This window comes from Dermacentor silvarum, chromosome 10 (assembly GCF_013339745.2).
Source record: "Dermacentor silvarum isolate Dsil-2018 chromosome 10, BIME_Dsil_1.4, whole genome shotgun sequence".
Lineage (NCBI taxonomy): Eukaryota > Metazoa > Arthropoda > Arachnida > Ixodida > Ixodidae > Dermacentor > Dermacentor silvarum.
The window spans coordinates 82966776-83026715 of record NC_051163.1 but is presented as its reverse complement, the minus strand read 5'-3'; the positions used below and the strand labels follow the sequence as shown (position 1 = coordinate 83026715).

General features: G+C 46.0%; 1 protein-coding gene across 1 annotated transcript; it reads right to left on the bottom strand.

Annotated features, from left to right (window-relative positions):
* Positions 1-1662: 1662 nt before the first annotated feature.
* On the bottom strand, positions 1663-30467 carry LOC125941051 (uncharacterized). Its single transcript, XM_049657970.1, has 6 exons — positions 30396-30467; positions 28680-28778; positions 20195-20326; positions 17372-17556; positions 13457-13551; positions 1663-1879 (listed from the first exon to the last, which is right to left on the bottom strand). The coding sequence occupies exons 2-6, from the start codon at positions 28753-28755 to the stop codon at positions 1663-1665; spliced, it is 705 nt and encodes a 234-aa protein (XP_049513927.1). The 5' UTR covers positions 28756-28778; positions 30396-30467.
* Between the last annotated feature and the right edge of the window lie 29473 nt (positions 30468-59940).

The window sequence follows — 59940 nt, the reverse complement described above, 5'->3', positions numbered from 1 at the left end:
TTGTAGCTGCGTGTCTTCCCTTGTGCAAGAATTCGCTGTAAAATCTAACCCCTGTATGCATTCTCCGCATGCATACCAAGGGGCGAGGGGAGGGGGGGGGGGTACCCTGGGCGCCTTACGTCCGTCTCACGGAGCGTGGACAGGAATGGAGAGCGGTAAAGAGCGTGGCGACGGCGCTGCAGCTATGGAAGCTTGGTGGTGGTAGAAACTTTTATTGCCATTGATGGTGGGGGCGAAGCCCTTACATGGCACATGGGTGCTCCGTTACTGTGAGTAGGCACGCTTACAAAGCGAAGAAGAGCCCTTGGAGTGCAATCCTTCTCACAGCACTGGAGATGATCCGGCACTGGTCTTGACGGGAAGTGCAACTCAAAAGAGTCTCCCAGTAAGACTCCGCCACGGTCTGTGATGGGGGATGAGGGAAGATGGGGCATGTGAGGAGGGTGTGTAGGAAGTCTCCTGGTTTACCGCAAAGTTTGCATGAGGAGGAGAATTGGTCTGGGTATTGTGCATGTAGCAGTATGGGCTTATGGGCTTATGGGATGAGTTTGTAGTCATCGCCAGTGTGCGGCCTGCGCTAAGGTGAGGGATTGCGCTGGGGTGTGCATTCCCTTCATTCGTCCCGGTAGTACGAAAGGACACTGAAAGAAAGCAGGCGCTCCCCGGCCCGTAGGGGGCGTCGACTCCTCCTGCCCGGAATGTGACACCTCGAGCTAAGGAATGAGCCTCCCGATTGCCAGGCCGGCCGGCATGTGCTGGCGTCTAGATGAGGGTTATGGGGCGCCGGGGCTGCTAGAAGCGTAGTAAGCGAGCAGCGGTGCGGGATATGTACCCGTTGGCATAGTTGAGAATGGCAGATTTGGAGTCAGTGATAATTTTGGTGGCAGATGTAGAGACGAGAGCAAGCGTGATGGCTGCCTCTTCTGCCTCTGTGGTGGAATTGATGATTGAGCTAGAGATTAGAAGCTTTGCATGATTGTCGGCTACCGCCAGGGCCATACGGGAGCCGGACGTATATCCCGTTGCGTCCACGTAGACCACATCATGGTTCTCGCTAAACTGTTTGCGGAGGGCCCCATCCCTTGCTATTCTGCAGTTCCCATCTCGCTTAGGGTGTATGTTCGTGGGGATGGGGGGTAAGTTGAGGTTAGAGCGGAAGATAGAAGAAAGGGGGACCCTCTCGCTAGGGTGTGCAATTGTGGTTAGGCTTAATTGGGATAATAGAGAGATTCAGCGCCTGAGTTAGATAAACGATATATTTGTGCCGTAAAGGTAGCTTCTGTGAGTTCTTCAAAGGTGTTAGGATGGAGTGCGTCTTTACCATGCGTCGGGCTGCTAGTATGGTGCACTGCGTATTTCTTCTGACCAAGCCTTGGTAGAGTTGCATTGCGGTCTCGTTATCATGGGCATTTTTGATAACTCCTCTGGTAGCCCCCGGTGGGGGTGTCACGTAAGCCGCGCAAGGGTAGGTTTGGTCTCAAATGGCGACGAAGGTTAGCGTCTTGAGAATCTCGGATGTTGAGAAGTGTGTTGTTGCCATGGTGAAAATATTGTTTGTCGGGTGGGTGTGCACGCAAAATTCGTCCGGTAGAGTTATTCGGAGCTGCGTCTTCACTGCCTTCCTCAGTCGAGGTGTTGGGACATCTAGAAGTCGTAGTTCACTCACGGGCGAACGACCACTCCAATAGCGTTGGGTGGGAGCGGTGGCAGCTGCTTGCTATGCTGTACTGTAAGGCGCGTCTCCTTGGTCACAGGTGGTAGGAAGGCCAGCGTCTTGCAGCTGCCGCTTGCGGCTGCTGCGTCGAGCGCCGCGTTCCTGGTGTTCGGGTTAGCTGCCTCGGAGGTAGCGTTGCCGGAGTCATGAGGTGATTTCGGTGAACTGGCAGGTCGAGAGGCGTAGGCTTTATACAGCACTCGTGTACAATCGTCTGACTGGAACTGTTGTGCGGTTATGGTGTGGCCTTCAACCGCTACTTCCATCATATCGGCTGGCGTCGCGGATGGTATCGGTGGAGAGAGTCTCACCCGGACCCATTCCATTGGGTCCGGTTGAGACTTAAGTGGGCAGCTGAGCGTCTTAGTCTGATAATCGTTCTCAGCACAAAAAAGGTCGAATTTCGCCTGAAATGGGTGGTTTCCCAGTCTTCCTGAGGCACTTATGTCGCTTTTCGAGCAGATTAGTGGCCGTAGGAGAGATTGGGTAGGAGCAGCACGTACCGTTTGCCAGAACCTACGTTGCAGGCATCCGCTCGCGTTGGCCCCTTCGCGGTGTCTCCGAAATGAAGACGTAGTCTGCTCGTGGCAATGCCTGCATTGTCTGTGGTTATAACGTCTCGCGCGTCGGAGGTGCCGGCGTGGCTGCAGCAGCGGTTGCGGCAGATGCATGGGAGCAACGTGGGAGGCGCTGTGACAGCGGCGGCGCTTGTGTCGGCGTAGGGTGGTACGGTATGAAAAATGATTTAAGGATGTATGCAGCCCATGTATGCAGCCTAAAGAGCTTCGCTGGTAATACATTCCTATGGGACTTGTGGCCCTACGATTTTTTTTCTTGTCTGGAGCCTAAAACTGTCAGTCCCTCTTCCCCTTTACCCTTTTTCTTCACTTAGTACCACATCCAAAGCCAGCCATTCCATTGAGTCAGTTTTGGTGAGTCATGCTCATGATTATGACTTCTACCATCATCCTGTCCAAATTATCACTGATACATTTGAACTTTTTGCAGCTTAAGTAAACATTACTACAGCCTCATTGCATTTCTTTTTGTGATTGACAACTTGCAAAGCACTGCTATTGCGCTACGCCACAAGGAGACGGATCTGTTATATGTATTAGGTCGTGATTGCCATACCAACGTCGCAATAACCTTCATTTTTCTAACCTGCTATGTAATGCTATGTTAGAATTTGATCAGTGTGATTTGTATTAATCTCCGGAACACAATATTAGCTTGCATTTATCATTCTGTCTACAGCTCTGTCTACAGCATGAAAAGTTCTTGCCCTTTTAAGAACTAAAACAAGTTATTATCTGCGGAGAAATTACAGTATATATTATCGAGTCGACCCTATTAATCGGTCCTATTCTGGTATTTACGGGTGTCTTATTTACTACTACTCTATACGTTCCCGACTTTAGGCACAGTAATTTGGAAATGTACATTAGGGACCGAAAAGGTTTATTTTTATGATAGCGTCAACTGACTGGACCGCCGTACTACTTGAATCCTGCGCGCAAAAGGCTTATCAGTTATTTTTTGGCCACAGTTGCGCACTGCATTAACATTCTATTTCTGAAAATATGAAAATGCTCCGCAGCTCTGTCCAATGTAATCTTGGCGATCGCTTGGAGATACTCAGATTGTTTTTTGAGTTCTGCCTACTCGCCTCCACCATCGTACAGTGCCACCATCACTCAGGACAAGGAATGGAGGTTACTGATTTATACAGGGTTTCCCTTTCGATCAGCTTTCTGTTACTCGATAGGTGCTACTCAAGTTTTTCCGAGCGTGCAAGGTGCCCGCGAATACACGGCTGCATTTATAACTCGTTTTAGTTCCCCTACAAAATCGTGGCTCCCAAGGGGCTGCTTCGACATACTGCAAAAAAATGGCTCCATTAATAGCGTAAGAATGTGAAACATGCAACCGTAAACCTAAAGAATATTAAGAAATATTCCCACAAACTTGCACACGCACTTAATTGTGCCAAACTAGATTACTTGCACAGCAAGATTTTGAATAATGGCAATAACAAGAGGAACAAGTGGCAGGTTCTCAATATTTAATAAACTTCACGCGCAAACATGCACCCATCCAATTGATACCATGAGTGCATTCAGTAAATATTTCTGTAGCACTTGGGATCTCCAGCAGATCCTACATTACCGACATTTCCTCACCATCATGATTCTACCTAGTTGCGATCAACAAGCGCAGATGCAAGTTTTATATATAGGTATATCGTTACTTGGGGCTAGTGGACATAACCTATATGCTGTTAACCAATCTCGTATCATGTTAGCTTCTAATGAACAAATTTCCAAGTTTTCTGAAGTTTGGCAGAATAACTCTGTCTTTGTGAAAGGGCTATTGAAATACTTGGAATAAGCGTGGAATTTTCTACCCAGCAAAATTTTATTTACTATCTTCTTAGGAGTAAATGCTTTCGGTCAGGTTATTCCACCGAACTTGCGCTTATAACCTTAACAGCTAAAATCAATAAGGCAATCGACAAATGCTTGCTGATTGGAAGTGTATTCATAAATATTTAACAAAGGCTTTTGACATAATTACTCGCCAAATTCTAAAACTCTAGCGATCTAACCAATCGTACTCAAGTAACCATCGCCTCAGAACATAAATCAAGGCGTTCCTGAGGACTGGAGCCTCGGCTCACTGCTCTTTCTAATCATTGCCAACTGAGCCTCGTATGCCAGTTACATGGCTATTTTTATGGTAATAATGTCGACGAGCTACAGCGAAAATCTAAAGCTGGTGTACATAGTGTAACTTCCTAGTTCCTAGTTGTGATCGTATAGCGCGGTACGTGTGATATTGTTTTCATATGTACTGTACTGTTAATTCGTGTGGATTGTGTGAAGGTTTTATATTTATTGTATTGTTAATTGGTACTGCGTGTTCATTAGACAACAATTATTCTTGGCCATTTGTTACTAAACAGCTTTTTCGCACTCTTCGTAGCGAGCCCCCTGAGAGTTCCTACTAACAATATTGTATGTAAAACTGACATCATCGATGAATAAACTTGAAATATGTGGTCTCGGGCTCACTTGCTATGTAGTGCCGTCAGTTGCCCTTGTTACATTGGTCTTAGTCTCTTTAAGCGCTATTTAGGTGCCTAGCATGCCAGACAATTTAGCCTGAACAACTTATAGCGCTCCTAATAACGGAGGCATGTTATAGAATTACTGCCGCCGTGGCCGCTTTTTGATGGGCGCGGAATGCACAAGGTGCCCCATACTGTGCATTGGGTGCACGTTAAAGAACCCCAGGTAATCGAACTATTTAAGCATGAGTACAGGTCTACGCCAATTCTCACAATATACAGGGTGTTTCACTTAACTTTGGCCAAACATGAAAATGCTCCGCAGCTCTGTCCAATGTAATCTTGGCGATCGCTTGGAGATACTCAGATTGTTTTTTGAGTTCTGCCTACTCGCCTCCACCATCGTACAGTGCCACCATCACTCAGGACAAGGAATGGAGGTTACTGATTTATACAGGGTTTCCCTTTCGATCAGCTTTCTGTTACTCGATAGGTGCTACTCCAGTTTTTCCGAGCGTGCAAGGTGCCCGCGAATACCAGCAAAGTGCCTCGAGCGGAAAGTCGCGCTCATGTAGCAAGTACTGAGCAACAGAAAGCTGTATCTGAAGTTTTTCATGTTGCTCTGCAATTTTCTCATTGACACGTTTCATTTAATTCTAATGTTTGAAACGTTCAATTATTTTGGACTAATTCTGTAATTATACGGAATGCAAGAAACAATATCTCCAAGCGACGGCAAACAGCATTACCTGTTTGCCGTCACAGTAACCTGCATTCCACAGAAATGGGTCACGAACTCGGCACTCCTTCCAATTGATGAAAGCCATATATTCCGCAAGACAGTTCCACGATATACGTTGTAACCAACAAAAAATGACCTGCCTTTTCTTATATGTCATAAGGCGATCACGCCAGGGCAGCGAGCACTGTCGACAGACTGCGAATAACGCCACATCCACTCTTACTCGTAAGACGTTGTACTTACTAGGACATCGGTTCGATTCCACGGAAACGCGTAGCAGCTTGGATTGACGACTATAATCTTCAGCCTGGAAGTAAAAGGTTGTACCAATAAATATATTTAGGCCCTACCACACAAAAGAAGCGCAAATACTTGTATGACTCCATTTTCCTTCGCACGCTACACATGCAGGCGCTTGGGTGTTCTGCGACATGCAAAAGCTAAGCTAGAGGACGACCTAGAGCACTGCACGGCCTCTTTTCACGGCCCGGGCCCGGCTCTAGCTCAAAAGTGGCATGCATTGCCTCGAATGATCCCGGCCCCCCGATTTCAGGCGCGGCCTGCACCGGCCCAGCCCAGTTCTGTTCCACCCACTAGAGCTTGAGCCGATATGAAGCTAGGTCAAGTTCTCGGTTTTTGTAAAGACGCTATATAGCCTTCTTGTTTCTGGGGTTTTACGTGCCAAAATCAGTTCGGATTATCAGGCACGCCATGGTGGAGGGCTCCGGATTAATTTCATGGGATCAACGTGCGCTGGGCGGTCTTCAAGTTGCACCAAGGCGGTTTTTTGCCGTTTTTGCCCGCTGTCTGGCTACTGTACACGTGAGAGAAACCGAGAACGCACACATTATTCGAATACTCGGTATGAAAACACGAACACACAATGGGATAGAGTAAAATAGAGAGAGATTAACCTGGCAACTCCCTCCGAGAGTTGCACAATTTCTACTTATTCTATGGAGGAGGTTAGAGAAAAGTACATTCGTTGGGTCACCGTGCTGTTGTTTTAAAGAGTGATACGAACGACTGTACACTTCTTTAGTTGTGCGGCAACGAACAGGTTGCGCAAGGTTACTTGTGCCAAAATTTTTAAATATGCGAGCGGGATTGCTGGACAGAACAGATTTAATTTTGTTTGCCGTCGCTAAACAAGGCAGACATTTTCTTTTATATTTCGTCTGCATAGATATGCAGACGAATGAATTGTGGAGCCCTTAAATACAATAAGAGCAAAATCGTAAATCTGCTATAAAAAAAATTCCCATTCATATTTCTGTTGCTCTATAACGTGCCACATAAAAATGTTTTTGCACGCGTCATAGAATGCTCGCCAAACACGAAAATATGTCGCGCTACCAGTGACGCGGCGCATTTTTTCTGCCTCTACATACCATTTCTTTTTATCTTTATTCGGCTTTACTATAATAGTATCCGTTTCAGTCGACAGTATCGGCATCCTTATGTCGCAGTATGAGCAAATTCGGACTTTCAGTACAGTTCATATACAACGTAGGCAACGTAGTTTTTCCCCCTCAGATTGTGATATCTGATTGCTGACGTGAACTCGCAGGGAAATCCACCTAGCACTAGAAAACATACAAGGCAGCGAAAATGAGCATTGAGTCACTTTTAATGCTGCGCTGGAGATAAAAATTTTCTGCAGTCTGAATTTTTTTTTCCACATCTCCCTCACCAATGTTAAAAAATGTTACGGTATCCGCGTAGGCTTAAAGTATTTCACTTACAACAATGGACATTTGTAACTTCTTTCTTTCTGGAGTTTTACGTGCGAAAACCAGTTCTGATAATGAGGGACGCCGTAGTGGAGGACTCCGGAATAATTTTGGCTACCTGGGGTTCTTCAACGTGCACTACAACGCAAGCACACCGGCGTTTTTGCATTTCGCCTCCATCGAAATGTGGCCGCCGCGGCCGGGATTCGATCCCGCGATCTCGTGCTGAGCAGCGCAACGCCTTTGCTGACTGAGCTACCCCGGCGGGTGACATTTCAAAGTTTAAATTTAATTATCTGTACTAATTATTTACCTAATTAAAAATGCTGGCAGATCCCACGCCCTGTGGGAATTGATGTTATGCGAAGCAGTTGAGGGGAGTCCTTTTCGCGGCTCCTAAGAGACCTTAAGGCAAAAGCCTTAGTCATGCTCATGACTACGACTTCGACCATCAACCTTTAGCCTTTTCCTTCACTTAGTACCACATCCAAAGCCATTCCATTGAGTAAGTTTTGCTGAGTCATGCTCACGATTATGACTTCTACCATCATCCTTTAGTGTTTCCTTCACTTAGTGCCCACGTCCAAACCATGGTGTTAATCTCTTTTTCGCTCAGTCATTGTCATTTTTGCTGGGTTATTCTCATGATTATGACTGACCATCAATCTTTAGCCTTCTCCTTCACTTAATACCACATCCGAACTCATTCCATTGGTTTTTGAGTAATCTTTTTTTGACGAGTCACTCATTTTTGCTGAGTCATGGTCATGACTAACGCTTCTACCGCCATACTTTAGTGTTTCCTTTACTTAGTGCCCACGTAGCCAAGCCGTTGCTGTGCGGGTGGTAAGTCATCGTTAATTTGTTTAGTCGCGCAGGAGCGAAGCAGGTCACCATAACTCTGGAGAGAAAGCAGCGGCCATGGTCGGTGAGCGGTTTACAAGGGGCCCCATGATGCAAGATCACATGTAGCAGGAAATTAGCGACCTCCGTGGCACAACTGGTAGGGAGAGCGCGTGTAATTGCGTATCGGGTGGTTTGGTCCTTAGCCATTTGTTTCCAGAAGTAGAGTTGTTTCCAGAAGCAATCCATTTGTTTCCAGAAGTAGAAACAAAGAACCGAGGAGGCCAAGTTTAACTCGGAAGAAGGGGTCAGATGGGACGTCAAGGGGATGAAGGAGGCCAGCAGAAGGCGTAGATGGTTTCTTTCGGCGTTGGCAGGGTTCCCAAGCAGCGACGTAGCGACGAACGGAGCGGTAAATACCGGGCCAAAAGAAGCGAAGCCGAACGCGATCGTAGGTCCGGGAAACTCCCAAGCTGACCAGCGGTTGGGGCGTCATGTAGACCGTGTATCATTGCGCGCAAAATGACATAGACAAAAGAAGGAACACGAATAATACACACAAAGCGCTTCGTGTGTGTTATTCGTGTTCCGTCTTTTGTCCATGTCATTTCGCGCGCAATGATACACGGTCTTATGGAAAACCAACAAGCCCAAGTGAAAACCCTATTGCGTCATGTAGCTTGGCGGGAACGCTCAAGCACAGATGCGTAGGAACGACAAGCAACAGTTCGCGTCCGTCCGGGTGGATGTTGTAGGGATATAATGTGCCATCTTTAAGCACGAAGAGGTGAAGGGACGGATTGCACGATGGGGAATGCGGCTTCTGAATAAGCTCACTTTATATGGCATCACGGCACTATCATCACGGATGTGGCTTAAAGCGGAGAGCGAGAGTACACATGTAGGCGCGTCAAAAAAATTATGGGATTTTACGAGCCAAAACCACTCTGATTATGGGGCAGGCTGTAGTGGAGGACTCCGGAATAATTTGTACCACCCGGTGTTCTTTAACGTGCACCTAAATCTAAGTACACGGGTGTTTTCGCATTTTGCCCCCATCGAAATGCGGTCGCGTTGGCCGGGATTTGATCCCACGACCTCGTGCTCAGCAACCCAACACTATAGCACGTAGGCGCGTCATCGGAGGCTTCAGGCGGATCCACGGGATTGCGTCCTGGTGCAATCTGAGATTTGTAAGAAACATAGTAAGTGTAATCGTGGAGCCGGAGTTCCCAACGACCAAGACGCCCAGTGGGATGCTAAAGGGATGAACGCCAGCAAAGTGTGTGGTGATCGGTAGTGACGGTGAAATGCTGGCCACCTAAGTAAGGGCGGAATTGGCCCACCGCCCAAATGAGAGCAGACACTCCCGTTCCGTAATAGAGTAGTTCTGTTCGGCAAGGGAAAGGAGAAGGCCGACATAGGCGATAACGCAGGCATGCCCAATCTGATGCTTGACAAAAACAGCGCCGATTCCAGAGCCGCTGGCATCGGGGCGGAGTTTTGTTGGAGCGCAGGTGTCGAAATGAGCCACGACAGGTGGTGCAGTGAGTGACATGATGAGGGTAGTGAAGCCGGTAGCCTGCGCAGCACCCTAAAAACCTAGACGCCCTTCTTCAGTAAGTTTGTGAGAGGGCGTGCGATTTCCTCGAAAAGCCTTCACAAAACGATGGAATAAGGAGCACAGTCGCAGAAACCTATGAACTTCCTTTGTGCAAGTCGGAACGGGAAACTGCTGCGCAGCTCAAACTTTGTAGGGTCGGGACGAACATCGGCTTTGTCGACGAGATGACCGACATTGATAAGTTGCTGACGTCCGAAGTAGCACTTCGATGAATTAAGTTGCAGGCCGGCTTTGCGAAAGGCAAATGATGGAAGAAAGTCGGTCGAGATGCGTTTCAAATGTCGGTGAAAAAACAAAACTCACTACAGCGTTGTGACATCGAGTTCCCGCGGTCATTCAATGAGATGCGTTCATGTTTGCTTGTGTGCGCTTGACATCATGCTTGTCAATTTAGTTCGTATGCCTATGTTCATACAAGTTTATACGCCCAATATAAATACTATCCTATAGCTGTCAACTAATTCGCAATCGATGCTGCCCCTTTCGTGCGAAACTGCGACTTTTTATTCTATACACTCGTTTTACACACTTGCGACATGGCGTCACGTCCTCCTCACTGGCGCTGTTGGAGCAGGGAGAGAGCGTGCGCGGGTAAGGACCGCGTGGCTACAATGCTTTCGTATTCCCACACGTAAGTGACAGCCGATTTTTTTTTTTTTTGCTCTACACTCATTTCACACACACGTCACATGGCGCCACCTGCTCCCCATTTGCCGCGCCGTCCCTGGCCAATGACGCACGCTCTAGGCCACACATTTAAGGCTCATTCACACCGGCGACTTGAAGTGGGCGCGCGACCATTTGAGACTCGCGAACAAAAAGCGACCGAAGGCGACGGATGTTCACACCGGCAAGCCCGGCTGAGGGTGACCTGCAAGTCGCAATCCCGGACATTCTCGTTCTTCAGCGAGAATTCTAGGGATCTACGCAGTGAGCGCGCACTTCGCTGGGGTACTGTGTAAATTGGTTTCGCGTTCCGGCAACAGCCATGGATTTTGATTCAAGCGATGGCTGGATTTTGATTCGAGCGAACAGGAAGTCGTCGTCCCTGTCCTGATGTGCTCCGCCGGGGTGTCAGCTGTGGCAGCGCGGAAGCCTCCGAAGAAAACGCGACGCTCGTGGGTGCGCCCGTGCCTCCGCTCGCTTGACCGGCCACGCAAGCCGCCTCCTGCCCGAACTTTGTGCGCATGACAACGAGTATTATCGAGAGCTAGTTCGCATTGCGTGTTATTCGGTGCATAAAATAAAAGCAAAGCTGTTCGCCCGCTGTTCACCTTAGGGTGGCGTGCTCATACAACTAGCGGCAGCTGGAGAAAGGGTTTGTGTTGTGCTTTCTTTTTCTGATGTTTAGCTTCCAGCAAATGCGACCGCGTACATTCGATACGTTGCTGCAACTGCTGCGTCCCAGAATCGCAAGACAAGACACCAATTACCGGCCTGTAGCCTGCATATTGTGACGCGGACATTGCATTTGGCGTGGACGACGACACACATTACTTTCGACGCGGCGCTGATTGGCTGAGCAGCTTTGTGACCACGGTCGCGCGACTGAAAAATCGAGCAGTGAGTGACTAGCCTAAAATGGTCGCTTTTCAAGAAAAGCGATCATTTGCGACCATTTGCGACTGGTCGCTTTGCGACCAACTTGGTCGCGCGACCACTGTCAGTCGCCGGTGTGAATGAGCCTGATGGCTGTGACGTGACCTGTGCCATGATCCACGCGCTAGGCATAACTTTAGTCTGAACCGTGTAGCCACCGTGGCGGTGAGGAACCGTGCTCGTTTCGCACCCCGCCGACGTCGGTTCTGCTTTGCTTTCAAGTAACGATTGCAACAAATGAGTAATTGTGGAAGTAATTCGCGCTAGTGATAAGATTCTTTTTGGCGATCCCATACCCAACATGCAGAAAGGCGGGTCTTGCGCTGGGCGATTGTTAGTCGTTGACAGACGAAATCTAATCCCGCAAACTTGGTTTGATTTTCATTAAAGCCAAAATGTACATGAAATGTAACTTCAATCCGCGAATCAGCACAACTTCCGACCAATCAGTCTCACGAAATGCTGGGCATAATGAAAAAAAAAATTCCGGTGTTTGACGTTCCAAAACCGCGTCGTTGTATACTGCTTATTGTTCGCCTACGTCAACGTAGTGCCATCTGCGGAACATGAAGTTCCTGGAGTTCCCGGAGCGGCTTATGGCAGCAATAACGACATCTGGTGAAATAGTTCTTTGTACGAGTACTGCAGTGATATAAATATAAACACGCGGAGTTTTTGAGCTGACCGTCTTTCTACGGCTATCAAATCGCCCAGCGCAAGGCGCGCCTTTCTGCATCGCATCGCAACTGTCTCGTCTCCAACGTTATTGCTCGTTTTATCTGTTGTGTATGGGATTGCCAAGTCTTTAGTTATCAGATTCCTTGCACGACGAGAATAGTTGTGTACAGTGTAGAAACTACGCCAGCACCAGTGATTCAGTGGCAAGGTTCAAAGGTTATACGATTTCTGTATAAATAGCTGACGCGTCTGCTCCACACAAATTCTCGACGATCTATGAGTGCGCTCAACGCTATCATTGTGATGAGTGTACTTGTTTCGCTTGGTGCAGATTTGCTAAATAAATAGCTAAATTAGTAATTCAGTTTTGACATTGCCGCTCACCTCGCCGTCACTACAACGTGACAATACTGTACTTCACTGCTGGCGCAGAGCGTTGGTAGCAACATCAACTTCAACGTGGAGTACTTATGTTATACGAGGATGACACTGAGCAAACACGTTGCAGTTGTCGCAACCGGCTTTGCCATTACCATCCGCTGCTTAGTAATCACAGTAATCCGCAAACGTTAAGAATTTTACGGACAAACTAAAGCTCTTAAATATAAATAAATGCGTATCGTCCAATAGTTGCTGCACACGCTCATGTTTGATTACACATGAGAACCCGATAACGTAAGGAGCACGAACATTGAGCTTCAAGTGCTTTACTTACGTTGAACGAAAGCATTCTGCGTGCCCGCCACTTCAAGACCTTTACACAACGTATTACACCGCAAATGTAAAGAAAATGTTAAGAAACATCCTGCCGTCTTTACGCACACGCGTCTGGTCATGCCTACGGAAGCAAGAATCTATTAATTGGGCGAGGCGTTATACATAAGCTTTCAATTGGGCAACATTAGGATAACATGCGTGCCCACCAGAAATTCAGTAGCGCACGAATGAGGAAATGGCAGAGATGACAAAGCTACGTTTTACGTACCCGAGATATTAGACAGTTTTAGAAAAGCGTTTGTCGCCTTACGTACGTTAAAAAACAGGGCGCCGTCTGGTGCCTCGTGCCAAACGTATCCAAGCCAAGACAGTCCATTAGCAACCATGCTGTTGTTGCTATGCGGACCAGTCTCAATAGGCCTACGGGCGCCGGAATCGTCGAACGATCTCCGAAATTGGACGCGCTATGCGCTCAAAACTAAAGGCACTGGATCTGCATTGGTCCTGAGAAGAGGCCATCATCTTTTCTTCGGGCATGCTATACCACAATAATTGATAATGCATGCACCTGCACTGTCCTGAACCCATACCATGCGGACAACTGCAGCACATCTCTTTGGGAACAATGCTGTGTTGGGTGGCATGAAGGAACGTAACGCACGCCCAGAACCTGCATCCTGGCGCTTTGACAGAGCGCTGATGAAGCCCTAACTTGAGCATCTCGATAAGAACTTACCCAGAAAAGAATGATAGTTGGAGCAGTGTGTCGTTAACCTTGGAGTCCGGGAGTAGGGCTATTACATAAATCTCCTTCAGTACTGTGGCTAGGTTCTGAAACGCATGTAACACCATTAACACTGAACATATTTATTCCTGGGGTACGTAATGAATAACATGATAACACAGCACCAAAATCATAATACACGAGCGCTTTCTGATTAATGCAGATGCGACTAAAGCAGTTTCCACTCCCCATATCTAGTAAACGATTCATGTATTTTTACAGCAATATTTATTTGCAGGCCAAAGGCCTTGATCTATTGCGCAACACTGCGCGTTATTTACAGCAAAGATCACATGATCCACCAAATTCTGCGAAATGCGGCAGCACGACTAGTGGCGATGGTAATCTTCCGGTTAAAAAAGAACAGGAAATTCTGTCGCAACTATAGAAAGTTCTGTCGTGACTACAGAAATTCCTGTCGTACGACAGAAGTTGCTGGCGTTACTGTAGTTGCGAGAGACATTTCTGACGTTACGACAGAAATTCTGACGGTGCAACCGAAGCAGTCTGTCGCGAGGACAGAGTTCCGAAGTCGCAACAAAAACTGTCTATTGCTACAATCATTCTGACATCGCAACGAGAATTCTCTGTCGCGACGACAGAGACTTCCTGCCGTGTCGGTAGAAATCTGCGACTTTCGATCACAACGACATAAGTTCTGGCGTCGCGATATAGAAGAGCTTTCTGTCGCGACGCTATAAAATTTTATGTTAGTTCCACCTCCGTAGTGTACACTGCACTTTCCTCTTACGCGGCATTCAAAGGTGCTTTCAAAGCACCGACACCGGTATTAAAGTCGACGTCGCGAATTGTCGTAATTGTGCCGTGACGACGAGGCACAAACAATTGCCCTACCGGGCTCGTCAAGATCGGCTGCTGATCGAAATCATCGCATCTGTGACAATGGCTGTGTCCATTTTGTTTTATTTTGTAAGATGTGACACACCGGCCTATGTACGTGTACATATTGTTACGCTGACGCATTAGTTAATTTCCCAGAAATATTCCATAAGCTTTTGCAAAGCGCAAAATGGGTTTTCGGTTGTTCCACAAAGCTGCGTGAAAAGCTGTCTCGCTCAGGTGTCAGTATTGTGGCATAAGTGCTACCGTGAGAAACCGGCACGCTGCCTAATGAGCACTTATCCACGAATGTTTATGTAGGTACTTTGCACTGAACGCACCAATTATATGCGCACTTAAAGTGCAAAGAGCGAGAGATAGCTGTTGAAATTAGCATTTACAATTATTACAGCACCCCCGGTTCCCGAAGTTGTCTATTTCTGAATTTATTAACTGATGTAGATATCGTAAAGCAAGATAAATGTTATAGCATTTCACGGAATACTTGTCGTAGTAACAACACGTTTGCTCTTATAGAGAGGCGCAAGTTCACGTGGCAGAATGACAATGCACCTTGATTATCAACGTACAAATGCAAACACCAACGTCGACAGACATTGTTATTGTTGACATGGTCAAAAAGTGTCGCAGTTTTACCCGAAAGGCGAAACATGAATTGCGATAGCAAATTAGTGGAGAGCTATACTGGCGGACAACATTCTGTGGCAATGAAGGGAAAGCTACGGAGGCAAAGCGCGCAGAAGCGAGAGCCGCTTCTGAAAAGAGTCCCTCATTTTAATCCCGGTTGGTTTAGGCTGTACTTCAAAACATAAACAGCATATTAACAACAGTTTAAAAAGATAGAACACACCACTGAGCGTAACGGTTTACTTATTTTGCGGCTTTTACCTTCCGCGTCTGGGGAAACGCGAAACCGTCGCACGTGAAAGCTGCGTCGATTCAGCGTCCGTTCCGAGCAACCAAAAGCACTGTCAAACGCTGCCGGACTACTTGGCGCGCTAACACATGTGCAGCATCCACGCGCCCGTAGCTTTCCCTTCATTGCCACAAAAAGTTGTGCGCGAGTATATACGTAGTAGGGATAGTTTTATCAGCTGTGTAAACTTGGACATGTATCAGCACCAGCAATGCAACGAGAACGCGTTGCCCGCGTTCGCACCGAACGTGTGCGGCGTTGGTGACTGTTGCCTGCCGGTGCCTCTGGCGGCGGCTCGGAGGTTTTCGACGAGATCAGAACGGGTCAAGTAGCATCGAGCAGCGTCGTATTAACCACCTTCTTGCCTCGCAACGTTTTTATATAAACACGCATTTGGGGCCGCAGCTAAACGTCGCCTCCCTCCCTCCCACTTCCTTTCGGGCGACGGATGAACTTGCCTTCGCGCTCCTCCGTGCGTTCGCTCCCCGTGAAAGCGTGCGTCCCTCACGCGCTTTCACTCGCACATACAGCGTAGGGCGCGCGGCGACAATTTCATCGCCGTTGGACGTTATACGGAACCTCACGGTTATGGCAGAAATCCGCTTGGAGTGTCCATATAATTGCTATCGCAATAAAATTGGAACACGTTTAAGCTTCGCCTTTTTAAGAGTGTAACGCGATAGCGCTACGGGAACCCGTTCGCATCGCATCGCATTTTCGTTCGCATCGTTAGGATCACCTAACAGAGGCTCTGGTTTTCTGATGGCCGCCTGTGATAGTGTCGTCGGTGTGTGCGCGTGTGCTCGCGTGTGTCTCGCAAGATTACTTCCGGCACTCGATGTTATACTCCGACAAACTGTAGAAGCTACGGGCGCCTCGACCAATGAGAAAGTTGAACACATCAAAATATATCTGTCCAGATTTTGTGGTCGGCTACCGGCGCCTTCACTGATGCCTGCAGCATCCCCAGGGCCCCCAGCGTGCGTCGTTGCGCAACACAGCACAGATACAACACCATTGAACTAAAACTTCAGCACGAAAGCATCTGCGTTCGCATGCCTTCTTGTTTTAGCTCCGCGGAGCGCAGTTGGTCAGACATAGCATAGGTAGCGGAGTGTGTCAAGGGGTGCTTCGCCTAGCGCGAGAGAGGCAACAAGCTCCACTCGCCCATTTGCGAGCAGCAGCAGAAACTCCAGACAGTCACAAAAACGTGCTCTTAGCAAGTAACGTGAAAGTATGCTCCGTCGAGATCTACGATGCCGGGTGGCAACCATCGGACACAAAAACGCGTAGAGCAATTGTAACCGCAGGCGAAATCATTTAAGCGTGGTGGTATGACAAAGAACAGTGCGTGTGCGTGCGCGTGCGTGTGTGGGCGTGTGTGTGGGTGTGCGTGTGCTTTTATGTGTGTGCGCGCGCAGTGGTGTACCTTTGTTTTCTTTAGGTACATATTTGCGTTGCTTTCAGAGTAGAGAATTCAGTCAGCGCTGGTGTGTGTATTGCTCTCTTTCTTTGTGTTTTTCGAATGCTTGTGTTCGAAATCATCATTGTGTTCTTCGAATGCTTGTGTTCGAAAATGGTGTTTAATTCTCTTACGTACATAGGTACCTCTAACCGAGTATAAATGGCGAGCGTTGCCTTGAAGAAATTTTAATGTGGCTGTTAAGTTACCAGAGCGACTGAAGTTCACAGCGCCATCCGGCGCTGTGAACGAATATGGCGAATATCAAATGAAGCACTAATCCTGCGTCCGCAATGAATAGCTTAACTGCGCTGACTGAATTGGAAACTTTACCTGTGCCTTGACATCTTTGCCTCTGTCGCGTGTTTAATATTCAACTTAACCGTGAAGCTAACACTTAGCTGAGTTAAATACCGTTGTGCGCCGACATCTGATTTTAGCACTTGAGTTGTACAAGAAACTAAGCGCTATAAGTGCTATTTCTCCACAGGTACAGATCGCTTCGCATAGCCTTTCTACGTCGTGCCGATTATTTTCATGCATCTAACTTTTCACCACAGTGTAACTACTGGTATGTACGCAAAATTCAAATTAACACTCAAAGTGGTTAGCATATTGTTGAACCCACCTTCATTTTTTGTAAAGTGTTCTTTGTCAGACGGACTTCAGTCAATCCATGGGAATGAGCTAGGTTCCACAAAGCGCTCTCATTCACTGCTTTCAAAAAGGTCGTGTCGGCTTCCTCGGGCATTTTCATTCCAGTAAGCAAGTTCTTTCCGAAATGTGTTTGCATCGGTTGCAGGGACGGCAGCTCTGTACGTAGGACAAAAGAATGGTTGCACAGCATGGTAAATGGGGGCAATATTGCGCGCAGTTGAGGCCACCTTTCTACGCGAAGACTCGCCGATATTGACGTCATTGACTGGATTCATGTATACTGTGATAAGTGTTCGCATATAGGCTTTTCATGCCTATTAAGGCCATATATTTATTTTTCTTGTTTGTTGAGAGCGTAAATGAGCAAAGCCAACTTAGTTGACGCACTGGCAAAGGATTGCTGTTGGGCTAGTTCATACGGAGTCATTTGGAACGCAGACAAAGCACGCCGGCGCGTGTTCTAACCAATTTTCTGCGACCATTCAACTTTGAGCACGACTGCCATTCACCCCCAAAATACCCTCCATAGCCATTTTTACCGTATGTATTTGTTTTATTGAGAATTAGCCCAAGGCTTCAAACTGATGCGCTGGTACGCGGTTGAAAAGCAGTCTCGCCGTCCGTGCAAACTTATGTGGTTTAGGGAACTCGAGCAGTAGCACTGTAGTGGCGTGGCACGAGTAATTAGACTTTTCGTACTGCTGACTACACCACGGGTAGTCAACGCGTGGCACACTTTAAATCAATATTCACAACAGACCTGTGCAAATGGCCATCTCTTATAATTATTGAAATGACATGGTAACTCCAGTATGATTTACTTCAGTGGTGTTGTCTATAGTTGGCTTAACCTAATAGCAACCACCTCTCCGCACAGCTTACCCACACAAATCTATCCTGGTAAAGCTAGCACAAATACTAAGTCACATCCAAAACCCAAAGTGGGAATTGTCACTGTAGCCTATAAAGCAAACTCATTCGCAGTCTTACCCTGAATGGCTCTGTCACAGCTGCTTGCACTTCGTGACGGCCGAGCTACAGACGACGTAACCATGAGAGGCACTGGCTAAAACAAACTCGCTGTAGTGCATTTGCTGTAACTTGCTGTAGTGCACGCTGTAGTGCAATTGTACATACGAACTACCGCTGTCGTGGGTGAATTGGTAGTGCTTTGCACAATAGTGCTACGGTATCATTTCATTATGAAAAAAAGTTTACTGGCAACGTGAAGGATAGATTCGGGGCTGCAGAGACAAGAAATTTGTTAGTTTAGCTTCCCCATTCTACGTTTTCAACACAAAACGTTCCTATTTGCTCCTCTCCTTGGTTTCATTGACACTTGGCTTCACTTGATTCTTCCCATGTCCTCCTAAGACACTTTGTACTATACGTTTCACATCGCTTTTTTTTAAATTCAATCGAAAGTGATTACAAAAATATTCCTTCTGGCTTTGAAGTACAGGGGATGTGCAAATAAAGAAGTGGTTTACTGATATTCTTGTTATCCGCATTTGAGAAATTTGACACTAAAGTGATCTAGACCTCTGTGTCGTCCTAGAAGACCGTAAGGAACCCTCAGGTACGTTTCCAAATCACTTGAGATTGTGGGAAAATACCAAGCGGCAGGGACATGGCCATGTACTGCACGCAGTTCCATCTTCATTTCTGCGGTTAAGCTAAGAAATGAAGTTGTTAGCATAGCAAAAATTACTTTATGGAGATAGTTATTCTATTTTTCACGTACATAAAGACGCAGCTTTTGGCACCTAACAGTGGCATATATATATATATATATATATATATATATATATATATATGATACAACGCTGGGAACAAGGTGGAAGAAGAAGGGTACGAGCTGGTGTCGGAAGACAACAATGTTAGGGACTTGCCTGCGCTGCCTGTCTCTTGTATATCAGCTGCAAATAGATTTCACTGTTACTTTAATCCTTGTGTCACATTTTGGTGGAGCTGCGGGGTACATCTCATGCGAGACGGAGCTCGGAAGCGGACGTAGCCTGGCCGTTACCACCATGCCGACTGACGAAGCGGCTACAAAAACGGCGACCGCAACGGTGCCCACCATGCCAACCGTCATCTTGGCTCAGCTCCGCCACCCTGGCACGTTTACGGGTACCGACAACCTGGATGTCGAAGATTGGCTCCGGCTGTACGAGCGTGTCAGCGAAAGTAACAGGTGGGATCAGACCGTTATGTTAGCCAATCTGAACTTCTACTTGAAAGGCACGGCAAGGGTCTGGTTTCAGACACACTATATTACAGCGCAATTAAAGGCATACCATTTGAGGTGAAGAGGAGCTAACGAGTTGGGAGCAATGCAAGAAAAAGCTCTGCGACCTTTTCGGGAGGACAGTCGGGCGACAACGAGACGCGAAGAGGGAACGCGGAACTCGCGCCCAGACGTCAACAGAGTCATACGTGACGTATATTCAGGACGTTCTTGCCCTCTGCGCAATATATATATATATATATATATATATATATTCGCCGCTTTGCCTAGAGTGCGCGACCAAGAATTTGCATCAAATGATGCTCTCCTCTTCGGCCTGCACAAGAAGTTGAACAGCACGGACAAAGCCACACGACTGGATGAACTAAAGTGACGCCACGTGAGGGCGCCAATTCATGAGCACTTTGGCGCTACTACGTCGGGGAAAATTGGGTCGCATTATAGCGACCCAATCATGCTCATGTTATCATGTTCTAGTATTTTCTGTTCCATCGAAAGAGAAAGACGTTGCAGCTGCCTTTCTGCACTGAAAAGTGTACTTACTTTTGTTTACTTCTCCTTTTTTTCCAAATTCGATGTTAACGAGAAATTTGGAGCACAAGTCGTCGAGGCCGGTCAAGGCGTTTTCGTCCATCAAGTTCAGACTAGTGGCGTCTGCGAAGCAGATGATCTGGCCTGAAACATTTTAGGAAATGTAGTTCACATGCGATGTTGTAAGGTGCCTCGACTTCCTTGTATCTGCGATTGATAAATTCATTGTACAAAAAGCACGAGAAAGATTTAATACGAGCGTTTCAGAGAGAGGAGGGGATTATTACACGCTAATCACCTTATTTCTCTCCCTATACGCCCACACCTGTTTCCCACAACGCGAGAACTGGTGATTTCGCGTGATTATGCGTGCCGCAAATGGAGTACCGCACTAACATTTAGAACCTGCACCATACCGTACCGGTAGCAATAGTTGGCAAAATTCGCATCAGAAAACATAGGGCTGCTTCCTCACAAATGCGTAGGCGCGTTTTAAGAAAATGATTTACTTGTCTTCCAGCAAGTACTTTGCTAAGCCATGCGTATTCTGAAAAACCGGAATAGGCAATTTTCGTACACTATCGTCACTGTGCCGAATTCTTTCGGTTAGAACCAAGATTAAGCCAGCGTTAAACGTAGTCAGCGTATATCATGCAAAAGTACTTGCGATTGAGTGTTTGTAAAGGCCAATGAAAGTACGCAGTTTGTGCTTCACTTCGTAAATTGAAACGAAGAAACCACCACCGTTGTTTGATAGCTGGCAGCGTACAGGTACTAGCCCGCAAACATTTGGAGGGGTGGGATTTGCAAAAATCCTTTGGCATATACCGAATTTCTGAAGCCTGACTTGAATTACAAGAGGACGCCAGCGCTACTTCAATGGTAAAGTGAGATACACAATAGCCTTCGCGAAGTAATAGGTTTTTAGCTAATCGATTCAAGCCGCACATTGCAGTTTTCGAATTGTATCCTGTGACATTGCAAGGCCTATGTTCCTGGAATGAGCGAATTGTGATAGATCTGTTTTGCCAACTTTATTCTTTGAGGTACGATGTAGTGCAGGTTCGAAATATTAGCGCAGTATACTTTATCTGTGGGTAGGCATAATCCCACAAAAGCCCCCTTTTCGCGTTGTGGGAAGTTCTACCCATAGACTGGGACTAATTGCATGGCTATTTAGGGTATTGTTGAGACTTCATGCATAATTTTTTTATTAACGGGACTGTACCGTTCATCAAGGATCTATATTACAGCGCAATTAAAGGCATACCATTTGAGGTGAAATATCGTTTTTTTTTTGCCAATGCAAATAATAAATCTTAATTTTCTTTGTCAGTGTAATCTCGAACCAAGACTGATTACTAGACGTGATGTCAGTGCGATGCCTGTGGAAGGGATAAGCAGAGTGCATCGGGATTAAGACCGTAATCTTAATAGCCATCCGCAGTATGTAATCTGCACCATAGGTTAAGTTTGTTTTTGTTTCTATGTCTTCACCTGAAATCTCCCTTGTTTCCTGCAGGCGCAATCTGTGCAGTGAATCCAAGCCGTTTATGCGACATTTAAAAAGGCACATTGTTGCATGGTGGCTACAATGTGGTAAAAGATGCCGACAATGGTATTATGACGCCGGCACGCCTTAAAAGGGCAGCGGTTTCTTGGGCATTCTCAAAAAGACAGCGACTATGTTACCACTCAGACAATGATGCTCGCGCTAATGCGCGTCGCCATTTCAAGAGAGCATACTTGAACATCAACAGGTGATCCACTACGTTCGCCTGCACGAAAGCAGCGTAATTATTAAACACGCACTAACTGGAAATATATAGCAATTACAAAAATTTTCCCTGCGCCAGTTTTTGATGAGGGTAGCTACATGGGCTTGTGAGTACGGCATCTTTTCTTTGTAGCACACGCTGAACGTCAGCGACACAGAAAGGCACAGTTGACACACAGTGCTGTGTTTCTCAAACACAGCGGCCCCACTTCTACCCGTGTTTGGGTAGAAGTGGTTTGGGTAGAAGCGTTTGGTTTGGTTTTTACCAAACCAAACAAAACGTTTACGTATGCAGACGTTGAAAAGTGAAACGTTTTCCTCATTTTTATTCCCCTTGGCTTTCGTCGCTGCCGACAGCTGCAAGTTTCGACAATGCGTTAAAAAAAAACAATTCCGGCTTAGGACTATTCCAGATTCACATAAAACTTGTTCGCCGCCGTCGTGGGGTCCCAATATTCATATGAGGGTGGCTTACCAGCGAAGCTGCTTAGGTTGCATACATGGGCTGCAAACATTGGCTCTACACATTATGAAACCGTACATTGTTTTCATACGGCACCGCACTACGCAGACAAAATCAGCCGTGGTCACCGCACCTTCCAACCTCAACCGCTGCTGCAACTTCCGACGCGCGGGTCACTATAACCACAGAAGCGCAGGACACGTGCGCAGGCCCCGTCACCACACTTTTCCCCTCTCCCCTACCCTTCTCCATTCCTGTCCACGCGCCGTGTTACGGGTGTAAGCCGCCCAGGTACACTCCCCCTTACCCCCCCCCCCCCCCCCTGTGAACGCATGTGGGGGATGCACAAGGGGGCTAGAGGTAAATTGAGCAATCTGTAGCATCAGCATCAAATTACCGAAGAAGAACAAACTAGCATGACTGGGAACTGCGTTTTGAGACCATTTCAACTCAAAGCCGGCATTCGTCTCTTTCGCCTGAGCAAGCCTAAGGAATAAATCGTAATGTGTCTCCCCTCTAAATTTTTCATAATCCTCCTCTCCGAAGTGGGAAAGGGCGGGCCATCGTTATCCCGATCCCCTTCTATAAGTGTTCACGTTTAAGTCGAGTCATTGTATAATCTAGTACGTCAAAGCAAACGGCTTACATCGTCTAGCTCTTTATGAGTGCTGCTACGTTTGGGTACGTTACCAGACCGTACTGCCTGCCCGTTCAGCCGCCCAAGCTAGACAGCGGGCGATGCACTTGTCTGCCCGCTTTAATGGGCAGATAAGCAGAATGCTTTCTTTTTCTATGAGGCCTATTAGCAATATGTCGGCCCACACGCATTCTTCAAGCAAAGCCCTATGGCGGATATTGCGTGTGCTTGCGAAGACCGCCAAATGTTTCTGGAACTTGAGCCCGAGTGTCAGAGCAAGTGTGAGAATCAAGAAGCCTGTAATCCAAAGCTCTAGTTTTTCTCTAAATAATAAAGTTCATGAGGTGTATTGGGTAGCTAATAACATTTGAAGTGTTAAGCTGCTCACAATTTATCCCCCATCAGAAACGAGCAGCAATTTATTCTACTGAGCACTGTGGAAATTTTTTTTTTCATCTATAATCGAAACTGTGGCTGGGGAGCGCCGTCAACTAAGTGTGAAAAGATTATCCGGCGTCGCTTTCTGACCTTTCTGACGTCTGACGGTCTCTGCTAGACAAAATACACCATGTCTTAGTTAATGATAAAAAGGCAAGCGCTATCAAAGCCTGCAGGGGCGTGCGACGAAGCTGTTTATATATTTGGAGCATCGAAATCATAGTTACGCCAACTGGACCTTCAACCACGTAAACAGAAGAGAAACGCCGGCATTGCCGCTTGAAAGATGTCCCGTACGACCTAAGCGATGAGAAGCGGTGCGGCTCCTCGCAGTGACCGCCAAGATGAGGCTGCCGCCCGCGGCGGCCTCCGCCACACTGAAATATCTTGGGGCACGTGCGAGCATTTACACCTTATTCTATAACGACCTGATTGACGCGTTACTTTCTTCTTCGCTTAAAAACTGTGCTCAACAAAAAACAGTTGCCTGCCCTTCAGCCTTGCCAATATGGAACCAGTAAATACTACTCATTTATCAGGAATTAAGCTAAAACTTAATGCAGTAACCCAGAATAAACGCAGGAAACAGCGCCCCCCCCCCCCCCCCCCGTCCCTCTAACGCGGGTAAATGAATCAAACCAAACGTTTACGTATGCAGACGTTGAAAAGCGAAACGATTTTCCTCATTTTCATTCCCCTTGGCTTTCGACGCTGCGGACAGCTGCAAGTTTCGATAATGTGTTAAGAAAAAACACAGTTCCGGCTTATGACTATTCCAGATTCGCATAAAACTTGTTCGCCCCTGTCTTATAAAAAATGTTTTCGGGTGTTTCATGTACGGACAGTCGTATGGGGTGTCCGGATCATTATGTTCATTTAGACAAATTTTTACATACGATAACCAATCTAAATTTTTTCGTGTTCCAGCACGAATAACGTCACTGAGGCAAGATGGACGATACCTTTTGCGGCCTAGAAAATTGTGTGTTGTGCACATTCCAGTTTCTCTCCGAATTTTTTATATGTATACTTTACTTAATGATTAATTCCTGTGAGATCGTATATAGTCTATCACGCTATAAATTCGTGTTTAAACACAGGTAATTTCGCATATCCCCTACTATTTTGCTCAAATTTCCCCAGGATCATCTCTTCACGTCGGTTTTTTTTTTTGTATATAGACAAACATTTTTTTTATTATTTGTCCCGACTGTAGTATAAAGCACTGAAAGGCGATGCGGTGTTGAGCACCCCGATACCTTTTTCTTTTTTTTAATATGGCGTAACGTAGGTGTCAGGTTTAATCCTGGCTGCCAGTTTGTTTCCCGAGTACCATGAACTAAGAAGCAGCATCACGTGCTGTCGAAGAAACATGTGAGTATGTTACAAAGCATTAGCGCAGATGATGTACCAGCCTTGCAATGCACACAGTGTCTAGTGCAACTCCGTACAAAGGCGGCAGTATGCTAATAGGGATGAAAAATGCTAATAGGGATCCACGCTCCTGTACGTGGATGTTTCAGAACGGGGCGGTATGACATAAGCCATTTCAAAAAACGACGTTTTTTTGTTTTTGTTTTGGTAGACACAGTGTTCTTCCCAGGGGACTAGTCTCTTATATGAGCTACGTCCTCAACAATAGTATTTGAAATATGGAAATGTACATAGCGAAATAAGATTTTTTTTTCATTTTTGTAGGTTACTTGCATCATGTATGCTCTATCGTCACGCAAACAAAATGAAGCTTAATTACATAAAAAGGCAGTGACTGTGATTGAAGGAAAATTTAAATACGAAACTATATTATGTGTCGTGCGCAGTGCCGAGGCATTGCGCCAGCTTTGCAGGGGCGCGTGGTATTTTTCTTTCTTTTTCGCGGGGTTTATCAGCCGAGCGAAATAAACAAGCAAAAGTTACCTGGCTGCAAACATGCCACTATTAGGTTCTTAAAAATTTTCTACGATTTATTTACCAACAGCAAGCCATTCAGAGCAGTATTTAAAAATATCGCTAATTGAAATCGATAAATTGAATGGCATCAAGAACAAAATTACTCGCTGCTGCTCTACCTGTCGATATATGTCGAGTCATCAAACGTCAGCTGTAAGCGTCACCCTCTCCCGTTCTCATGATATGAATTCCCTGTATATGTGATACGTGCAAATGACGCTGGGCAGATTGTGCACATAAATTACGTTCAGGTGTTTGAGTTCTCGTCTTGGAGCAGTTCAGTAGGGGATTAGCTCCACTCTGTTGACGTGGACGTTAACACGTCCACGTCAACAGAAGATGTTTTGATTGCGTCATAAATAACCAGCGCGAAAACACGGACCGCGAGAAGAGAACGATAGTGCACTCTACTTGCAACTAAGTTTGATAAAAGCAAATATACATTCATAAATAACGAGGAGTGCTCTTTTTTGGTGCGTGTCTATCGCTCTTCTGTGTGCCTGTGAAGTGCAAAGAAGCAAGCACAGAGAGCCTCTTTCCTGGTTCTTTCCTGGAAGCCTCTTTCCAAATTACGAATTGAACGTACACTTGCATTGTGTGTCTGCTCTGTTACTGATTGGTTATAACACCAGAAATATTGCAACGGCAATTGATGAGACACACAATGTAATCGTAAATATCAAGCGCGCGAGATAGCGCAGAACCAGGAAAGAGGCTTCCTGTCCTTGCTTATTTGCCCGTCACAGGCACACGGAACAGCGACAGACACGAAACAAAAAAAGAGCGCTCCTCGGTTAATTTTTAGCTATATATATATATTTCTTTTTCCAATAAAACTTAGTTGCAAGTAGAGCGCACTATTGTTCTCCTTTCACTGTCCGTGTACTTTCGCGGTGGTTGTTTATGATGCAAGCAAAACATCTGCGCTTCTACCAAAATTTCACATCTTTCTTCATGTAGCATCAGACCGAGTCGCGAGGTGGCATGCACTGATTTCAAGTCTCGAGTCAGCCCCTGTTCTTGGACGTTTGCGATCGGCTACAGTTCTCAGCCACATGGTTACCTATATAAAATACTAATATCGTCCTTTTTCTAACCCGCTGATAGTTTTTAGCTAATGCACCAAGCAGGCTGCCATGCCATGACCCCGTACACGAACGCAACAACGTATGCTGCATTTTGTGGCGCCTCCTTTACCCTAAGCAACTTCCTCTTCATACTTCAACCTTTCGGTTTATTTGCATCGTGTCTAAAATTAAAAATTAGATTCTGGGGTATTACGCGCCAAAACCACGATGCGACTATGAGGCACGCCATACTCAAGGACTCGGGATTAGTTCCAATCGTCTGGAACTAACATGCGCTCAATGCACGATGCACGGTTGTTTTTGCATTTCACCGCTATAGAAATACAGCCACCGCAGTCGGGGTCCGATTTCGTGACATCGTCCGTCGAACCTTAACTCCAAAGCCACTAAGCAACCACGGCCGGCATGCCTCAAATCAACAACACCGATGTATGAAATGCCGCCATGAAGGCAACGGATTATGTGATTTCGCCAGTCTTTCTTTACGCTTACCTTTGCTTCCGAGCAGTACAGCCAGCACTGAAGCAAATTGTACCCACGACATTGCGTTCAGCAGGACAAATGCGGATACACTGAGCTACCAGAATAAACATTGCCACGTCTTTGTATTTAAAAAAAAACGGTTAACAAAAAAAGCTCCTTTTCTGTAGCGCTGTTGGTAGCTTCTTCGTTCAATGAAGAAAGGGAAGGAGTAACACATGTCACTCTTTTCACGATTCTGATGAGCGGGCCGGCCAGAAGGGGTTGAATTGGACGGCCCATGTGAACGAGAAGAGGCGCATGCGCAATGCCATGGCTCGACACCGTGCGCATGCTTCGTTGCAAGTTGGCAAGCGCAAGTTGCCAAGTTGGCAAGTTGACCAGCTGACCCGCCGTGGTTGCTCAGTGGCTATGGTGTTGGGCTGCTGAGCACGAGGTCGCGGGATCGAATCCCGGCCACGGCGGCCGCATTTCGATGGGGGCGAAATGCGAAAACACCCGTGTACTTAGATTTAGGTGTGCGTTAAAGAACCCCAGGTGGTCCAAATTTCCGGAGTCCCTCACTACGGCGTGCCTCATAATCAGAACTGGTTTTGGCACGTAAAACCCCATAATTTCATTTTCAAGTTGACCAGCGCTCGCAGATCCCGAAATATTGAGTTCCCGCCTGTCACCTGTACCTATGTCTTGACAAATAAGTTATGGCGTTTTACTAGTGCAATATGTGAACGCACTTGTATTTTTTTCTTAACGAGCTCGAGGTAGATTTGCATGGATATATAAAGGAACCAGAGTAATGCCAAAGCAATGTACAAATCAAAGTGTTATATAGATATCAATGAGAAAATGTTTAGTAAGATCAAAGCAAATGTTTCAAATAATGACAAATGGTCCCGTAAAGCAAATGGCCATGCTGAGCTTGTCTGAAACTGCAATACTTTTTTTTTCTGAAACCACCCCAGTCAGCACCGGATCGGTCGTACTTAACACACTGGTAAATGCACAGGCCGTGTCGGTCGCTGCTGATTTGTTTAAATATTTCTTGAATATTTTTTGAATCGTCAAAGTTTTCTTTGACGATCCGGCATCAGTGGATAACGGCTGGGAGACCAACACGAAAGGTGCCTGCTAAGAATACCAACATGAAGACACTTTCTCACTATAGAAAGCGTCTAAATCAAGCTTCTATAAGTTATTCGCACATAAAAAGTTAGTGACGTTTCACTTCGTGAAAGCGGGTGACGCGCAAGCGTATGGACGCCGCGAACATGCACAGCGAGCACCATGGCGTCGAAGCACGAACGAAAAGGAACCAAACGTGGCGGTTCTCTTCTCCACCTCCAGGCGCCTTCTTCCTCCGGCGCTTGCTTCCCTCACGGTCACAAATAACTCGCCGATTTCACAGATGGGGGGGTGTCTTAAACGCTCGCGCGTAAGAAAACCACACTGCTGCACGGGATCGCGTTTGATGGACAAAAGAGGCACATACACACACACGAAGCACTATGTGTTGTGCATGGGCCCATCTATGCATGTGCTCTCTTTGTGTTGTGTGGATCAATGTGCCCTCCATTGACACGTATGCTGAACCTGCCACAATCTAATTCCCGCTACTATTTATCGCTCCATGGTTCTTTGCGATGCGTCGTGTTCTCAACTCTCACCTTGTTTGTCTGGTGCTTTCGTAGTAGTGGAGGAAGTTGTTTTTTCCACCGGTGGTGGAGTCGCGGCAGTTGTCATGGCCGTCGATGTCGGCCTGGCATCTTGAACGCAATTGTGAAGCAATATAGGTAAAGTTATACGACGCCCTTCAATATATTTCCATCCAGATATACGTCAAGATGAAAATTTTGTCCACTTTTCCTACACTATGGAGGCTCACTTCACGTACTGGAGGCAGACATGCAATCTCCACGAATCGGACCGCAGCAGCTGCTAATCCCACACCTTCCCTTTGACCTCGAAAACGATGATATTCCCGTTTTACCAGAAATAGGATGTGTTCCGTCGTTAATCAGTTCTTGAAGCGCAAGCCTTAAGGCCCTATAGAAGCTGGACACAGAAATTTCTTAAAACAGACAAATAAATATCGTTTGTGTATCTTTCCACTATAAGCCACTATCTCTGCCAGAACTCTCTAACGTTGGTGGAGCTTTTAGCAATGCGTGAATTTACGAATTAAAATGTCTGGTAAAAATAGCTCTTAGAAACCAGTCACCTAATATTGTGTGGCTATGCATGCCTTTGGTAATGTGGCCGTGGGATGTCGATTTTTGTCAGACTATTTCTCAGGCCGCACTGACCACAATGCGCATCACATCACTAAAATTAGAGGTAGCTGTATCGTTTTCGTTCCTAAAACACAATATGAGCTTTTTTCTCTGGTGGTGCACCATTTGGAAACTGTTGCAAGGTTCACGAAACACGGATAAACAATACATATGATTACAGCGCTCGCCCACTAATATTTTTGTGCGATATACAATTTTATAAAATCTTTCTGAAACGCAGGTCCCATGCCCTTGAAATAGCCGCGTTTCTTTGAAGGGTTGGTAGGTAAAAAAGAATGCGAACGCTTGCTGGATTCCCGAATTACTGAAAATATTCATTATAAAACGCCTCAGTTCCGGCATTTTTTTAAAGCAAGTTTGAAACAATGCAGTGATATTCACCAGAACACTCACAAGAAGACGCCAGAAACGGGTTTAGATACATAACTTCCAGTACTTCCTAGACAACCTAATATAAGTGTTCCCTATACACCCGTGTTCTTGAAACTGAACCCACTGTATACTCTCAAAAGCAATGTCAAGCAAAGCACATATGAGCGTTGTCCAGTTATTTGGACACAACATTGCGAGAGAATTAAGACAATTTCACTCATTCGATTTGTTTTGTAAGTTTACGTTGTGTTATCTTAAGCTTAGGTTAGGTTAGGTGGGGCACCTTGCCGACAGTTGCGATAGTCCTGGTATGCTCGTATAAGCCACGTGTCGCCCACCAGCGGACAAGTTCACACATAATGCGAGCTTTATTTAAAACTATTCACAGGGCCTCCTCATTATTGCTGCGTCAGCGACCGAATGAACAAACGCCTAAATAGCGCATGTGCACAGGAATAAAGCGCCTTCTGTGTAAAGATACACCCGCCTCCATAAAACCCAGCCCGCTCTATACTCTTGAAAGCCTTCGTAAGCACATAATGTAAGAGCGTCATTTGCGCTCGTTATCGTGGCACAAGTTCATGTGCAGAAACTTGTCGCAGTCTACCAAGCGACGCGTAGCATTTAAGTCGTACACCCCTCCCCTCCTTCATTCCCCCTACCTCTCAGTCAATGCCGCATAACGCCGTTTAACAAAGCTTGAAGTTTTTCACTTACCATCTGTCGTCGTGAAATAGAAGCCCAGCGCCAGGGCTATGAGGCAAAGCGTGATGACTATGCCCTCCACGTAGTGCGACCTGTGGCTGCATTTAAGTTAACAACAGTAGGTTAATTTAGCTTGCAACACTTCTCGACGGAGCCTGCATTATGCATGCATCCCCGTCGTAAATCTAGCCGCCCCCTCTCATGTACCGACGGTATTACGTTGGGCCATTAAACTAGACAAGGAGATCTCAACTGTTTAGGACGCTGGTAAGTTGAGACCCCCGTTCGTAAAGCATTGGCGATGATTATTGATGTTATTAGTGCAAGGGCGAATATGGCCAAATAGCGCCAAGTCTATATGGCGACTAGCTGTCAGTTTCAGTTTATTATTCATATAAGATGCATGGTTGGTTGTTAGTAGTAAACAGGCGAGGGTCTCAAAGTCCAATGACTGCAGCGGGACCCTCGGTTAACAAGAAGATTACAAAATGATTAATTGATAGAGGAGTATAAATATGATGCAATCTACAAGTAAATATATTCTGAACGTAGTAGTGGATATGAATAGATTCGATTATATACAAGGAGTCATACATGTAAATAAATATTACGCACATTATCAATACAAATTTTACAAACTTTATAACAAATGAAGTACACACTTTATGTACAAAGTGTGTAAGAGGACAACTACTTATACAATTTAAAGTTGATATTTATATGTATGCAAAGGTGATGATCGATATTTATATGTATGCAAAGGTGGTGATGATTCAAATGCATAGGGTAAGTCATTCCAGTGGTGCATGAAATGATTTTCGATGGGTAGATACAACGCGGCTCTATAGAGGCCTAAATGCATTCGCTGGAAAGTGCGTAAAATAGCTAATAACACTATGAAAATCACACGCGAGGTGCGAGACGTGTGATACATATAAAGGATATGCAACGATGGGATGAGATACTAAAACATATGCGCTTAGGCAGGACCCTTGAACGCAAGGGCATGGAAGCACATGAGCTACAAAGCGTTATATCGTAGAAGCAGCCCTCAGTGATAACATCTGTTCCGGATATTTTTGCTCGTGTAGAGAGAGAAAATAAATGAAAGGCAGGGAGGCCAGGACTGAGCCCGGTTGGCTACCCTACATTGGGGAAAGGGAAAAGGGGAGGGAAAGATTAGGAGAAAAAGAGAAACTCCACTGTGGATATCGCCGACGTGGTAACAGTTTTCTGCTCTATATACGTTCCAGTCACTCAGTCCGGATCACAGACGGCCACTCAATACGGCAGTTTTTAAACATCGCAGCAGCGCTTTTCAAGTGAGCAACGATCCAATCGTACTTTTTTATTGGAGGTCATGGTCCCAAGATCCTGTTCAAGGTGAACTGTTGTCTACCCAAGTAATTCAGAGCTGTACAGATGTCTTTCATTTGCAAAAGATGGGCAGTATCACAGTAGATGTTCTAAACGACACTGTAGGGATTGCACTTGGCGCTATCAGCCATTCCAATGAAACACGTATATGCATTGGTGACTGCAACGCCCAAGCCTAAGCGGCACACCATTGCTTCGTTACTTCGCGGAAGCCGAGGTAAAATCGGCAGTTGCCGTGCGTAAAGTTCAAAGCTGCTTCATTGTAAAAAAAAGGTTGTGTGCCAACAAGTATTGCCGGATGTAGTGGCGTGTGCTGTCGTTAAGTTACAAGCAAGTCCTTTTTTGTCTAATTGTTTGCTTCCCGACATTTAAACAAGACGTGGAGGACGGTCAACGTATAGTCACACTTGCCACAGATAGGAGGTTCCTCACTACTCAAGAAGTAAGAGCGTGTGCAATATGCCGATATGTAAAAGGTCGCGACAAAATTAGCTCAGTTTGTCGTTCTTTGTTATTGGAGATGAACATTCCCAATCCGGCTCAATTAAAAGCAGCTCATTTTACGTTTCAGTATCCCTGATTCGTTGTCAATAGTTTCTTAGTTTTTTCAAGCAAAACTGGTACCAGGTTCATGGCCGTTGCCCTCTTTGAGAATTGGGATTATAACCATATCTTTCCAAGAAGATGGGATATACTCTGAAGACCATATGGCGTTCATAAGAGACCGGAGAGTTTTCTGTGTTTCAGTGTATCGGTGTCTTATTACATCAATAATTTGGCGGGATAATGGAGCAGTGTTATTACAGCAGTTCAAGATGTCTGGGGCTCCGCTAAGCTTATGCATCGTTGTATGTGTCATTTGGTGCGCATTTTTTTTTTTTTTTTTGAAAGACTACGGTTCTGCTTGTGTGTATCTCAGGATTGTTCCGGAAAAGTTCAAGGCGCTGGAGATGAAAATGTACACGCGTGTTGAAAATGTACACGCGGAAAATACCTCTGGTCTTCCAGAATATCTACTTCCGTATTCACCGAAGGTAATAGGTTTGCCTGCTGGCCTTTGTTTCTATTATCTCTATACCATAATTTTCACTTGTCCGTATAAGTATTTGTACCGGAGATAGTCGTGCCTCCTACCGTATTGGCGTGACTTTTTCCGCGTGATTTTACCATGCTAGTTTTTCAATGTTCCAAAATTACGAAAGCGTCCGCACGTCGTTTTTTTTTTTTTTTTGCTGCTTCTGCGCTTTCGTACATTCATCATTTCATCATGGAACTCGCCCTCTGGTAGCCACTCCCTTCTTTCTGCGATGTACGTATTTCGCTGCAGCACAAGTAACAAAAGCTGTGAAGTATGCAAAAACATTTATCCTTAAGGCGCAAATGTCATCCCTCGATAAATGTGCCAGTTCTCGGAACAGCTTCCAGTCAGCGAATTCGACCTTCAACCGAGGACGTGTGGCGATCATTTATCCTACTTTGTGTTCAGCACTCTAGTAAAGTATTCGCTGCGATAAGGATCTTACATTCCTCCTGAGGTACGGCTTTAGTGTAGGATATGCTATGCTCAAATCGATGAAGGAGTGCACTAATCGCACACCCCTACACCTTAGCCTCTGAGCAGAGGCCAGTGGTGTGGGGTAGTCCTGGGAAGGTAGGGCAGCCTCGGCTGCTCCTACCGTGGAGGCCGTTGGCGACGCCGCCTGCTTCGCTGAGCGTGACGCGGATGGCAGCCAACTGCCGTTGTGATGCTGCCCCCCGATGCGCCACTGTGGCGAAGGATGTGCTCTGTGCAAATGTTGCTGTCGTGCTTCTCAGACGTTATGTTTTCATTTGCTTTGTTAATGCGATTATCTTATTTTCCTTCTTTCAAACTGCACATCATCTAGAGTATGCAGCATGGCCACCATCACAATTGATGTAATGGAGCTCGGTATCCCAATCGTCAGCTGAATGCTCCTTAATACCACATTTCGGACAGGTAAGCTACCCTCGATGGACCGGAGAAGCATGGCCAAAACACTGGCGCTTAAAAGTATTGTCACCGATTTGGAATGTACAGTCGTACTCTGACCTTGGAGTATGTACCCTGTTTCTCTGCCTCCTGTAATCTGCTAGAACTAAATTTGACGATTGGATAGTTAGTTGGCAGCTATTAGTCGTCGAGTCTGATCTTGATCATTTGTAGATTGCGTTTTCATCCTTCCAGGAACTCCTGCAAGGATGACAACGCAATCAACTATCAGCTCATTCTCTGAATTTACGCCTTTGACAGTATTCAGGACTCGGTGTGTTGTTACGGTGATAAGGGCATCTCCAAAGGACACAAGGTTTGCTGTTATCTTAACGCATGGCGATTGGTCTCCGACTTTAGGTATGATGTCCCCATTGGCTCACTCGGTGGCTTCATAGTAACTTCAAATGGTCTCTGTGAGACAATGGGACAGCAAAAAGCAAAATCATTCTGGCTTTCTTGTCCAATTTTGGGGATGTCTCCGTGTTCTCTAAAAATAATTGGAATGTAGCATCGATGCACCCCCTTTTTTTTAGGAATGATCAGTGGAGAAGTGTTTGGAAGATCTCATAAAATGTATCGAATATTCGAGGTCAATGCCATTTACCTAACAAGGAGCCCAATGACGGGAGACGGCAGGTTATGTGGGGAAGCAGGCCCTGCCGATGTACATTGTCGCTATAACCATTTAAGTTGTAACCAAGGCTGGTAACGTAACACCAGGTTAACCCAGGCCGCCGTGGAAGATGAATGAAATGGGAAAAAAAGAGTAGTAAACCAGATAGATTGTACAAAGAAGATAAAAAAGTGGAAGGTAAGCAAAATACCTGAAGAGGCACTTAAGTTATCCCTACGTGGACGAATGCGACAGCATTGCGACCACGTCTGCAGAAGCGCGGCGACGTCCGGGGGAGTCACTGGCGGAGTCACGTGACCCGAGCGGACACGTCAGCACAAATGCCGCGAACGTCACGCGACCAACGTTGTTCGTCACAAGGTTCACACAACGCAAGGTCCTGTGTTCGAGTGCCTTAATTCTACCTTAATTAAATATACCGTCACCTTAACACCCCCTTGGAGCACAGGGGCTGTTAAGGTGAAGGTATAGTCAATAAAGGTAAAATTAAGGCATTCGAATCCACAGCCGTGGTGCCGTGGTTTGGCTACACACGGAACGCCGGCTCACGCAGAAGCCGCTTAGAGGCATTGTGAAGCCAGCCGAAGTAGTTTAGTGGGTATGGCTACGCAGTGGTAAGCCGGAAATTGCGGGTTTGATTCACCACTGCGTCTGCCACATTTTCGTAGGGCCACATTGTAATAACGTTTCTGCACCGTGCATTGTGTAACAGTAAGTAAGCCCAGCTGCTCCAAATGAATTTGGAATCCCCCACTACTTCGTTCGTCACAATCACATAGGTGTGTGTAAGCAAGCACCGGTTTGTAAAAGGATAGACGCCAGCGAATCGTCATTCTCCTTATATTACAGGAATCTTGCTCGGTCAACTAGGGCGCTCACTAAAACCTAACCATACGAGCAAACATACTTGTGAAGGCGATTGGGCCAGTCTCGTATAAAAACACTTTTATTAGAGCGTCCATTGCGAAATTAGCGCCTTCCCTACCTAGTAAGGTTCCTGATGTACCGATGTTTATGAATTTGAAGGACACTTTGGCACTCCTTCAAAACAGCGATCCACAGGAACATGGCGCCATCCTTCAACCACTTACGACATAAATATTCTCTTTACACAAAACGTACCACGCTATGTCCGAAGCAGGGGCTGCAGTATAAAGTCAGGTCAACGATATACAGTGCGAACTAAACCCGTGCATGGCATAGACACAACTCATTATATCTCATGGTCTACTTCATATGGCATCTCAATGTGACAATATTGCAAGGATCGCGCCTACGCAAGAGGCAAATGGTGCTTACCGCCCTGGCGCTGGGGCTGGCATCGGGTCGCATGCTGTGAAGGCAAAAATGGTATTAAAATTAGTGCGGGGAGTAAACGCGCTGATTTCACGAGTGCGTTTATTGAGACACCAGACAACCTGAATGCGCTGCCCACGCAAGCACAAAAGGACAGATGCAGGAATTGAAACAGGTGAAATAGGGCTGATGGGTGCGCACAACTAATAGCTGACACGGAACCACCGGAATCCCGCCGGAGTAGATGGCTCGGTGGGCTTGAAAATTCGCGAGTAAACTGTTGCTGACACGTGCGACGAAGGAGATGCTCGAGGTTTCTGGCGACTATGAGTGTAGCCATCAATTATGGCATGGAATAAAGGCTATAGGACGCCTTGGACTCTTGGACGCAAAAATAAAGTGTGTAGAGCAGACACTAACGCAGAGTGCGCCACTACACGTTGGCTATTGTAGAGGCCGGTCGAGCAGATATTGAATACACGTAAGCAAGTAAACGAAAAAATATCTAAGAACGGCAAAGTCAGGAATTTGCTTATGGCAATGGCAGATGACGCTTAAAAATTTCTGATCCGCAATGCAAAGCTTAAATTATGCGATGCTGTCGTATCTTCAGCTGGAGATCGCCGACGTTCAGGCGGTTACAAATCTTGCCACCAAGGCCAATGTTGGCATGAGTTCTGCGTGCGTTTAACAGTTTTTCGGGCGCGTCACGTTTCTGGGGTCCTATAACGTAAAACTAATCCAATGTGCTTTTATTCCAATCTCCTGACGTCAAATTTACGTAACCGCCGACGCAGGCATCGGGTGGTGACCCGCGGCGTTGTCTGAACAGCCTAATAAAACACTGTCCTCGTTTATAGGGGGTCACCTTTGTTCGCTTCCAAAACGAATAACATCGCCTACACTAAGCGGTTTTTGTTATCGAAATGGCTGACAAGAGGCGAGGAGCACGCTCAAGTAGAGGCGGTTTTGATTGTGCCGAACGAGCGCAGTGAAAATAGATAATTGGATGAAGAGGGTGGTGCCGCGGTCTCCGATTGGTCCGCTTTCGGTTGCTTAGATTGCGGTGGTTGGTCGAAAAATCGGGGCGGCAAGCAACGTAAGCTCAAGAATGACGTTGAAACGGATCCTCAGCAAAGAACAGTCGGGAAAGCGATGTCGTATACGTCCGAAAGGGCTCGACAACGTTTACTGCCCCTCCCCCCCCTCCCCCGCAACACACACGCACATACTCATTTTTAAGCTTTACAGAATTTTCAAGAATGGCCTGTGGCAGGCGGCATAACTCCTATCATTGAGCTAGGTTATTCGATGAGGCGGACATTAGGAGCACAAGCAATCGAAACACATATTAATTAACAAAAATTCATTAACTAACTTCTTAGTGAATTACATTACGACACATATTGCAATTTACGAATTGTAGCAGGTGAGCTTGTCGGGCGTGTCCACTTGGAATGAATTTACAGAATTCCCCGCTTAAAAATCCGGCGAAATAATGTAGCAATAATAAACTAGGCCTTCTAATATACAGTGTTTTGTTTTTTTAGCTGCACCAATTTTTTAAGTTAGAAACGTATAAATCGTGGTCACGTTATTTTTGTGATGTCATCATAATTAGTCATGAAGCATGACTAATTATGATGACATCACAAAATGCACGAAGAGTCATTATACCAGCTTGATTTTCTTTCAGTGGAGTCTTATGCCACAAAAATTAGCTGTGTTTCACACGTGTATAGACAGTCGATCGTAATTTGTGTCTGAAGGGAGTATAGGTGGGAAAAAGTTATGCGTCACCCAGTTTACAGTATTCAGGCTAACTAGGTTTTTAGCGCTATTTCAGGTTGGCTTGCTATGCTGATTTATAATTTCTGTCCTTCAATGTTCGGGAGATTGGATTTTCAATGTCATGGTTTGTTTGACAAGGTACTCACGGGCTGGCTCTGGTGCCCCTGTAATGAATGCAAGAAAAGAGAAACAAGAAGGCAAAAACATTTCAGTAGAATTTTTTCCAGTGCTGCTGGTTTGAAGACATCGTTCGAAAACGCAGATGTCATATCACAGAAACTGTTGTGTTCGAGCGTCAGATTTATGAAATATTTTCATATTTATATAACAGTTATGCTGCTGTGACTGTGGCAAATGTTTCCCATTAACGATATGCATAAAACAACCCTTCTAAGCAGTGTACTTTTGCAGTGAATATATTCGAATTATTTATTGTAATTGCCCACGCCGTCTACCAGAAATAAATAAATGCAACATTTTTTTTCCTCCTGTATTAATGACATTTTTTTATTGTAAGGAATAGTATCAGTGGCGCAGACCCATATACTATGACAGGCGTGGTCTAGCATTGTTTAAACAACATTCGCACTGTTTTAGACATTGTACCTGAGGTGCAAGCTTCTAGCGGCAAAGAAGCAAATATTTGCACACAGTTATATTGGCACGGAGTCAGCGTCAGATATACTCGATGAGCACCATCAATAGGACGACGCTGACAGTGTGTCATTAAGACAGCGAATCCCCAATAAACGGCCCATTAGCTGTCACCAACCCGTTATAAGTAATGACGTCAGTAAAAATCCATAATAATGCGAAAGCAGTGTTGAAGCTCCACTATTTCAGGCGTACGGTGAATGTCGCCTAAGTTGATTCACAATAACAAAATCGCCGTAAAAACATGACTTGTACAGTACGCCTGCCGCACGAGGAATCTGATGACACATAAGTGGCAGTGGTGTGCAACTGTTCTCAAGCAATGGAAGGTGCCCCGTTGCTGTGATGAAAGCTATTACACCAATGCAGATCATTTTGAGGTAGGATAGATGATGCCGCAGTTTTATTGACCAAGGTACGTACCTGCGGGTGGAGCTGGCGCGGCGGCGGCGGCGGCGGCGGCTGCGGCTGCGGCGGCGGTGGCTGCGGCGGCTTTAATGGATGCGAGAAATAAGAGCATAAGGAGGGAGATTACGATGGCATTTGCATATTGCACGTAGTAGTGACGTGGAAGAAAACAGTGGTAAACCTGCGTATGACGAAACTGATTTTTTATTGGGCGAACCTGTGCCCACAAAAGCAAGCTGCACTCAAAGCACAACGATAGCGGCGAACACAGCCGGCGATCGTCTAAATTTGATCAGCGGCGAAACGCGTGGGCTTTTCTACACGAGTCATCGAAGGTTCCATAGTAATCCCTGGTGCCCACGTGTCTTTCAGAAAGTACTAGACAATTCGCGTCGCTCATACAATCAGATTACGTAAGCGTCGGCGACAACAGACAACGGATTGAAGCTTCGATGGCGTTCGAGAAACTTCCCGATACATGCAGGCGCGTCCTGCGTCGATCGATAACGTTTAAAATGTGTTAGCCGGTGAAAAGCGGTCGCCGTTGAAAGATGAACAAGTACACGTGTCAATATCAGGTGAAGTTTCTTAATCAGGTATGTTCAGCATGGTGCCACCGCAGCCCTGAGACGTCGTATTATCTCATCAGCAACTATCGGCGAAGAAGTTAGAAGAAAAAAAAATTGAACTTAAATTCACAAGCAAGCAAGGTCCAAATTCCTAAGCGAATTGGAAGTGGGCAATTGGATTCGTAACAGCTGCCTCGATATCAACGCCGATGACTGGCGCGCTGCTGTTGCTCAACAACACGAGAAGTGGCGACGAAGCGCAGATTTTTGCCGCGCAATTCAATTCACAACGCCAAAAATGACTGCAAAAACGTACCTGCGCAGTGCGCCTAACGAATCACAATCGATGACATAGGCCAACACTGGTTTTCTAAATAAACTCATCTGGGGTGTCCTAGTGAATTAAGATGCACCTTGCAAATGGTCAATTTTAATTGCAATCCAAAAACAACATGACAGCTGCTTCGTTTTCCCCGCAGACTGACCCACACGTGAGCTCTAGTGACAAACAAATAGTGCGCGTAGCAAGAATTGCCACGTAAATCTATTGACGATGCCAAGATTGTGTTGTTCTACATGTCAAATTTATCGATCAACCCTTCCGCAGTGCGTGATTAAAGACATCGATCCGACATTCTTGCCAATCGCGTTGAAACACTGTTATGTTACTGTTACACAGATCGTGAGCTATATGACCATACTTAAGTGACTGTCTGCGCTGGCACTTTTCCTTTAGTAATGTCAGTAGAAAAGCACAGCAACTTTTCCACAACCATGATGCACTACGCGTGGAACTCAATTGTTACTTAAAGCTTTCTGAAAAATCAAACAATGTTTACCTGACGTAGATACATGCAGTGTACAACCAGTGCTTTCCGTCTACATCGTCAGTTTAATATTAAAAAATCATTACAAAATTTGATGATGACTGCCTTAAATTTTTAAATAAACATGTACCGGAAATATATTCGCGGCATAGATATTGCATATTTTGTGATGAAATTGGAATAAATGTTGCAGGTATTTCGAAAAATTGGTTGAAAAATCTCAAAAAATGCTCTATAACTGCGGTGTAAGCGGACGTTGCGGCAACGGCTTCACCTTTGCTATGACGCTTTCTAATGGATATTAAGTTACGACAACGCTCATGCACTGAAAGGGATGCTGGCAGTGGAGATTTCGTCCATTGGCGATTTTTTTACCTTCGTACCGCCAATGTTGGTGTTTTGTTAGCTCTTAATTGCATCCAAAAATGTCCATCAATCACATTAGGGCAAGTTGAAGCCAAGAAACACCATTGATATGACGACGCTGAGCTGACTATGAGGTATCAGCTCAACGTAAATTATTTACCACTTCTTTATAGCAAAAAGCCATTGCGTTATGTGTCAAAAAGATATACCTATAGAAGAAACTTGATTCTCGCAAGCGATATTACCAGGTGAAATTTCATAAGCATTATTGACTACGCAAGAAAAGCATATTTCACATTTACGCCATAATTAACTTCGCCTCGAATTCGCAAAGCTCGCAAGGAACTTTCCGCGTAAATAGTTTCAAGGGTGCAAGTGTATTAGCGAAGCCAAAAAAAAAGAAACACAATGATAGCTGTTCGTTATCTTATCGTAGACGACTGGCGCGCTGCGTTTCAAGCTATAGACCCTCTTATCCGCTTTGTGGCAGCATTGTGTTCAAGACCCTGGAAAACTTCCTGACGTGAGCAACGTGAGCACCGATTTCCGTGCTCACGTTGGTTTCGACGGGAATTCAGGGCGCAGGCTCCTTTACCAAGCGTATCACCCCTGAAGGAAGCCGAACGCCAGGCCGGGGTACGCTTGTACCCTTTTGAACTAGTGGGTGCCCGGCGGCGGTGGGAATCGAACCCACAGCTTGAACTTATTATAAGATATTCTTAGCAAAAATGTTACGTCATACATCTGTGCTGAACGGAGAAATTGCTTTTCTTGGCAACGACCGCACCAAATTTCATGAGGTTTACTGCATCTAAAAGGAAAACATGATATCTAGATGCTGTTGGTAGCGATTTTTTTAATTTAGGCCGTGAATTGTATAATTAACATTGCTGAAAGTCCCAAGGTTTCAGGAAACCGGAGTAACAAGTTAACTCTAATTTACCGATGGAAAACCATATCGCAATTCTCAGTTGCATCTCACCGTACATCTAAGCCGATAAAATGCAAGATGCATGGCTCTCAAATGCACTACTAAAGGTGAGTAGCACTTCGGGAAAATCTTAAACATTGCAACGAATTCACATCAGATACAAATTAGTATATCACATCTGTCTGCTTTGGATGTTCCCACGGAAGCAATTCACGTAACTGTGACATGTGTTCTAAGTGCAGAGCTCTGGGTTTGTAAACTTCGTGCTTTTTTTTTCATACTCACGAACGTTTGGCAATTTTTCTAAAAACGTCAGGCCATAAATATAAATTACGCTTATAGCAGCCTCGAGAATTTAACATTTTCATATTGACGGTTTGGCATCTTTTCATAAATCTGAGAAGACTAAAAAGCTTATAAAATCCACAAATTTAAAATTTTTCCACGGGCCCACAAATTTAAAATTTTTCCACGGGCTGTCTCGGAAAGCATTTGCGCGTTAACATGTATTTGAATAGGCGGAGTAGGGTTTGGGCCGAGCGAAAGCTTCCTTAATAGAAAAACAAATTTGGAGGTGGGACACTCCTGCCAGGGTACTTACCGGTCTGCCCGCGCGTCACTCCGGCTATGAGACGACAACGACAAAAAAAAATCAAACGAATAAGAAATGTCAGTGATATTTCTCGCATATCTTTATTTCCGAGTAGAACATCTAATGCCATTTGTGCTTCTTGATACCGTTCTAGCTATATGGAGCTATACTTTAGGGTTAAGAAAAGTTGTTTTAAGCTGGAAGAAGCGCCTTAATCTCAATTTTACAGCACGTCTGGAGCTTTGGGACGCCACAACTGCTTTCGCTGTGCCCTCTCTAGTGCGTCAATGTTTGCTTATGCTTTAGAATACAATATTTCCGAAACGCTGAGTCACAAATTTTTGACACATACGAATAGGTTACCGATTAGTGTTACAATTTGTTGCTTGTATTAGCCAACATGATTGAGTTCAATAGACGGAACTGATCATTGGTGGAAGTGACTTCACAGAAAAGAACACAGTCATCCATAAACACCCCGACTTGAACTTAAAGTGGTTCATCTACGTAAACAATATCATTAGTGAAAAGGTAAAATACAACGGTACGAGAACGCGTTCTTGAGGGACGCCCCATGAAACCAGTAATGGGTTAGACGAAACACTGTCAATAAAAACAAACTGCGCGCGGTTAGTGAAATATCCTGTATACCTATTAAATAGGAATGGAGGAAGTCTCGTACATTCTTCTGAATGAGCTTAATGTTGAAACAAGGTAGAAAGCTTCACTAAAATAAATGAATACGAATCGACCTGTCCTGCGTTAACTAGGTTAGTCGAAAGAGTGAACAACCGTCACACAAACTGTGTGACTGCGGAAAGCACTTTGTTAAAAAAGTACTGCCAAGGGAAAAGTTTATAAGTTTTCCGCCGTGTGCAAAACCATCTTACAATGAATATGTAACGAGAAATTTGCAAGTAGGACACTCGACTAACGTACTTACCCGTAGCCGCACCCGTCTTCACCGCTATAATGAGGGCGAAGACAACGAAAAAAAATAATGAAACGAATTAAAAGGAATATCGGTGCTAATTCTCGCATTTCTAGCATTTATAGGAATTCGCGCTTTTTCATACCGTTGTAGCACTCTCAGAGATCGCTATAACCACATCACAATGGTTTGATACTGCAATCACTTATGATAGAAGGAACTGTGCAAGATATGTGCATATTTAAGAAAGAAAAAGACTGCACTGGGAGCCCCTCTTCATGGTTCCACCAGGGTATTCAGGACACTGATAAGCCGTGAGGTGAAAGTTTCATTCCTGTATCCGTAGGCGGGCGCGTCCGAGTGTTAGCCTGCAGCAGGCTTCTTCCGGAGGTAGTCCTTATCGAAATTCGGAACACACAATTTCACTTACTTTAGCCTGTCTAGTTAACCACGTCTCATGATGTACAACAGGAAGATCAGTGATAAGCACCCTTCTTTACTAGAGTGAGCTATGGGCCAATAGTCACATGCAGGGCGGCCGTAGTAATGCGCAAATAGCGCGCCGAGGAACGGCCCCGCCACAGGCAGCAGTAAGAGCACTGGCATGCGATTGCGACCGCGGCGCTTCCTTCGGCACCAGCTGGAAGATTCTTATTTTCAAAAAATATTCCTCTTCCTTGCAGCGCTATAGCACTGCTGTTTTGCAAGGCCTGGGGAGCCGGAAAACGCATGTTTGTGCAACAGCTCTTGAGAAATGTCGCCGCCTGTCAACGCAGGTCGCATTCATGGGCTCACGCTGCATCCCGTAAACAAAGCTCACCACGGCAGGCTTCGACGTACAACTTATGCATTTGCTTTAGGATGCCCATGACATTGTCGTGCATCGTGCAGGTTTGTGAAGCCACATAAAATCACGACAAACGTCTAATGCTTGGGCTGTTTATTGCACTACTGCGTCAATATTAAAACCTGGCCCAATAAAGACTGGCTTGTAACAATTAAAAGAAGAAAGTGAAAGTTTAATGTTCCAAGCGGATTTTTTTTAAAAATCTCGAAAATTCCTAATTTCAAGACAACGAAACAATCATGTTTGCCACTCTGAGTAACAAAAATTGAGATCCTAATTCTCTTAGTTGCATATAATAGTACATCCAAACCGGATAAAGTGGACGTAAGATGCACAATCTCAAATACACCACTAATAAGTGGTATATTACTATTGAGATCGTAATTCTCTTAGTTGCATATAATAGTACATCCAAACCGGATAAAGTGGACGTAAGATGCACAATCTCAAATACACCACTAATAAGTGGTATATTACTAATAAGTAATAAGCACTTTGGCACTTCCTTTGTCTCCTTTGGATGTTTTGACGGATGCAATTCACACAACTCTGACATTTGTTCTAAATGCAGAGCTGCGGATTTGTTTCGTGCTTCGAGCATTCACTAGAATTTACTGCTTTCTCAAATGCCGCCATATTCGCACCTATCTTTTTTTTCTATCTTTATATTTTATAAAAATATTTATTCATTTATAGGGCAAATGCTGGTCATATTGGCAGTAATGCACATTTTCATGTATATAAGAACACTAAAAAGCTGATTCAAAATGCAAATTTGTTTCAAATTGTCCCAGGGGCCTGTCTCAGAAAAGCATTTCTGCGCTTACTTGTATTGGAACAAGTGGCGTTGGGACCGAGCTAAAGCCTCCTTACTCTAAAAGAGAAATTCGGAGTTGGGACCTTCGTGCCAGGGTACTTACCCGTGCGCACGGCAGCTCCAACGGCTATGATAAGTACGACGACAACGACAAAAAAATCACGAATAAAAAAGACGGCATTTTTCTCATATCTTATTTTCCGAGTCGTAAATATTTAGCATTTCGTGCTTCTTGATGCCGTTCTAGCTTTATGGAGTCAGATGTATGGAGTGGCTTTGATGGTGCATCGCTTTAGTTTATGCATTACACGACAAAGTTTACAAAACGCTGTGTCAGAATTGTTAGACGTAAGCGAGTTCGAACTTAGATTTCTGGTTATGGTTACACCTTGCCAGGTGTAATTGGCAAGGTCAAGGTGTAACTGTATTCGTCAACCTGACTAAGTTGAAGACACGGAAAGCTGCACTGAAAGTAACTGATGATTAGCGGTAGTGACTTCAGGGAACAGAATAGAATCATCCGAAAACAGCCTGACTTGAACTTTAAGTGGTTCATAATCTACGTAAAAAATGCTGTTATTAAATTGTAAAAGTAATGTAAGGACCAGAGAACGCTTCCCTGAGGGACGGAGATAAATCCGGTAAAGTGACGGTCAGACTCAATAACAACTATCAATAACAAGAAGCTGCGGTCTGTTAATTAAGTATGCGATAACCCAATGGGGAAGGCTTACAGTCTTCTGAATTGCGCTAGTGACTTCAGGGAACAGAATATAATCGTCCGCAAACAGCCTGACTTGAACCTTAAGTGGTTCATCATCTACGTAAACAATGCTGTTATTAAATTGTAAAAGTAATGTAAGGGCCAGAGAACGCTTCACTGAGGGACGGAGATAAATCCGGTAATGTGACGGTCAGACTCAATAACAACTATTGTAGCGAAGAAGACTGGCGCCCTGTGTGACTGGCGCGCCCTGTGGACGCGCTATCATCATCGGCCCGCCGACGAAGACGGGCTCGCGCTCTCGGTGTCCGACGCTCAACTGAGTCGGTCGCGTTTCTGAGTCGTCAATAAACCCCATTACACATTTGGTGGAGGTCCTGGGTACGGCTGCGCAAGCGCTCTTCGGCACGGAGCTTCCGCACCGCAGGGCGACCGAACACTTGCGTAATGCGCGCCTTGAAATCTGACCAGGTGCGAAGGTCGGATTCGTGGTTGTGGTACCACACGCTAGCGACACCCGTAAGATAGAAGTTGGCGTAGCTGAGCTTCGTAGCATCGTCCCATTTATTGGGGGCACTCACCCGCTCGTAGATCGAGAGCCAATCGTCGACGTCGTATTCGTCGGAGCCGCTGAAGATGGGAGGATCGCGTTGACGCACGGGGCCAGGACAAATCAATGTTGGCGGTGCCGGAGGTGTTGTTTGGCTGGCGTCGTCAGGCATGATGGCCGGCAGCGTCCGATTGCGTAGTCCCAGGGTTGGGGAAGTAGAACCTTATCCCTACTCACCGCTGTCCCCGGACCTACGCCGTCCTTGGCTCCTCCGTTGCGTCAAATGCTCCAAGAACAAGTGTCCGAAGCCATACAGTCTCCTCGTGCAGCGCCACCATTGCCTGCACCTCTCAGCTACGCCGAGGTTGCAGCACGGCCACGCCCATCGACTTTTTCAGCGCCACCGTTTGCTGCACCGCCACGTCCAATCCCTCCAGTGTACACCACCAGATCACCAGCTAGCACGGGACCCTGGCGTACACCCGACAATCGCCCCGTGTGCTTCTTCTGTGGTATCCCTGGTCACGTGGCACGGCTCTGTCGCCGTCGCTTATGGCTTCAAGGTCATGACCAACCTGCCTCCTCCTACGTTTCGCCAGCTTCGTCCTTCTCACCGCCACGTGATTCGCACTTGCCGTCCACGCGCAACGTCATTCCTTCTGCCCGTGATCGTCGCTCGCCATCCCCTCGTCGCCGCTCACTTTCCCCCATGCGGCGGCGTCCGGCCCCATCGGAGCAGGAAAACTAGCTACCGCAGTTCAAGAGGCGCGAACGGCGTTCCAGTCGAACCACACAAGGCCTCGCTCTCTTCCGACGAACGTAATCGAAGTGTCTGTTGAAGGAGTCGACACACTGAGTTTCAGTAGTTACGGAAGAACTTTGCCGCAAGCTTCGAAAAGTAATGACGCCCTTATCTGCGCTGTCACTCCGGACTGCAAGTTCCCAGTGCATTACCCCTGTTGCCGCATGTACCGCCCGCATCGTCATTCAAGGATACACGTATACAGTCGAGTTCGTCGTCCTCTCATCCTGTTCATACGACGTCATCTTGGGGTGGGACTTCCTTTCTGATCATCAGGCCGTCATTGAGTGTTCTCGCGCCGAAATTGAATTTTCTCCGCTTCCCGACACCCGCTCACATGAACTTGACGATCTCGGCGACAAACTGGTCGTTACAGAAGACACTACGATCCCTCCGCACTCTTCGGTGATTGCGCATGCCTGCTCTACTTTCGCCACGGACACTACTGCCCTGTTTGTCCCATCGGACATTTTTGTTCGCGGACAATGTTCCCTTCCCTTCGCTGTCCTAACTGTCAGTGGTGGCTGCACGAGACTACTCGTTTCCAACGCTAAGGGCACGCCACTCGTCTTACGTCGTGGCGAGTGCCTTGGACGTCTTCAGTCTGCCGACTCGGTTACCATCTTTGACGCGCCTCTTGACGACACCTGTTCAGACGTGAACTCGTTGACCTATAGCTTGCATTGTTCCCAGCCTAGGCACGACGTCTTCCATAGTTCAGTGGATGCCCTCTTGAGCCCTACGCAGCGTTCGCAGCTTCTCAGCCTTCTACGGAAATACCAATCTACGTTCGACTGTCAACACGCCCCATTAGGCCGCACATCGACTGTACGTCACGAGATCGACACCGGCACCCACGCACCACTGCGCCAGAGGCCTTATCGTGTATCACCCGCGGAGCGCCATGTTATTGAAAACCAAGTAAGCGAAATGCTTGAGCGTGGAGTGGTTCAACCTTCTAATAGTCCCTGGGCGTCGCCTGTAGTCCTGGTGAAGAAAAAAGATGGCTCAATTCGATTTTGCGTTGACTACCGCCGCCTTAATAAGATAACTCGCAAAGACGTCTACCCTTTACCGCGCATCGACGATGCTCTGGATTGTTTGCAAGGCGCGGAGTATTTTTCTTCGCTCGATTTACGCTCAGGCTATTGGCAGGTGCCTATGGATCCTGCCGATCGCCCGAAGACAGCCTTCGTGACCCCAGATGGCCTATATGAATTTAACGTTATGCCGTTTGGGCTTTGCAATGCCCCTGCTACATTCGAACGAATGATGGACAATCTGCTTCGTGGGCTCAAATGGAAGACATGCCTATGTTACCTTGATGATGTCGTCGTCTTTTCTCCAGATTTTCCCACACATCTGTACGTTCTCGAACAAGTCCTGCAGTGCATCACCGAGGCATGCCTCCAACTCAACTTCAAGAAATGTCGCTTTGGAGCCAAGCAGCTTGCTATACTCGGACACGTCGTATCGAAAGATGGCATACTCCCTGATCCTTCGAAACTTCACGCCGTCGCCGAGTTCCCGAAACCCACGTCTCTGAAAGAACTTCGGAGCTTTATCGGGCTCTGCTCCTACTTTCGTTGTTTTATCCGGAATTTCGCTTCCATCATTGCTCCGTTGACTCAGCTGCTTCGCGGCGACACACGACTTTCTACTTGGACGACAGCTTGCGACGATGCGTTTGAAACCATGCGGCGTTTGCTCACTTCGCCTCCCGTACTGCGCCATTTCGACCCCACGGCACCCACGGAAGTCCACACCGACGCCAGTGGCGTAGGACTTGGTACCGTGCTTGCACAGCGAAAAAGTGGGCATGATGAATACGTAGTAGCCTACGCCAGCTGAACACTAACGAAAGCGGAATCTAACTACTCCGTCACCGAAAAGGAGTGCCTGGCTATCATCTGGGCCCTTGGAAAATTCCGACCCTACCTGTACGGCCGCCCCTTCGACATCGTTACAGATCACCATGCTCTATGTTGGTTATCGACTTTAAAAGATCCGTCTGGCCGCCTTGCGCGCTGGGCTCTACGGTTACAAGACTTCGACATACGCGTCATTTACCGGTCTGGCCGTAAACACACCGACGCGGATGCCCTCTCTCGGTCGCCTACACCAAGTGACATGACTTGCATTACAGCCATCGAATCGGCGTTTTCGTCGCCTGTGCCCGTCAACATGGCTGTGGAGCAACGCAAAGATCCCTGAATTGCGGCACTTATGGATTGCATTTCTGACACTTCAACAACACGCCCTTCACGTGCTATCCGCCGCCACGCTCTCATTTCGAGTGGCGGGATGGTGTTCTCTATCGTCGAAATTACGCTTCCGACGGTCGCAAATAGTTGATCGTCGTTCCCCGCCATCTGCGCACAGATGTATGATCCGCTTTCCATTCAGACCCGCAATGCGCCCATGCCGGCCTCTTACGCCTATAAGACTTACGCCAGGCTTCGCTCCCGCTTTTATTGGCGTGGCATGTATAATTTTGTGCGACAGTACATTCGCTCGTGCACAGCGTGCCAACGACGCAAGCTTCCTGCTCCTCGTCCTTTTGGTCCTTTACAGCCCATTCCTTGTCCGTCCCGACCATTTGACCGCGTGGGCATCGATCTCTACGGCCCTCTTCCCTGCACATCAGCTGGCAATCGCTGGATTATTGTCGCTGTCGACCACCTCACCCGCTATGCAGAAACTGCGGCACTGCAAACAGCGACAGCCCGCGACATTGCGTCCTTCCTACTGCATCACTTCATACTGCGTCATGGGGCGCCGCGGGAACTTCTTAGTGACAGAGGGCGTGCGTTTCTTTCCGAAGTTCTTAACGCCCTTCTGACCGCATGCCATACCGTCCATCGCACCAGTACAGCTTATCATCCGCAAACGAACGGCATAACAGAACGGTTTAATCGTACTTTGGGCGACATGCTATCCATGTACATGGCATCGGATCATACCAACTGGGACCTCGTTTTGCGATATGTTACGTACGCCTATAATACCGCTTCACAGGCCACAACGGGATTTTCGCCATTCTTTCTCGTATATGGCCGTGAACCTACATGTACGCTCGACACCATTCTCCCCTACCGGCCTGACCCATCAGAGGGCACGTCTCTGTCTGAAGCCTCCAACTATGCCGAGGAATGCCGTCAGCTGGCCCGTTCGTTCACGGCGGAAGACCAGAGTCTCCTAAAATTCCGTCGCCATGATGACCGACCTCCCTGCACCTACCAGCCGGACTCACTAGTCTGGCTGTGGATACCTTCAAGCACCCCTGGTCTATGCTCTAAACTCCTCGCTCAATACCACGGTCCCTACCGCGTCGTTGAACAGACGACGCCGGTCAACTACGTCGTCGAGCCGCTAACGCCATCTACTGACTTGAGGCGTCGTGGACGCGAGACAGTCCACGTCCAGAGACTTAAACCCTATTACGACCCCCTTGTCCTCTCCTCTCCTTGAGTCGCCAGGATGGCTCCTTCTCCAGGGCGCAGTTGTAGCGAAGAAGACTGGCGCCCTGTGTGACTGGCGCACCCTGTGGACGCACTATCATCATCGGCCCGCCGACGAAGACGGGCTCGCGCTCTCGGTGTCCGACGCTCAACTGAGACGGTCGCGTTTCTGAGTCGTCAATAAACCCCATTACACTATCAATAACAAGAAACTGCGGTCTGTTAATTAAGTATGCGATAACCCAATGAACTAGGAATGGGGAAGGCTTAGTCTTCTGAATTGCGCTAGTGACTTCAGGGAACAGAATATAATCGTCCGCAAACAGCCTGACTTGAACTTTAAGTGGTTCATCATCTACGTAAACAATGCTGTTATCAAATTGTAAAAGTAATTTAAGGGCCAGAGAATGCTTCCCTGAGGGACGGAGATAAATCCGGTAAAGTGACGGTCAGACTCAATAACAACTATCAATAACAAGAAACAGCGGTCTGTTAACTATGCGATAACCCAATGAACTAGGAATGGGGACGGCTTACAGTCTTCTGAATTGCGCTAGTAACTTCAGGGAACAGAATATAATCGTCCTAAAACAGCCTGACTTGAACTTTAAGTGGTTCATCATCTACGTAAACAATGCTGTTATTAAATTGTAAAAGTAATGTAAGGGCCAGAGAACGCTTCCCTGATGGACGGAGATAAATGCGGTAAAGTAACGGTCAGACTCAATAACAACTATCAATAACAAGTAACTGCGGTCTGTTAAGTATGCGATAACCCAATGAACTAGGAATGGGGACGGCTTACAGTCTTCTGAATTGCGCTAGTGACTTCAGGGAACAGAATATAATCGTCCTAAAACAGCCTGACTTGAACTTTAAGTGGTTCATCATCTACGTAAACAATGCTGTTATTAAATTGTAAAAGTAATGTAAGGGCCAGAGAACGCTTCCCTGAGGGACGGAGATAAATCCGGTAAAGTGATGGTCAGACTCAATAACAACTATCAATAACAAGAAACTGCGGTCTGTTAAGTATGCGATAACCCAATGAACTAGGAATGGGGACGGCTTACAGTCTTCTGAATTGCGCTAGTGACTTCAGGGAACAGAATATAATCGTCCTAAAACAGCCTGACTTGAACTTTAAGTGGTTCATCATCTACGTAAACAATGCTGTTATTAAATTGTAAAAGTAATGTAAGGGCCAGAGAACGCTTCCCTGAGGGACGGAGATAAATCCGGTAAAGTGATGGTCAGACTCAATAACAACTATCAATAACAAGTAACTGCGGTCTGTTAAGTATGCGATAACCCAATGAACTAGGAATGGGGAAGGCTTACAGTCTTCTGAATTGCGCTAGTGACTTCAGGGAACAGAATATAATCGTCCGAAAACAGCCTGACTTGAACTTTAAGTGGTTCATCATCTACGTAAACAATGCTGTTATTAAATTGTAAAAGTAATGTAAGGGCCAGAGAACGCTTCCCTGAGGGACGGAGATAAATCCGGTAAAGTGATGGTCAGACTCAATAACAACTATCAATAACAAGTAACTGCGGTCTGTTAAGTATGCGATAACCCAATGAACTAGGAATGGGGAAGGCTTACAGTCTTCTGAATTGCGCTAGTGACTTCAGGGAACAGAATAGAATCATCCGAAAACAGCCTGACTTGAACTTTAAGTGGTTCATCATCTACGTAAACAATGCTGTTATTAAATTGTAAAAGTAATGTAAGGGCCAGAGAACGCTTCCCTGAGGGACGGAGATAAATCCGGTAAAGTGATGGTCAGACTCAATAACAACTATCAATAACAAGTAAACTGCGGTCTGTTAAGTATGCGATAACCCAATGAACTAGGAATGGGGAAGGCTTACAGTCTTCTGAATTGCGCTAGTGACTTCAGGGAACAGAATATAATCGTCCTAAAACAGCCTGACTTGAACTTTAAGTGGTTCATCATCTACGTAAACAATGCTGTTATTAAATTGTAAAAGTAATGTAAGGGCCAGAGAACGCTTCCCTGAGGGACGGAGATAAATCCGGTAAAGTGATGGTCAGACTCAATAACAACTATCAATAACAAGTAACTGCGGTCTGTTAAGTATGCGATAACCCAATGAACTAGGAATGGGGAAGGCTTACAGTCTTCTGAATTGCGCTAGTGACTTCAGGGAACAGAATATAATCGTCCGCAAACAGCCTGACTTGAACTTTAAGTGGTTCATCATCTACGTAAACAATGCTGTTATTAAATTGTAAAAGTAATGTAAGGGCCAGAGAACGCTTCCCTGAGGGACGGAGATAAATCCGGCGATGTGACGGTCAGACTCAAAACTATCAATAACAAGAAACTGCGGTCTGTTAATTAGGTATGCGATAACCCAAACTAGGAATGGGGAAGGCTTACAGTCTTCTGAATTATCTAAAAAATATGGGAATCAAGGTCGAAAGCTTCACTAAAATCGAGGAATATAAATCAATCTGTCCTGCTTTACCTGGATACTTGTACCATACTTGTAGCGACTGAACAATTGTTACCAAATGTGTAACTTCTGAAAACCTATTCCTAAACAGCGCAGCAGAGGAAAAGTAAGCATTTGTCTTAAATACTGAGCTTTAAAATTGCGACAGTGGACTCAAGCATCTCACAACAAATTTACCAAGTGAAATTTGCCGGTAGGACACTCGACTAAGGTACGTACCGGGATCGGCCCCACCTCCAACGGCTATGATGAGTGCGAAGAAAACGACAAAAAAGTGAAACGAATTAAACAGAATATCAGTGGCAATTCTCGCACATCCTAATTTCCGAGTCGAACATGCTTAGCAATATTGCACATCTTGATAGCAGTTCTAGCCCTTTCAGAGATCGCTATATTCACATGAGGATGGAACAATCACTTATGATAGAAGGTACTGTGCAAGATATCTGCATATCTAAGAGAGTGACTGCGTTCTCGTTCGATGTCATCTGTTAACAAGTCCCCGGCACGGGCCATTCTCTTCAATTTTAAGAACTTTTAAGTGTAACAAGTTGATTTAAATTCGATCACTAGACATAAAAACAATCGGTGTTAGTCAAAACAGTGCCAGAATACATCGTGTTTTTCTTTTTGGGACAGATTTAAAAAAAGGAAGCCTGCAAGGTTTTTCCGAATTACGTCGAAAAAGACATAAATACCAGTTATAGTTTTAGAATTGTTTTTAAAACACTTGCCGCCAAAATATTCGTTCAATTTAGTTCATTACACCAGGCGGCACCGCGAAGCGTGTTTTGCAATCAAAACTAACACTGGCATAGACGGGCGCCTCGACGGTAACCTCTGAGGGCCTTGCAATTCATTATTCCCAGAATATGACGCCAATTGGAGCTTTGCACAGCCTTCTAATTGTATGCGCAGTCGCTTTAGTATACAGACCGCTTTGTTGTTCTGTATGGCATGAAACCTTAAGAATGCCCCAGACTAAGTCACAGCCAAGCAGGAACTGCACTGGCAGCCCCTGTTCGTGGTTCTGGAAGCGCATTCAGGGATTCCCATGCATTCAATGTACTATACGGTAATTTTGAAGTTATTAGTGAATAAATTACTTTGTTTTGTCTTCTAATGATGTATGCTTCGGCCGACCACACATCCGCAGTTACGTAATCGTACCAAATGCTCGAAGGTTTTCGGAATAGAAGTGTGAATGTTTGAAAGAAAAGTCGCAGTTTAGCCAGAAAGGCGCCCGTGCGAAAGGCAGGAAAGCTTAGAGGAAGCGCCCTGTCTTCTGTAGTGCTCGAGGTACCCAACGGAGGGAGCGAAGGTCGGCGTTCTACCCCTGCTGTATACACCTGCGTATGCCGCGACTGCGCGCGGTCGCGCGCCCGTATATTGAGAGCGATTTGCGTTAGCGGCACAGTCTAGGCGCGTCGAAGGCTGGTAGCTTTGTGCGCGCTGTGATCTCGCCGCTCAGTTAGCGTTAAATCGATCGCCAGCACGAGGGTCACTAGGCTCACTGCTGCAGCCGCGCTTCCTCACGCCAGCGTTTTGAGAGCGAATGTCCGCGGCCATCGAGTGCGGTGTGGTCATGTTTGCTGTCCGCGCCGACACCATGCTGGTTCAGGTTAAGTTAGTTACGTCACAGGCCCCGCTTTTTTTGCTTTCTTCCGTTTGTTGCTGCGCGGCGCACTTCAGCCGACGGCTTCGTGGGAGTGCTGTTGCGTTTGTCTCGTTTTGCGCAGCGCACGATTTACCGCGCTGTGCACGAGAACATCTGATAAGTCCGTGCTACACGAACAGACACAAGCGGATCAAAAGCTTGATTGTACGCTGGAACACGGCAGAACACGACAGATTCGTTGTCTGCGCGCATGATTTAACGACGTGGGAACAAGCACACGAAACGGAAATTAGCATCTCTAGCTACGGTACGAAGTAAATCAAAAACCCGCCGACATTCGGGTGGTGTACTTTATTATTTCTCTAAACTTAATCGTATATTGCAGCAACAGATTACACAAAGAACAGACGTTGCCTTGAATAATTTTTGAAGTCACGTGTCACTATGAGCGACGTCATAGCACGAACATGTACGTATAGGCGCACTTCCGCATATACGTCACTTCTCGGTTTGGGAGCGCGACGCTCGCGAAGAGAACGGCAAACCGCGCTTGGTTTGAAATTTAAGCTGTTTCTGTGGCGCGTAGCGATGTAACACTTATCAGACAGGACCGTTAGTGCGCGTTGTATGCACTGCGCTTCCCCGCTCAGGATGGACAGACCTGCATGGTGAGAGGCGCTGCTGCTGCTGTGCCTTTCTCATTGAGGCTACTACACTTGAATAGTTGAGTTGAATAGCTTTCCGAACGCTGTTCCTATTACTGGTATTTATTAAACCAGTATTTCGCGTATGTCAGTGCAGCCATGCAGGGTATACACCGTTGCCAACACTGTTCCTATTACTGGTATTTATTAAACCAGTATTTCGCATGTCAGTGCAGCCGTGCAGGGTATAGACCATTGCCAACACGGGCACTGGGCCGGAGCTCAAACTTCACGTGACTGTGTCAGTATCATTCACACGATATCGCTGTAGTTTTGTCTTTAGTCGAAACGTTACGAAGCAAAATGCATGCTGCAAGGCATTCATCAAAAAATTCAATACTTCGCGTTCTAACGAACATGTTAACGTTGCCTCATCTGTTATAGAGTATTGCAAAATTGACCCAATGCTTTTCTCTGTGCAGCTGTTTTTATTCATGACGCCTCGAAACTAATTTTGACGTCACCAATGCCCATAAAAGTAATGCGGAGCACACAATGTTCTCGCCGACCTTGTGTGCTGTACCGTAACGTTTATGTGCTTGTTGTATAATCGATTAGAGTTCTTTGTAAAGGCAAGGAACTCTGTCCAAGTTTTGACAGTTATAACTTGTCTAGCTGGACGAATGTTTTTTTTTTTTTATACAAGCTCCTGTATGAGCTTTGGCCATAAATCAAAATGACACTTCCAGCAGTCAGTAGAAACTCGGCCACGGGGTTTGCGTTTGCGTTTTACATTTGTTGGAGTATGCGGCGTCGGCATTTGGGCCGCGCTATAGGTTCCCGTTAGTACATAAAAGAAAGTTTGCAGGTAGCACACTTGACCCCGTGTACTTACCCGTGCGTGTGCCTGTGGCCACGGTTATGGTGAGCGAGAGGACAAGGACAGATAAAGTGGCACAAATGAGACAGACATCAGTGATATTTCTTGCATATCTTAATCTCCGATTCGAACATATTAAGCATCCTGAGCTTGATGCCGTTCTAGCTATATGGAGTTAGTTGTATGAAGTTAGAATTATAAATTTTACGCCTTGTCTGGAGCGTTCGGACGCTCTGTCCTTTCATTAGTGGTGTGGGAGAGCCTGTTTGTCGATATTTTGTTAAGATGAACAGCGTTGCGCTATTTAATCTCGATTTCGTCAATGCTAGTTTTTGTGTAAGGCTCCCTAATAATGTAAGCCCATTCCAATTTAGATCTGATGATGGTCAAATAAACTAAAGGTTTAGCTTTGCATGAGCATGCTTTAGTTTATGCCTTAGAAGACAAAGTTTGCGACACGCTGAGTCACAAATATTAGACATATGCGAGTTCAAACTTAGCTCTCTGGTTATCGTTGCACCTTGAGATATATTCATCACTGATATTCATCAACCCGATAGAGTTCGAGACGGAAGGCTGTGCCTAAAGTAGCTGATCATTGGTGGTAATGAGTTATCAGAATACAAACTACAATCATCCGCAAAGCTCATGACTTCTACTTGCTATAGTTCGTCAATGCTAGTATGGGAACCGAGAGGCCCGATTATTATTGATCATATCATAAGAAGCCATAAGCCATAAGAGTTTCGGGATATGTTTGTGGTTTGCGTCAATTACGTGAACATTGTAATTATTAAAAAAATAAAAATACTATAAGGGTTCATGAACTCTGCCTTGAGGGATGCTAGATGAAATGGGTAATGGGCGAGACGCAAAATTATTAGCAGCAAAGTGCGCGCGGTTATAGTTAAATATGCTGTAACCCAATTAACTAGGAATGGGGGATGATTTGTCAATTCTTCTGAATGAGCTTAGTATGTGAAACAAGGAAGTGATCACTAAAACCAAGGAAAATAAACCTGTCCTGATTTATCTAGGATCCTCGCAAGAGCGTGAACCAAGTGTACGACTGCAGGAAACCCGAAGCTAAAACCGCGCTGCAGAAGGGAAGTATGCCTTCATCTTTTGAATACAGAGTTTGCGAGTGTGCTAAAGCATCTCGCAATGTATGTATGGGGGGACATTTGCAAGTCTAAGGTACTTGCCAGTTGCAAGGCGTGAAGGAGCGGCTATGATGAGTACGAAGACGACAAAAAAATGAAAACAAATTAAAAAGAATGTCAGTGGTAATTCTCGCATACCTTAATTTCTTAGTCAAACATCTTTTGCATTTTGTGCTTCTCGACATCGTTCTTGCTCTCTAGGAGATCGCAATATTTGCATCAGAATGATTTGATATTGCAATCACTTATGACGCAACGAACTGTGATATCTGCAAATTTCGATAAGAGAACGGCAGCGTTATTAGCTGTTGATATCCTCTATTTACAGCGTCCCTAACACAGATCATTCTCTTCATTATTTTTATAGCGTTATGAATTTACTTGAGTTGGATCACCAGAAATAAAAACTATCAGTGTCTGTAAAAACACTGCTAGAGTACAGCGTATGTTTCTTATTTGCAAGACATTTTTCTATGAGCCTTGTTAAAGACCGTTCACCCAGCATAGTGGAGGTGGCGCAGGCATAGCAGAGTGGAGCTTGACCAGCATGGAGGCGCCCAGGCAAAGACGAAAGGCGATCCACGTAACGAGTAACAAAAGGTTCAATGCATCTTTACGGAGCACTCAGCTTTACAAGCCTCCACTCGGATAACGACCCACAGTCAAGCTTGCCGAAAAGCTGAATGCTGAAGTTCGTTGGTGGGGGCGGGCTGTACAGAGTCCGGAACGCCCTCGCTCAGGGGAAGGAGAGAGCGAACGCTCTCCTCGCTTGAGGCCGCCGCTCGGCGCATGAAGAAAGCTCAACGGTTGCTCTAATCGCCACTGGCAGGGCACAGGTAATGGCACGCACACCGCCAGGGTCTTTCTTGCGGAGGAGGAGACACATTCTCGCTAAGCTTCACCAGGCTTATTTCCCCATTCCAATGTCCCGCTAATCTGTCAAAATATCGCAGCAGAACTAAAATCGCACATGAATTAGCCGCCCTGCCAAACGCTTTCTCATCGAAGAGAGTAAAATAAAAGCTTCAGTTCCCAAACCTGAGTCGGGAAGAAAGACGGTAGATATCATCGAATCTCATTCCTGCGTTAGAGGATTCGACTTAAAGCCATCGGCGTTGCCGTTGAGGCTCCCCTTCTTTATTGCAACGTACCTTGAAAGATTTCTGTGGCCATCGGTTAGATAACTTGCCAGGTACGAGTACCTTGGAATGTACTATCGAGCAATAAAGTGTACGGCTCACGGGATCTCAGCAAACGCTAAATATCTGAGCATCCTTTAAAAGTAGCGAGTGACATCGCACATCATAATGTTCGCATATACCACTAGACGCTGGACATGGGAATACCTGGCTGCGTTATTGAGGCTGCGGAGATACTCGGCTATTTGTGAGACCCCCTCAGTCTGACACACCTAAGTCTACCGACCAACTTTTTCGATCGATAGTACTTCCGATAGTAGCCTACGACACCTAAGAACGACGGAATGTCGGTCTTCGTGCACGGCGGCGGAGAATCCGGCATCGTGGCCACCTTCAAGTCAGAGGGACGGCGACGGCCCCATCCGATCACGTGTCCGAGGTAGATTACTTCTGCCTGCGCCAGCTGACATTACGGAGCCTTGACCGTTAAACCTGCTTCGTGTAGGCGCGTCAGTTCAGCCCGCAGATAATGCATGTGCTGAGTCCAGGAAGCGGAAAATACCGGTATGTCGTCAAGATCAGCTACAGTGAACTCCTTTCCACGCAACATTCTCTCTATAAGGCTCTAAAAACAGTACAGCGCGTTCTTTAAGCCAAAACTCAATACTCGGGGGCGAATAGGACCCAATGACGGAATGGATGCCGCTTATCTGAAAACCTGCTCTGCGAGGGGACCTGCCAATATCTTCCGACTATAGGTCTAGAGTGGAAATGAATTGGGCGCTGCTTATTCGCTCGATGCACTCTTCAATGCTGGGAATAGAATAGATTTGATCATGTGTGATGGAATTTAGCACGCGGTAATTTACGCAACGAGGCGGATCTCTTACCAGTACTTAAACTAAGATTACAGGCGAGCTGTAGTCGCTCTCGGAAGCCGCTATCACTCCCAGTTCCAACATTTTTCTTCACCTTGGCCTCCATAATGTCGCGCTCACGCTGTGATACGCGGTACGCCTTGGACCGCACTGCCTTTGAGGACGTTAGTTTGATGTCGTGCGGAAGCACAGACATCCTGTCTGGCTTGTCCACAAACATATCCCGAAACTCTTATGACTTATGGCCTCTTATGATATGATCAATAATAATCAGGTCCCTCGGTTCGCATTCTTCGCCTTCATATATATACCCAGGTGAGGGAAATGAAGTTTGATGTAGTTCTTTTTCTGGTGTAGTTTCACCAAGATGCTTACCCGTGGCGGCGCATGATTGGGCCGCTACGATGAATGCAAGAAAAAAAAAGAACGGAACTTGTTAAAAGATACGAGTGGACAATGAAGTAACGCTAAAGCACAAGCATGGCTGCGCGTAATGTCGTTCGTCAACGAAATCGGGTTTACGGGTCAAGACGCGGGTAGTCGCACTTCAATGCGAGTGCACTCCAGTACAATGACCGGCTCTCCCGTGCGGTCGATTATTTGCGCCAGTATTCGCTTCACGTGAGCAGTAGATTACATAACACTCTTTCGATATTGAATCGGTGACAACATTCTGGGAATTTCAAATACACGCAGGCGCGTCTTGAGCCAAGCGATAATCTTGCAACAGTGGTTAGACACCCTAAGATTCTGAAAAAAAGTGTAGTACAGTTGGGCGTTATTCATTAGATTTAACGCTATTAAGATTTAAGCGCTATGAATTAGGCTAGTTGGTGTGTATTCATTTTTCTTGCGCCCAGTACTGTATGACGCAACCGGAACAAAACGAAGACTGGATATGAAGCGGACACGAAGCTCGTGTCCGATTCGATATGATGCCAAGGATTCTGGGTCCAAAGCAACGGCAAAGCCGATCATGCCATAACTACACTTAAAGCAGTCAAACAGATTCAAAGAATGATTTATCGAATCGCGTATCACCGAAAAGGTATTCGGCTCATAGAAGCCCTTGTAATGAACAGGGTAACCATCAAGAAGCAGGGTAACATAGGGGTGGGCTCCCTCAACTGGAGCGCCTATAAGGCGGCGCTTGGCCT

Bases quoted from the DNA above. Each gene is read 5' to 3' on its own strand.
- LOC125941051 (XM_049657970.1), bottom strand. From the start codon at position 28,755: ATGACAACTGCCGCGACTCCACCACCGGTGGAAAAAACAACTTCCTCC. The intron at 20,327-28,679 runs GTGAGAGTTGAG...AAAATGTTTCAG, and splicing joins GAAAGCACCAGACAAACAAG to GCCAGATCATCTGCTTCGCA. The intron at 17,557-20,194 runs GTAAGTACACTT...TCCTACGTACAG, and splicing joins AAAAGGAGAAGTAAACAAAA to AGCTGCCGTCCCTGCAACCG.